The following is a 72,089-nucleotide window of genomic DNA, read 5'->3' on the forward strand; positions in this document are numbered from 1 at the left end:
CATTCTACTCTTACAAACCCTAGGAACTACAAGTAAGCCTGCAGTCTGAGAGCGAAGCGCTCTATTGGGGTGATATGGTACTATGAGGTCCCTAAGATAAGATGGGACCTGATTATTCAAAACCTTATAAGTAAGAAGAAGAATTTTAAATTCTATTCTAGAATTAACAGGAAGCCAATGAAGAGAGGCCAATATGGGTGAGATATGCTCTCTCCTTCTAGTCCCTGTTAGCACTCTAGCTGCAGCATTTTGAATTAACTGAAGGCTTTTCAGGGAACTTTTAGGACAACCTGATAATAATGAATTACAATAGTCCAGCCTAGAGGAAATAAATGCATGAATTAGTTTTTCAGCATCACTCTGAGACAAGACCTTTGTAATTTTAGAGATATTGCGCAAATGCAAAAAAGCAGTCCTACATATTTGTTTAATATGCACATTGAATGACATATCCTGATTAAAAATGACTCCAAGATTTCTCACAGTATTACTAGAGGTCAGGGTAATGCCATCCAGAGTAAGGATCTGGTTAGACACCATGTTTCTAAGATTTGTGGGGCCAAGTACAATAACTTCAGTTTTATCTGAGTTTAAAAGCAGGAAATTAGAGGTCATCCATGTCTTTATGTCTGTAAGACAGTCCTGCAGTTTAGCTAATTGGTGTGTGTCCTCTGGCTTCATGGATAGATAAAGCTGGGTATCATCTGCGTAACAATGAAAATTTAAGCAATGCTGTCTAATAATACTGCCTAAGGGAAGCATGTATAAAGTGAATAAAATAAAAAGCTCTGTCTGGGTTTTTGATTAATTAATAAGCTGGAATGGAAGATTGCTGCTAATCCTCCGCCTCGGCCCGTGCTACGAGCATTCTGGCAGTTAGTGTGACTCGGGGGTGTTGACTCATTTAAAGTAACATATTCATCCTGCTGTAACCAGGTTTCTGTAAGGCAGAATAAATCAATATGTTGATCAATTATTATATCATTTACTAACAGGGACTTAGAAGAGAGATTATGCACAGTGAAAGTGAAAGTGAGCAGACGGAGCAGACGGAGAGCCTCTCATACAATCTCACATGATCAAACAGTGTGTGAGTATCAGGATTGCTCGACTAGTTTTCCTGTGAATGTTACTGGATAAGCCTGTGGCAAGCTCTCTCGCTCCGGCGTAAAGCACTGTTTACCATATCAATGGAGTGAGGGTGGCCACTCCTCAAACTGAATGAGCCTCAAAGTGTGAATGTTGCTTTCAGAGCAGGAGAGAACAAACACACAGTCAACTTCATAGTAGATGTTTGTGATGTGACCTTTGTGTAATAGCAGACAGAAATTGCTTTGAGATGAAGACAAACACAATGCATAGAGCATTTTGTATATAACCCCTGGCAAAAATTACAGAATCACCGGTCTTGGAGGATGTTCATTTAGTTGTTTAATTTTGTAGAAAAAAAGCAGATCACAGACATGTCACAAAACTAAAGTCGTTTCAAATGGCGACTTTCTGGCTTTAAGAAACACTATAAGAAATCAGGAAAAAAAAATTGTGGCAGTCAGTAACGGTTACTTTTTTAGACCAAGCAGAGGGAAAAAAATATGGAATCACTCAATTCTGAGGAAAAAATTATAGAATCATGAAAAACAAAAGAACGCTCCAACACATCACTAGTATTTTGTTGCACCACCTCTGGCTTTTATAACAGCTTGCAGTCTCTGAGGCATGGACTTAATGAGTGACAAACAGTACTCTTCATCAATCTGGCTCCAACTTTCTCTGATTGCTGTTGCCAGATCAGCTTTGCAGGTTGGAGCCTTGTCATGGACCATTTTCTTCAACTTCCACCAAAGATTTTCAATTGGATTAAGATCCGGACTATTTGCAGGCCATGACATTGACCTTATGTGTCTTTTTGCAAGGAATGTTTTCACAGTTTTTGCTCTATGGCAAGATGCATTATCATCTTGAAAAATGATTTCATCATCCCCAAGCATCCTTTCAATTGATGGGATAAGAAAAGTGTCCAAAATATCAATGTAAACTTGTGCATTTATTGATGATGTAATGACAGCCATCTCCCCAGTGCCTTTACCTGACATGCAGCCCCATATCATCAATGACTGTGGAAATTTACATGTTCTCTTCAGGCAGTCATCTTTATAAATTTCATTGGAACAGCACCAAACAAACATTCCAGCATCATCACCTTGCCCAATGCAGCTTCGAGATTCATCACTGAATATGACTTTCATCCAGTCATCCACAGTCCACGAGTGCTTTTCCTTAGCCCATTGTAACCTTGTTTTTTCTGTTTAGGTGTTAATGATGGCTTTCGTTTAGCTTTTCTGTATGTAAATCCCATTTCCTTTAAGCAGTTTCTTACAGTTTGGTCACAGACGTTGACTCCAGTTTCCTCCCATTCGTTCCTCATTTGTTTTGTTGTGCATTTTCAATTTTTGAGACATATTGCTTTAAGTTTTCTGTCTTGACGCTTTGATGTCTTCCTTGGTCTACCAGTATGTTTGCCTTTAACAACCTTCCCATGTTGTTTGTATTTGGTCCAGAGTTTAGACACAGCTGACTGTGAACAACCAACATCTTTTGCAAGATTGCGTGATGATTTACCCTCTTTTAAGAGTTTGATAATCCTCTCCTTTGTTTCAGTTGACATCTCTCGTGTTGGAGCCATGATTCATGTCAGTCTACTTGGTGCAACAGCTCTCCAAGGTGTGATCACTCCTTTTTAGATGCAGACTAACGAGCAGATCTGATTTGATGCAGGTGTTAGTTTGGGGGATGAAAATTTACAGGGTGATTCCATAATTTATTGCTCAGAATTGAGTGAGTCCATATTTTTTTCCCTCTGCTTGGTCTAAAAAAGTAACCGTTACTGACTGCCACAATTTTTTTTTCTTGATTTCTTATAGTGTTTCTTAAAGCCAGAAACTTGCCATTTGAAATGACTTTAGTTTTGTGTCATGTCTGTGATCTGCTTTTTTCTACAAAATTAAACAAATGAATGAACATCCTCCGAGGCCGGTGATTCCATAATTATTGCCAGGGGTTGTATATTGTTCAAAATGTGCATTTGTGTTTATTGTTTGTGTTGTGTGGGCCGCCAGAAGAGGAGGTACTGCTGGCCCACCACCAGAGGGTGCCCTGCCTGAAGTGCGGGCTTCAGGCACGAGAGGGCGCTGCCGCCGCGGACACAGCCAGGGGTGACAGCTGTCACTCATTATCTCTTGACAGCTGTCACCCATCTACACTTCATCATCCCACTCCATAAAGACCGGACGTCATCTCCACCTCGTTGCCGAGATATCGTCTCCCTTAGGAGGTAACCTTCTCAGCCTGCATATCCAGATAAGTGAATAGACAGACGCTGCACGAGTGTGTGTTAGAGGTGGAGGTGGAATTCCCACCGTTGTTGTTACTGGGTGTTCACACACCCACATCTGATTTTCTCTGCTCCTTGCCAGCAGTACCAGATCCGACACGCGGAGACAGTGGCCACCTGGGGTGTTCGGGATTTGGCGGCTCCAGTATTCTCCAGGTTCGGTGGCAGGGGAATTCGTGTGGTTCCGGTTCTTCTCAGGACAGATGTCCTCTATCCTCGAGCCTGCCCACACGTCACCTTTGCTAATTGACTATTGTACATATTCTGTAATCTGCTGTGTTTGGTTGAGCTTTTCACAACAGTAAAGTGTTCATATTTGACTCTTTCATTGTCCGTTCATTTACGGCCCCTGTTGTGGGTCCGTGTCACTACACTTTCACAACAGGATATCTCGGCCAGCGTCATGTACTCCGAGGGGCGTCACCCAGCAATTGAACGGCCAATGGGAGAGCAGGGTGCACAGGCGTCTGCAGGAGGCGTGATTGGTGAGTTGCAGCACATCCTCACTGCCTTTACGGCTCGGTTGGATCAGATGACTGAGCAAAACATCCTCCTGAACCGCAGGGTGGAGGCTCTCTCCGCACAGGTGGCAGCGAGCGCTCAGGGCGCTGCTGCAGCTCCTCCTCCTGCTGACCCTGTGCAGGATATGAATGTTCCAGTGGTCATTCAACAACCCCTCCCACCATCCCCTGAAACATACATAAGACCCCCAGAGCCGTACGGAGGTTATGTGGAGACGTGCGCGGACTTACTCATGCAGTGTTCGCTCATCTTTGCACAACGTCCCATCATGTACGCGTCTGATGCTAGTAAAGTAGCTTATGTAATTAATCTGCTTCGAGGAGAGGCACGCACTTGAGCTACGGCGCTTTGGGAGCAAAATTCACGGCTCCTTCATACGTACACTGGGTTTGTGAAGGAGTTTAAAACCGTGTTTGATCACCCTAACAGGGGAGAGACCGCTTCAACTGTGCTGCTGTCAATGAGACAGGGACGCCGGCGCACAGCCGCTTATGCAGTCGACTTCCGCATTGCGGCTGCAAGGTCTGGCTGGAATAACGCTGCGCTCCGCGCCACCTTCATAAACGGACTGTCGTCGGTCCTGAAGGAGCACCTGGTGGCCAAGGACGAACCGCGGGATTTGGATGGACTTATTGATCTCGTTATACGGTTAGACAATCGGTTAGAGGAACGCCGTCAGGAGCGAGACGAAGGACGTGGCCGGGCACGCGCCGTCCCTCTCCCTTCCGGGTCTGAAAAGGTTCCGCCCTCCCCACGCTCCACAGCCGCAGCGCTCCGTGGGGCAACAGCACCCCCTACTGATGTTGCTAGGGAAACACGCAGGGCCAAGATAAGATCAAATGACAGAATGAGGAGACTGGTCCACGGGGAGTGTTTTTTCTGCAGCTCAAAGGAGCATATACAGAGAAACTGCCCCAAACGGCCAAAACGACAACACTCGCCTTTGGAGACTGGGCTAAAGGGGGGTCATAACATGCACGTGGGACACACACGTATTGCTACACGACTCCCAGTTACAATCCTGAGTGGGGATTTAACCCTTCAAGCCCCAGCACTGGTGGACACGGGGTCAGAAGGGAATCTGCTGGATAGCAGATGGGCTAGGGAAGCAGGGCTCCCTCTGGTGGCGCTTCCTTCACCATTGCAGGTGCGGGCACTAGATGGCACCCTTCTCCCTTTAATCACGCACAAGACACAACCAGTAACTCTGGTAGTGTCTGGGAATCATCGGGAGGAGATCGAGTTTTTTGTGACTCCTTCTACCTCCCGCGTGATTTTGGGCTTCCCTTGGATGTTGAAACACAATCCCTGGATTGATTGGCCGTCTGGGGTGGTGGTTCAGTGGAGCGAAACCTGCCATCGGGTGTGTTTAGGATCCTCGGTTCCTCCCGGTTTACAGGCTAAGGAGGAGGTCAAAGTCCCTCCCAATCTGACAGCGGTGCCGGTTGAGTACCACGATCTTGCTGACGTCTTCAGCAAGGATCTGGCACTAACCCTTCCTCCGCACCGTCTGTACGATTGTGCCATTGATTTGATACCAGGCGTGGAGTTCCCGTCCAGCAGGCTGTACAACCTCTCACAACCTGAACGCGAATCAATGGAGACCTACATCCGGGACTCATTAGCTGCCGGGTTGATCCGAAATTCCACCTCCCCGATGGGTGCAGGTTTCTTTTTTGTGGGCAAGAAAGATGGCGGACTCCGTCCATGCATTGATTACAGGGGGCTGAATGAAATTACGGTTCACAATCGATACCCGTTGCCCTTGTTGGATTCCGTGTTCACCCCCCTGCATGGAGCCAAAATCTTTACAAAATTGGATCTTCGGAATGCGTATCACCTGGTTCGGGTCCGGAAGGGAGACGAATGGAAGACGACATTTAACACCCCGTTAGGTCACTTTGAGTACCTGGTCATGCCGTTCGGCCTCACTAACGCCCCCGCAACGTTCCAAGCTTTGGTAAACGATGTCTTGCGGGACTTCCTGCACCGATTCGTCTTCGTATATCTGGACGATATTCTCATCTTTTCCCCGGACCCTGAGACTCATGTCCAGCATGTACGTCAGGTCCTGCAGCAGTTGTTGGAGAACCGGCTGTTTGTGAAGGGCGAGAAGTGTGAGTTTCACCGTACTTCTTTGTCCTTCCTGGGGTTTATCATCTCCTCTAACTCCGTCGCCCCTGATCCGGCCAAGGTTGCGGCGGTGAGAGATTGACCCCAACCTACAAGCCGGAGGAAGCTGCAACAGTTCCTCGGCTTTGCAAATTTCTACAGGAGGTTCATAAAGGGCTATCGCCAGGTAGTTAGCCCCCTGACAGCCCTGACCTCTCCTAAAGTCCCCTTCACCTGGTCGGATCGGTGCGAAGCCGTGTTCAAGGAGTTGAAACGACGGTTCTCGACTGCACCAGTGCTGGTGCAGCCCGACCTTAGCCGCCAGTTTGTTGTCGAAGTGGACGCCTCTGACTCAGGGATAGGAGCTGTGCTATCCCAGAGCGGAGAGACCGATAAGGTCCTTCACCCGTGTGCCTATTTTTCCCGCAGGTTGACCCCAGCTGAACGGAACTATGACATCGGCAATCGAGAACTCCTTGCGGTGAAAGAGGCTCTTGAGGAGTGGAGACACCTGTTGGAGGGAGCGTCTGTGCCATTCACGGTTTTCACTGGCCATCGGAACCTGGAGTATATCAGGACTGCCAGGCGGCTGAACCCCAGGCAAGCCCGCTGGTCACTGTTCTTCGGGCGTTTTGACTTCCGGATCACCTACCGCCCCGGGACCAAGAACCAGAGATCGGATGCCTTGTCCCGGGTGCATGAAGATGAAGTCAAGACTGAGCTGTCGGATCCACCGGAGCCCATCATTCCGGAGTCCACTATCGTGGCCACCCTCACCTGGGACGTGGAGAAGACCATCCGGGAGGCCCTGGCACGGAGCCCGGACCCCGGAACAGGGCCGAAGAACAGACTCTACGTCCCACCAGAGGCAAGAGCTGCTGTCTTGGATTTCTGTCACGGTTCTAAGCTCTCCTGTCATCCGGGGGTGCGAAGGACCGTGGCAGTGGTCCGGCAGCGCTTCTGGTGGGTGTCCCTGGAGGCCGACGTCCGGGAATATATCCAGGCCTGCACCACCTGTGCCAGGGGCAAGGCAGACCACCAGAAGGCACAGGGACTTCTTCAGCCACTTCCTGTGCCTCATCGCCCCTGGTCCCACATCGGTCTGGATTTTGTCACGGGCCTCCCGCCGTCCCAGGGCATGACAACCATCTTTACGATAGTGGACCGATTCATCAAGGTGGCCCACTTCGTGGCCCTCCCGAAGCTCCCCACGGCCCAGGAGACTGCAGACCTCCTGGTCCACCACGTCGTCCGCCTGCATGGGATACCTACCGACATCGTCTCTGATCGTGGTCCCCAGTTTTCCTCACACGTCTGGAGGAGCTTCTCCCGGGAACTGGGGGCCACTGTGAGCCTCTCGTCCGGGTATCACCCGCAGACCAATGGACAGGCAGAACGGGCCAATCAGGAATTGGAGCAAGCCCTGCGCTGTGTGACGTCCGCACATCCGACGGCCTGGATCGAGTACGCACATAACAGCCAGGTGTCCTCTGCCACCGGCCTCTCCCCATTTGAGGTGTGTTTGGGGTATCAGCCCCCGTTGTTTCCCGTGGTGGAGGGAGAGGTCGGTGTGCCCTCGGTCCAGGCCCACCTACGGAAGTGCCGTCGGGTGTGGCGCTCCGCCCGTTCTGCCTTGTTAAAGGCCCGGACGAGGGCGAAGACCCATGCAAACCGCCGGCGGTCCCCGGCCCCTGCTTACCAGCCCGGGCAGGAGGTGTGGCTATCCACAAAGGACATCCCCCTCCAGGTGGACTCTCCAAAGCTCAAGGACAGGTACATTGGACCATATGAAATCCTCAAAATCCTCAGTCCTGCCGCAGTGAAGCTCCGACTCCCAGCTTCACTGCGGATCCACCCGGTTTTTCATGTGTCAAGAATCAAACCCCACCACACCTCGCCCCTCTGTGCTCCCGGACCGGCGCCGTCTCCTGCCCGGATCATCAACGGGGAGCCGGCTTGGACAGTGTGCCGGCTCCTGGACATCCGTCGGATGGGCCGGGGGTTCCAGTATTTGGTGGACTGGGAGGGGTATGGACCCGAAGAACGCTCCTGGGTGAAGAGGAGCTTCATCCTGGACCCGGCCCTCCTGGCCGATTTCTACCGCCGTCACCCGGACAAGCCTGGTCGGGCGCCAGGAGGCGCCCGTTGGGGGGGGTCCTGTTGTGTGGGCCGCCAGAAGAGGAGGTACTGCTGGCCCACCACCAGAGGGCGCCCTGCCTGAAGTGCGGGCTTCAGGCACGAGAGGGCGCTGCCGCCATGGACACAGCCGGAGGTGACAGCTGTCACTCATTATCTCTTGACAGCTGTCACCCATCTACACTTCATCATCCCACTCCATAAAGACCGGACGTCATCTCCACCTCGTTGCCGAGATATCGTCTACCTTAGGAGGTAACCTTCTCAGCCTGCATATCCAGATAAGTGAATAGACAGACGCTGCACGAGTGTGTGTTAGAGGTGGAGGTGGAATTCCCACCGTTGTTGTTACTGGGTGTTCACACACCCACATCTGATTGTCTCTGCTCCTCGCCAGCAGTACCAGATCCGACACGCGGAGACAGTGGCCACCTGGGGTTTTCGGCATTTGGCGGCTCCAGTATTCTCCAGGTTCGGTGGCAGGGGAATTTGTGTGGTTCCGGTTCTTCTCAGGACAGACGTCCTCTATCCTCGAGCCCGCCCACACGTCACCTTTGCTAATTGACTATTGTACATATTCTGTAATCTGCTGTGTTTGGTTGTGCTTTTCACAACAGTAAAGTGTTCATATTTGACTCTTTCATTGTCCGTTCATTTACGCCCCCTGTTGTGGGTCAGTGTCACTACACTTTCACGACAGTTTGAACATTTTTGTTGTACAGTCTTTCACACAAGAGCCCAAATTATCTTTATGAAGTGTCAAAACAGTGGTTTATTATAGTTTGCTGTATGTTTTGAATAAATGTGTGTGGAAAATTATTTTACCACTTTACTTTTTCTTTTCTTATTTCTGATTGTAAACCTGTATTACACTTATAAAACACAACTATAGCATATATATTTTGAAAGTACAGGTTGTCTTGAAAAAAAAGACATAAAACTTGATTGTGGGATGCAGGGAGAGCTGTTAACAGCAATAATAAAACATTTATTCCAGGAGAGTGAACTGTCCAAAAAATGCCCTCGGACCCCAGAGGGTTAATGTCCGCAAATCATCAGACACAGGGGGGCTATTCCCATTCTAATCCAATTCCATCATTTGCACTGTTTATTTTTTTGTAAGTAATTCGACCTGGATCCATATTTTCAGCGAAAGGCCACTTCACCACTGAAGGCTACATCTAAACCCGCATAATAATATAGTTTGATAAAACTGTTACACAGACCGTAGTTTTGAGTAATTCTGTATCAGAATCCACATCAATACTTTTGTATAATCAATTAAATTCACCCATTTCTGCATCGTCGTCGCTCCACCAGTTTGTCTCACTCTCAGCTGACAGCGCCATTACTCACATCTGTGTAGAAACGCGGTCAGGGCACGGCGTAATACATCAAATATGAAACAGTCGAATATTTTGCCACCGTCAACACAATATTTTATGGTCAGAAATCTCACACGATTTGCGGAACAAATATAATTGGATTAGAATTGAGGGTTTTGACAAACTGTAATGATTTTGTGCTTTGAAGATGAGTGTGGGCTTGTTGGATTTTGTTTGTCCTTGAACATTTATTCCAGTATATATCTGTTATGGCCGCTTTGCATACAGGTGAGTGAGTGTGTGTGTGTGTGTGTGTGTGTGTGTGTGTGTGTGTGTGTGTGTGTGTGTGTGTGTGTGTGTGTGTGTGTGTGTGTGTGTGTGTGTGTGTGTGTGTGTGTGTGTGTGTGTGTGTGTGTGTGTGTGTGTGTGTGTGTGTGCATAAGAAAGAATTTTATTTCTTTCAGAAGTTACCTTTGGCCAAAGCATACTTGTTCCTTAGCCCCCAGTTGGTGTTGATTTTTGATTCATTACAGGTTTAATCTCACAGTGAAACAAACGTTGCTGTATATTTGTCACACTGTCACGTCCTCCTTCTTGTCTTTGATCGGGATGTGTCCTTTGGCTATTTCCTGGTTTACTTTGACCTCGCTGTGGTCATTGGATTCCACACAATATTTAAACCCAGATGCTCAGTGGACCAACAAGAGCTTCATTGTCCTCTTTCTACTCAAGCGTGGCGGGGGGAATTTGGTGTATTACTGTAGAGATGACAAACTCAATAGGTGGCAGAAGTGTGAGGATGCCTGTTGATGGAACACATCTGCCCACAAAGCATCAAACCATCATTGACAGCAGCAGCATCAACCACAAGTCCCTGAGGTGAAGCAGCTCACCATCTTGATCCTGCAGCACCGCCTCCTCCTCCATCTCTGTCCTAAAGCCCTGATTACTGCTCCCCACCTGTGAACCCTGGTTGGAAGAAAACTAGTATGAAAATATGATAAAACCAGGACTGTTAAAGCTTTATGTTTTTTTCATTAGTTTTTACTTTTGTCTATCCATTTTCTAAGGGTCAAGGGGAGGCTAAAGCCCATCCCAATGGTCAGTGGACAAAAGGCAGGTACTCTCTGGACAGGCCTCAAGTCTATCACTCACCAATTCACAAATCCTGCATGTTTTTAGACGTGTGAGGAAGATGGAGCACCAGGAAGGAGCCCACGCGAACACTGGGAGAACATGCAAACTCCACACAGAAAGGACCAGGTTGGAAGAGAACCTGGGAAACTTCTCGCTGTGAGGCAGCAGGGCTAACCACTAAGCAACTGTATTTTATTTTACTTACTATGCTCTCAGACTTGACTGAATTTCGTAATAGTTTGTTGAATGTTGATGTGAACGATCAGAGTGTAAGCACACTGTGATCCCGCCTCTCTAAGGTGTATCTGAATCCTGTGCCATATGAATAACACTCTGAACTAAATGTGCTCCAGTGCATCTGCTCGGGAAAAGGACATCAAGCTCCTTTCTGTGACATTTTCGTTCTCCATCTTGGGAGGGGGGATTGACACATGTTTGTGACCCACCGCCGTACTGAGAGCAACACCAGGCCCATGACTGAAGTCAGGACCAGTCCCATACGTTTATTGCATAAACCCACCATCAAACACTACATGCAAGTAAAAATACATGAGAAGGTTATTCTGTTTACCACTCACTGTGCGCGCCAACACATTGCCATGACACCAGATTGCGACCTCAGCCTTCTTGGATCCTGCTTGAGTTTCCAATTTGGAATTCTGACTTGAAATAGTCGTTTTATTATGCTTTTCCAAACTGGAGCTTGTCTTTTTTCCAAGTGCAGTTCAATGTAGTATACATCCATTTCCTTTTTACTTTTTTTTTTTTTTTTACTTTTTTACTCTTTTACTATGCTTTATAATCTTTTAATTCATTTAATTTAATTTAATTTTAATTTGTTTTCTGAACTGTTTTGTGTGAAGTGCCTTCAGGTGACTCTGTTGTGATTTGGCGCTACAGTAGTGTTCAGAATAATAGTAGTGCTATGTGACTAAAAAGATTAATCCAGGTTTATTATTGTTACATGGGAAACAAGGTACCAGTAGATTCAGTAGAGTCTCACAAATCCAACAAGACCAAGCATTCATGATATGCACACTCTTGAGGCTATGAAATTGGGCTATTAGTAAAAAAAAAAGTAGAAAAGGGGGTGTTCACAATAATAGTAGCATCTGCTGTTGACGCTACAAACTCAAAACTATTCAAACTGCTTTTTTAGCAATCTTGTGAATCACTAAACTAGTATTTAGTTGTATAACCACAGTTTTTCATGATTTCTTCACATCTGCGAGGCATTAATTTTGTTGGTTTGGAACCAAGATTTTGCTCATTTACTAGTGTGCTTGGGGTCACTGTCTTGTTGAAACACCCATTTCAAGGGCATGTCCTCTTCAGCATAAGGCAACATGACCTCTTCAAGTATTTTGACATATCCAAACTGATCCATGATACCTGGTATGCGATATATAGGCCGAACACCATAGTAGGAGAAACATGCCCATATCATGATGCTTGCACCACCATGCTTCACTGTCTTCACTGTGAACTGTGGCTTGAATTCAGAGTTTGGGGGTCGTCTCACAAACTGTCTGTGGCCCTTGGATCCAAAAAGAACAATTTTACTCTCATCACTCCACAAAATATTCCTCCATTCTCTTTAGGCCAGTTGATGTGTTCTTTGGCAAATTGTAACCTCTTCTGCACGTCTCTTATTTAACAGAGGGACTTTGCGGGTGATTCTTGCAAATAAATTAGCTTCACACAGGCTTCTAACTGTCACAGCACTTACAGGTAACTCCAGACTGTCTTTGATCATCCTGGACCTGATCAACGGGTGAGCCTTTGCCATTCTGGTTATTCTTCTATCCATTTTGATAGTTGTTTTCTGTTTTCTTCCACGCATCTCTGTTTTTTTTTTTGTTTTGTTTTTTATCCATTTTAAAGCATTGAAGATCATAGTAGATGAACAGCCTATAATTTTTTGCACCTGCGTATAAGTTTTCCCCTGTCCAATCAACTTTTTAATCAAACTACGCTGTTCTTCTGAACAATATCTTGAACGTCCCATTTTCTTTAGGCTTTCAAAGAGAAAAGCATGTTCAACAGGTGCTGGTTTCATCCTTAAATAGGGGACACCTGATTCACACCTGTTTGTTCCACAAAACTGACAAACTCACTGATTGAATGCCACACTACTATTATTGTGAACACCCCCTTTTCTGCTTTTTTTACTCATGGCCCAATTTCATAGCCTTAAGAGTGTGTATATCATGAATGCTTGGTCTTGTTGGATTTGTGAGAATCTATTGAATCTACTGGTACCTTGTTTCCCATGTAACAATAAGAAATATACTCAAAATGTTGTGAAAGTGTTGGAACACGGACCCACAACAGGGGGCGCAAATGAACGGACAATGGAGGAAGTCAAATAGCACTTTTACTGTTGTGAAATAAGCACAACAAGCACGACAGATTACAATAGAAAATAATAAAGTCAATTCACAAAGGTGTCATGTGGGCAGGCTCGAAGACAGAAGACGTCTGTCCAAAGCAGAACCGGAACCACACGATTTCCTCCGCCACCGAACCCCGGGAATACTGGAGCCGCCAAGTCCCGAACTCCCAGGTGGCCACTGCCTCCGCTTGTCGGATCTGGTACTCCTCGGTAGAATGATATCTCGGCAAAGAGGTGGAGATGACGTCTTGCTGATATACCGATGCAGATCAGATGAGTGGTGACAGCTGTCATAGGTGATGAGTGTCAGCTGTCACCCCGGCTGCTCCTGTGAGGCGGCAGCGCCCTCTGGTGCCTGGAGCCCGCACTCCAGGCAGGGTGCCCTCTGGTGGTGGTGGGCCAGCAGTACCTCCTCTTCAGCGGCCCACACAACACAAAACCTGGATTAATCTTTTTAGTCACATAGCATTACTATTATTCTGAACACTACTGTATATAAAATGAATGAATTGAATTAAATTGAAACTGAATTCCTTGTGATACAGGATCTCATGTGGCTATCAAACCGTTGTCTTTGTGGTACACGTTAATGTCTGTGCACACAACTTTGTTCAATCACCCATTCATAGACTTCAGTGGACATAATATTTGCTGTGTATTTGTACTTTAGAATGATATCAGCAGCCTTTTAAGTGTGGTCAGCTTTCTGTGTTTGAGTTTCTATGAAGCATAACTATGACTCAGCGAGAGCCTTTCTTTGGCGGTTTGTGAACCAGGTCCCTGGTGAGATAACACGCCCCACCACGCAGCTGGTATCCCAGGCCAGGCCGAGCACCTGCTGTGTTTCCACACCGTGTTGTCATGGATGTGGCTTGCAAACACTGAGGTCTGTGGGGAGCTCCTCCCTCTGTTCCACACCACAAACACACGGGTCCTCGTGCACCAGCAAACAAGACAGCTTATCCTTCCAAGATGAAGGAAACCATGAGTTGCTTAAAGTTACAGTGTGTAGAATTTAGTGTCACCTAGGGCCGGATTTACTAGAGGTTTGCATATGTAAAAACGTGCAATCACCATAGCACTCGCAAAAAAAGTGCATGCTTATAGTGCATCCGCAAAGTCTTCACGGCGCTGACTTGTCTGAAGAAAACTGGATGTAAAAGTGATGGTTTACATATGTTATACTAAAGGGGCAACTTACTTATTCACACAATCATTTTGGCTTTTAGATTTTTATTTATTTTAATTCATGATGTAGAGATTACTTTTCAGTGTGAGTTTAAAGGGCATCATTTTAGAAATTTTAATATGCAAAACCTGATTTTTTTTTTCTTTGTTTGTTTTTTGTGTTTTCATGTCCTAAAAAAATTCTAACATGTAAAAGCTCAAGGGGGCAAACAGTTTTTCACATCACTGTAGCATCAAACACCAAGAGAGAGATCCAACCCTGAATCGACACTGATCTGACACGTGTGTTACAATTATTTAGGAAATGAAATGCAGTTGACCTTTAACTGCAACTGAAAATGCTAAAAAAGAGGAGTAAAATTAAAGCGGAAACAAAGCTAATAAACATGAGGAACAAATTAGGTTAAAATGTGGACATATATTTCACATGTTTTTGATGGATACGTGCTAAAAGGACACTCACAGGTCTACTGTCAGTTGTCAATACTACAGTTATATTTTTACGTACTTTGCCAAAATGTGTCAGCGGTGAGACTGTTTTTTTTTTTCCATAGCTTTATTAGATTAGACTCTGTATTTTTTCCATATTGTAAGTGGAGAATTCAGAGTTCCCTGTTTCCATCTAATGTAGCATGAACTTCAAAACTTACAAAAATTCATGTGCACTTCTTATTTCATGTCGTCTACAAGATTTCACAGAGCAAACTCAGTATATTTTCCCAAAATAATTACTTTACCAGCTATAAATTAGCTAAACATTTGGTACCTTTTTCTTTTCTTTTTTTTAATACCAGCTATAAATTAGCTAAACATTTGGTACCTTTTTCTTTTCTTTTTTTAATACTAGCTATAAATTAGCTAAACATTTGGTACCTTTTTCTTGTCTTTTTTTAATACTAGCTATAAATTAGCTAAACATTTGGTACCTTTTTCTTTTCTTTTTTTAATACTAGCTATAAATTAGCTAAACATTTGGTACCTTTTTCTTTTCTTTTTTTTAATACCAGCTATAAATTAGCTAAACATTTGGTACCTTTTTCTTTTCTTTTTTTAATACTAGCTATAAATTAGCTAAACATTTGGTACCTTTTTCTTTTCTTTTTTTAATACTAGCTATAAATTAGCTAAACATTTGGTACCTTTTTCTTTTCTTTTTTTTAATACCAGCTATAAATTAGCTAAACATTTGGTACCTTTTTCTTTTCTTTTTTTAATACTAGCTATAAATTAGCTAAACATTTGGTACCTTTTTCTTTTCTTTTTTTTAATACCAGCTATAAATTAGCTAAACATTTGGTACCTTTTTCTTTTCTTTTTTTAATACCAGCTATAAATTAGCTAAACATTTGGTACCTTTTTCTTTTCTTTTTTTTAATACCAGCTATAAATTAGCTAAACATTTGGTACCTTTTTCTTTTCTTTTTTTAATACTAGCTATAAATTAGCTAAACATTTGGTACCTTTTTCTTTTCTTTTTTTAATACTAGCTATAAATTAGCTAAACATTTGGTACCTTTTTCTTTTCTTTTTTTTAATACCAGCTATAAATTAGCTAAACATTTGGTACCTTTTTCTTTTCTTTTTTTAATACTAGCTATAAATTAGCTAAACATTTGGTACCTTTTTCTTTCTTTTTTTAATACTAGCTATAAATTAGCTAAACATTTGGTACCTTTTTCTTTTCTTTTTTTAATACTAGCTATACATTAGCTAAACATTTGGTACCTTTTTCTTTTCTTTTTTTAATACCAGCTATAAATTAGCTAAACATTTGGTACCTTTTTCTTTTCTTTTTTTAATACCAGCTATAAATTAGCTAAACATTTGGTACCTTTTTCTTTTCTTTTTTTTAATACTAGCTATAAATTAGCTAAACATTTGGTACCTTTTTCTTTTCTTTTTTTAATACTAGCTATAAATTAGCTAAACATTTGGTACCTTTTTCTTTTCTTTTTTTAATACCAGCTATAAATTAGCTAAACATTTGGTACCTTTTTCTTTTCTTTTTTTTAATACCAGCTATAAATTAGCTAAACATTTGGTACCTTTTTCTTTTCTTTTTTTTAATACCAGCTATAAATTAGCTAAACATTTGGTACCTTTTTCTTTTCTTTTTTTTAATACCAGCTATAAATTAGCTAAACATTTGGTACCTTTTTCTTTTCTTTTTTTAATACTAGCTATAAATTAGCTAAACATTTGGTACCTTTTTTCTTTTCTTTTTTTAATACTAGCTATACATTAGCTAAACATTTGGTACCTTTTTCTTTTCTTTTTTTAATACCAGCTATAAATTAGCTAAACATTTGGTACCTTTTTCTTTTCTTTTTTTAATACCAGCTATAAATTAGCTAAACATTTGGTACCTTTTTCTTTTCTTTTTTTAATACTAGCTATAAATTAGCTAAACATTTGGTACCTTTTTCTTTTCTTTTTTTAATACTAGCTATAAATTAGCTAAACATTTGGTACCTTTTTCTTTTCTTTTTTTAATACTAGCTATAAATTAGCTAAACATTTGGTACCTTTTTCTTTTCTTTTTTTAATACTAGCTATAAATTAGCTAAACATTTGGTACCTTTTTCTTTTCTTTTTTTAATACTAGCTATAAATTAGCTAAACATTTGGTACCTTTTTCTTTTCTTTTTTTTAATACCAGCTATAAATTAGCTAAACATTTGGTACCTTTTTCTTTTCTTTTTTTAATACCAGCTATAAATTAGCTAAACATTTGGTACCTTTTTCTTTTCTTTTTTTAATACTAGCTATAAATTAGCTAACATTTGGTACCTTTTTCTTTTCTTTTTTAATACTAGCTATAAATTAGCTAAACATTTGGTACCTTTTTCTTTTCTTTTTTTTAATACCAGCTATAAATTAGCTAAACATTTGGTACCTTTTTCTTTTCTTTTTTTTAATACCAGCTATAAATTAGCTAAACATTTGGTACCTTTTTCTTTTCTTTTTTTTAATACCAGCTATAAATTAGCTAAACATTTGGTACCTTTTTCTTTTCTTTTTTTTAATACCAGCTATAAATTAGCTAAACATTTGGTACCTTTTTCTTTTCTTTTTTTAATACTAGCTATAAATTAGCTAAACATTTGGTACCTTTTTCTTTTCTTTTTTTAATACTAGCTATACATTAGCTAAACATTTGGTACCTTTTTCTTTTCTTTTTTTAATACCAGCTATAAATTAGCTAAACATTTGGTACCTTTTTCTTTTCTTTTTTTAATACCAGCTATAAATTAGCTAAACATTTGGTACCTTTTTCTTTTCTTTTTTTAATACTAGCTATAAATTAGCTAAACATTTGGTACCTTTTTCTTTTCTTTTTTTTAATACCAGCTATAAATTAGCTAAACATTTGGTACCTTTTTCTTTTCTTTTTTTAATACTAGCTATAAATTAGCTAAACATTTGGTACCTTTTTCTTTTCTTTTTTTAATACTAACTATAAATTAGCTAAACATTTGGTACCTTTTTCTTTTCTTTTTTTTAATACCAGCTATAAATTAGCTAAACATTTGGTACCTTTTTCTTTTCTTTTTTTAATACCAGCTATAAATTAGCTAAACATTTGGTACCTTTTTCTTTTCTTTTTTTTAATACCAGCTATAAATTAGCTAAACATTTGGTACCTTTTTCTTTTCTTTTTTTTAATACCAGCTATAAATTAGCTAAACATTTGGTACCTTTTTCTTTTCTTTTTTTAATACTAGCTATAAATTAGCTAAACTTCTGTGATTTATAAATGTGCCTTTTCTTTTCTTTTTTTTAAAGAAAATCAAAAGGGAACTACACATTTAATGGATTTTTTTAAACAACTTTTTCACAAATCCAAATTAAGAAAAAAAAATGTGTCACAGAATTTTCTATTCTTACTTTAAGAATTAACCCTTTGGTAGACAAATATTGTTACATACTGTGGTGGAACAAGAGCCAATGAAAATTTAAGTCTACAGAGAAGTGGAGCGTAATGGAACCGTTTCACTCACCTAATCTGCTCTTGTGTGGTTCTAAACCTCTTAACGGGACAAATGCACATAAAAAATGTAGGTCACTGAAATGAAGTACTATTGTTGGTCCACAGAAGAAAAAAAATCTGTTTCTTTTCTGGTGAGACTAACTGAAGAGTGTTATTACTGACTCTGTGATTTTCTGTGGAATTCCTCCTGTGGTCCAGAAGAAATTATACTCCACAAAGTTTCTTCTCTTCTGTGTCGATTCTCCCGTCAGCCTCATTTTATAGTTCAGTCTGATGTGTTTCTGATTTGCAAAATTCTTTTGGAGAAACAAGTAACATGATTTCAGAGAGACACGTACTAAACTCGAGTGTTAATAATACTTTAGTCTGTGCTCCTTGGATCAGTGAATTAGTGGGTTTGCAAAATTTCCATTTTCAACTCTTTAAACGCTACTAATATATTTTCCTGAATATAAGTTGCACCTGTCAATAAAATGCCTCTTGAAGATGAAAAAAAAAATGTCACACTACACTAAAGTCACACATTTCTTTCTGTATGTGTACTCACTTTTTAACACTACTTCCCTGGAGGTCAGTTTAACAACAGACAGATAGCACATGTGCACACCACAGCATGTGCTGTTACGTACAAAAGGACTTTTAAATTCTATAAAATAAGAAAGACGGACAACAAATGTGCAATAGATAACCTATTGGATTTTATCTGATGAAGTCTGGACAAAAGGAATTGTCAGACAGACACAAACAGAGACATGAACAGCGGATTTTTGCAGGAAGCCCCCAGCCTGTGGCGTGTACTTAGACTTACAGTGAGGAAAATAAGTATTTGAACACCCTGCGATTTTGCAAGTTCTCCCACTTAGAAATCATGGAGGGGTCTGAAATTTTCATCTCAGGTGCATGTCCACTGTGAGAGACATAATCTAAAAAAAAAATTCCGGAAATCACAATGTATGATTTTTTAATAATTTATTTGTATGTTACTGCTGCAAATATGTATTTGAACACCTGTGAAAATCAATGTTAATATTTGGTACAGTAGCCTTTGTTTGCAGTTACAGAAGTCAAACGTTTCCTGTATTTTTCACCAGGTTTTCACACACTGCAGCAGGGATTTTGGTCCACTCCTCCATACAGACCTTCTCTAGATCTTTCAGGTTTGGAGTTTCAGCTCCCTCCAAAGATTTTCTATTGAGTTCAGGTCTGGAGACTGGCCAGGCCACTCCAGGACCTTGAAATGCTTCTTACGGAGCCCCTCCTTAGTTGCCCTCCCTTACCAAAAAGTAAGTACATGCATGTAAGTAGTACATGCAAGTATGTTTCAAGTATACTTCCAGTTTACTTTTTATATACTTATCAGTACTATTTTTTGGTAAGGGCTGGCTGTGTGTTTGGGGTCATTGTCATGCTGGAAGATCCAGCCATGAACCATCTTCAGTAGGTTGTTTGCCAAAATCTCGCAATACATGACCCCATCCATCCTTCCTTCAATACGGTGCAGTTGTCCTCTCCCCTTTGCAGAAGAGTACCCCCAGAGTATGATGTTTCCACCCCCATGCTTCACGGTTGGGACGGTTTTCTTGGGGTTGTTCTCATCGTCTAAACATGGTACATGGAGGTGATTCCAAAAAGCTGTATTCTGGTCTCATCTGACCACATGACCTTCTCCCATGGCTCCTCTGGATCATTCAGATGGTCACTGGTGAACTTCAAACAGGCCTGGACATGTGCTGGCTTGAGCAGGGGGACCTTGCTGCCCTGCAGGATTTTAAACCATGACAGCATCATGTGTTACTAATGTAATCTTTGTGACTGTGGTCCCAGCTCTCTTCAGGTCATTGACCAGGTCCTCCTGTGTAGTTCTGAGCTTTCTCAGAATCATCCTTACCCCACAAAGTGAGATCTTGCATGGAATCCCAGACCGAGGGAGATTGACAGTCATCTTGTGTTTCTTCCACTTTCTAATAAATAATCATAACAGTTGTTGTCTTCTACCAAGCTGCTTGCCTGTTGTCTTGTAGTCCATCCGAGCCTTGTGCAGGTCTACAGTTTTGTCCCTGGTGTCCTTAGACAGCTCTTTGGTCTTGGCTATGGTGGACAGGTTGGAGTGTGACTGATTGAGTGTGTGAACAGGTGTCTTTTATACAGGTAACAAGTTCAAACAGGTGCAATTAATACAGGTAAAGAGTGCAGAATAAGAGGGCTTCTTAAAGAAAAATTAACAGGTCTGTGTGAGCCAGAATTCTTGCTGGTTGGCAGGTGTTCAAATACTTATTTGCAGCAGTAACATAAAAATAGATTATTTAAAAAATCATACATTGTGATTTCCGGATTTTTTTTTTTTTTTTTTTTTTTTAGATTATGTCTCTCACAGTGGACATGCACCTAAGATGAAAATTTCAGATCCCTCCATGATTTCTAAGTGGGAGAACTTGCAAAACCTCAGGGTGTTCAAATACTTATTTTCCTCACTGTATATTCCAAAAAATAAGCCAGATGGACAAATAAACATGATGAATAATGATGACTGATGTTTCCAACACTGTAGGTCAGTAAGCCAATAAAAACACTACAACATAAACATGATTCCATTTGATTCCATTGATTTAATATTATTGTTATTATTGTTATTATTACGTAATGCATAATTTTTTTAGTATATAACCAGCACTGGGGTACAAGTTGCAGGGCCTCCCAAATTAGCAAAAAAAAAAAAAAAACAAAAAAAAAACAAACAAAAAAAACCTTGACTTATACAAGTACTCCACAAATAATGGTACTTATTCAGCACTGAAATATTAAGTTCTAATAGATACAGATGACAACCAGCAAACCTCCTGTTTTAGGACATGTTGGTGTCTTTATACATAATATTTTGCAGTTATTTTTTATATATTAAGTTAAAATAAGAATGTAAATGTATGTAAAGTATGATTTTTGGTTGCATGTGATTTGTGAAACCTTGTTGCAAATCAAAAAAGTTGTGGTGGCCACTAAGACCACTGTCATTTATTTATGCACAATATGACTCGTGTACATAAATGTACAAGAGGTCTTTTTTTATTATTAAATAGATTTTACATGTTGCTTATCACAACAGAAGACAAGGGAGCATGAACTCCTGTTGCCAAAGAAGCAAAAACGTGAACGAAAACAAAATCCTGACTGGCAATGACATAATGCAATCTGCACCCTCGCCACTAAGTGACACTAAATCCTACACACTGTAGCTTTAAAGAGCACTCCATCAATAAATATGTCCTAAAGGAAATTGAGCATGGAAAAAGCCATTCGTCCAGATTCGTCATTAAAAACAGGCCTGACCTTTGTCCTGGTAATCACCTAGAAATGTTTGTCGACTTTTTTCTCTGTGAACTTTAGAGTCACGGCTTTGTGGACAGTCAACAGCCTTTAAAGCCGTTTTGATGGAGTGCTCTTTGAAGGATTCTTAGGGACCGCAGCACTGACTTTGTTTCAAACCAATGGTTACTTTCTTATTTTGATGTCCACTCAGAAAGGAGTGGAAATTATTTCCTCAACACTGACTGAGTGAATGTGAATTGTGCAAAACTTTCCTTTCGCTGTTGGAAATGCCTAAAAACAAGAAGTCTGCCATCAGAAATGTTCAAATAAAATGCAACAAAAATGATCCTTCTCAGGCTAATGACGCTGAACACTCATGAACTATCAACTTCGGATAGTTTGTTCAATTTGATGTTCAGATTATATCCTTTTCAAAACAAACTTTGCCCTAAAAATCCATGATAGGGGTCCATTTAATTCCTCTTCAGGTGTGAATGATCACTGTGAGCAGCATGAAATTCTCAGCAGTCACACAGAACTTGACATTAACACCTGCGTCTGGGTGGAGCCGCCAGTGACAATAATGGGTTTCAGAGAGAGATGTGCCCGCTTTAGATTTAAGTGGAACAGACACACCCAACCAGGCGCACTTAACCAGGCACAGCCAACCAGGTACACCCAACCAGGTACACCCAACCAGGCACACTTAACCAGGTACACCCAGCCAGGCACACCCAACCAGGTACACCCAGCCAGGCACACCCAAACAGGCACACCCAACCAAGTACACTTAACCAGGCACACCTAGCCAGGCACACCCAGCCAGGCACACTCAACCAGGCGCACTTAACCATGCACACCCAGCCAGGCACACTCAACCAGGCGCACTTAACCATGCACACCTAGCCATGCACACCCAACCAGGTACACCCAACCATGTACACCCAGCCAGGCACACCCAACCAGGCGCACTTAACCAGGCACACCCAACCAGGCGCACTTAACCAGGCACACCCAGCCATGCACAACCAACCAGGCACACCCAGCCAGGCACACCCAGCCAGGCGCACCAAGCCAGGCGCACCAAGCCAGGCGCACCAAGCCAGGTACACCCAACCAGGCACACCCAACCAGGTACACCCAGCCAGGCGCACCAAGCCAGGTACACCCAACCAAGCACACCCAACCTTGTACACCCTGCCAGGCACACCCAACCAGGCGCACTTAACCAAGCACACCCAGCCATGAGCACCCAACCAGGCACACCCAGCCAGGTGCACTTAACCAGGCACACCCAGCCAGGTACACCCAACCAGGCACACCCAGCCAGGCGCACCAAGCCAGGTACACCCAACCAGGCGCACTTAACCAAGCACACCCAACCAGGCACACCCAGCCAGGTACACCCAACCAGTTACACCCAGCCAGGCACACCCAACCAGGTACACACAACTAGGCAGACCCAACCAGGTACACCCAGCTAGGCACACCCAACCAGGCACACCCAACCAGGCACACCCAGCGAGGTACACCCAGCCACGCACACCCAACCAAGCACACCCAGCCAGATGCACCAAGCCAGGTACACCCAACCAGGCACACCCAACCAGGTACAACCACCCAGGCACACCCAACCAAGTACAAACAGCCAGGCACACCCAACCAGGCACACCCAACCTTGTACACCCTGCCAGGCACACCCAACCAGGCGCACTTAACCAAGCACACCCAGCCATGAGCACCCAACCAGGCACACCCAGCCAGGTGCACTTAACCAGGCACACCCAGCCAGGTACACCCAACCAGGCACACCCAGCCAGGCGCACCAAGCCAGGTACACCCAACCAGGCGCACTTAACCAAGCACACCCAACCAGGCACACCCAGCCAGGTACACCCAACCAGTTACACCCAGCCAGGCACACCCAACCATGTACACACAACTAGGCAGACCCAACCAGGTACACCCAGCTAGGCACACCCAACCAGGCACACCCAGCGAGGTACACCCAGCCAGGCACACCCAACCAGTCGCACTTAACCAGGCACACCCAGCCACGCACACCCAACCAAGCACACCCAGCCAGATGCACCAAGCCAGGTACACCCAACCAGGCACACCCAACCAGGTACAACCACCCAGGCACACCCAACCAAGTACAAACAGCCAGGCACACCCAACCAGGCACACCCAACCTTGTACACCCTGCCAGGCACACCCAACCAGGCGCACTTATCCAGGCACACCCAGCCAGGAGCACCCAACCAGGCACACCCAGCCAGGTGCACTTAACCAAGCACACCCAACCAGGCACACCCAGCCAGGTACACACAACCAGGTACACCCAGCCAGGCACACCCAACCAGGTACACACAACTAGGCAGACCCAACCAGGTACACCCAGCTAGGCACAACCAACCAGGCGCACTTAACCAGGCACACCCAGCCAGGTACACCCAACCAAGCACACCCAGCCAGGTACGCCCAGCCAGGCACACCCAACCAGGTGCATTTAACCAGGCACACCAAGCCATGTACACTTAAACAGGCACACCCAGCCAGTGCACTTAAACAGGCACACCCAGCCAGGCACACCCAGCCAGGTACACCCAACTAGGTGCACTTAACCAGGCACAACCAGCCGGGTACACCCAACCAGGCACACCCAACCATGTACACCCAGCCAGGCACACCCAACCAGGCACACCCACCAGGTACGAACAACTAGGCAGACCCAACCAGGTACAACCAGCTAGGCACACCCAACCAGGCACACCCAGCCAGGTACACCCAGCCAGGCACACCCAACCAGGCGCACTTAGCCAAGCACACCCAGCCACGCACACTCAACCAGGCACCTCCCAGCCAGATGCACCAAGCCAGGTACACCCAACCAGGCACACCCAACCAGGTACAACCACCCAGGCACACCCAACCAAGTACAAACAGCCAGGCACACCCAACCTTGTACACACAGCCAGGCACACCCAACCAGGCGCACTTAACCAGGCACACCCAGCCAGGAGCACCCAACCAGGCACACCCAGCCAGGCGCACCAAGCCAGGTATACCCAACCAGGCGCACTTAACCAAGCACACCCAACCAGGCACACCCAGCCAGGTACACCCAACCAGGTACACCCAGCCAGGCACACCCAACCAGGTACACACAACTAGGCAGACCCAACCAGGTACACCCAGCTAGGCACACCCAACCAGGCGCACTTAACCAGGCACACCCAGCCAGGTACACCCAACCAAGCACACCCAGCCAGGTACGCCCAGCCAGGCACACCCAACCAGGTGCATTTAACCAGGCACACCAAGCCATGTACACTTAACCAGGCACACCCAGCCAGTGCACTTAAACAGGCACACCCAGCCAGGTGCACCCAACCAGGTACACCCAACCAGGTGCACTTAACCAAGCACACCCAACCAGGCGCACTTAACCAGGCACACCCAGCCAGGTACACCCAACCAGGGACACCCAGCCAGGCACACCCAACCAGGCGCACTTAACCAGGCACACCCAGCCAGGCACACCCAACCAGGCACACCCAGCCAGGTGCACCAAGCCAGGTACACCCAACCAGGCACACCCAGCCAGGTACACCCAACCAGGCACACCCAGCCAGTTACACCCAACGAGGTAAACCCAGCCAGGCACACCCAACCAGGCACACCCAACCAGGTACACCCAGCCAGGCACACCCAACCAGGTGCACTTAACCAGGCACACCCAGCCAGGCGCACACAACCAGGCACACCCAGACAGGTGCACCAAGCCAAGTGCACCCAACCGGGCTTTGCATAGCTTTTTTGAAATGTGTTGCAGGCATCTATTTCAAAAATGAGGAAATATTTGCACAAAAACAATAAAGTTTATGAGTTTAAACATTAAATATCTTGTCTTTGTGGTGTATTCAACTGAATATAGGTTGAAGAGGACTTGCAAATCATTGGATTCTGTTTTTATTTACATTTTATACAACCTCCCAACTTCATTGGAATTGGGTTGTAGCTATCTATCTAATGCTGACATCTGCTGGACAGTATAGAGAAATGCGAGCAGTCCTGCGGCAAACTGTTCTGCTTTCATTGGTTCAAATGTAGACGGCGTTTCTCATTGTTTGGTGACGTTCCTTTCCTTCGACCAATCAACGTTTTTGTTTTCAGTACAGCGCAGTGTCATAGTTTGTGAAACGGTGAACGATGGAGGCTGTTAAAGTGAAACCTGCGGTGATGACATGATGATCTTCAGATGCTTTGTCTTGTTTTGTCACTGTCGTTATGTTCTTTTTGTGTGTGAATGCGCTCAGACCATCGGCGTCTCTACAGAAGGTCAGTGGCTAAGCTAAGTGTTAGCTGTGATACCATAGATGACTGCTGCAACGTAATTCTGCGTCGCCGCCATATTGGATGGGTCTCTTCACAATAGGCTAGCACCAGAGTCAACCGGAGTCAATGGAGAGTGAGCAAATATGCCGGTATTTTGTGCTGCTTACGGTTGCAATAACCAGTATAGAAACTAGATCGTGTAGGATTACCTTTCACAACTAAAATTCAACAATAATTTTGATTATTTTATCGTTTGTAATATGTCATTGTAACAATGTACACATTGTACTTATGTGTAACGTTGTTACAGCAGGAACTGGTACTCTCTCTCATTAGCTGTTTCCATCATCCATCACAACTCTTAAGCAAATTTTCGTTAATGCAGCAAAAGGAAGAGTGCATTTGTGTGCATTTCCACCCACTTGTTAAGCCTAGGCCCCACCGAATAATAAGCCATGAATAATGAGCCACGCATGGGTGTGTCACCGATTATTTGAAGAATGATCCACGTTTTAAGCTGTCACGTATCCACTACTAAGACGCCTCTATGTGTCTCTCTGTACCTCGCATGTGCCTCCAGTGAGCCACGACCGACCTGTCATTTGAGCCCTGTCCAGCCTCGAGTGGCTTGTGTTGCTGCACATGATCCACGTCAAGCTACATATGATCCATGTAGTGCCATGTAACAAGATGTTAGTGCATGTTTAGGCATGGGTTTGGTCCAACCCACCACACTTGGTCCCTTTGAAGTGTGGGTTTTCAATTCACAGCATCCATTCAAGATCGGCTCTGCACTCTTTCTCGTGGCTTCACTGGTGCTATTTCTTCCGCGGCGTTAAACACACAGCCACTTTGACACTGTGGTCCAACTTTTAACTTTGTGTTTGTTCATTATTGACTACAAAATCACTCTTTTGTGAGCTGGCGTTGTGCCTAAATGCTTGTTTTGCGCACTAGCCATTGTGTCAGTGCGCACACACAGCAGAGCTCAATCTGATCCATTAACAATATTAAATCTATCATAGACATACTTTTACAGCTAGGAATGAACATGCAACTGTTTTACCAAGCTATAAAAAATATTAAATATAGTTACCTTTAAGTTGATCCGAAATATGTTCCTCATGGAGCAGGAAAGAGAGGCAAAAAAGCGTCCAGATGAAACAGTCTTCTGTGATTCCAGAAGCGATTAGACATGTTTTCACGTCCAAGGTTTGACAGAACATGATTAATCCACTACAAAATAATTATTTTATATACAGCATCTGGTACACAAAACAGGTGGAATTGTGTAAAATAATAATAAATAATAATTATTATTTATTATTTCTCTCATTGCAATTTTCCTCTTCTATTTTTTTCTCTGAGCAGCAATCCGCACATTCCCCATTTTGGGAAATTTGGGTCTCTTAGCACTCTTGTTTTTACTCTTCATTAATGTATCAGTAAAAGACCCAAGTTTGAAAGAACCTGCTGCACGTTTTGGGTATAAAGTGTTCCCAGCTGCATTAGACAATACTGCTTATTATGAAAAGTGTCTTTCTTGCAATGGTTTAAAGACCAACAGGCTGTAGGGTACACATATTCATTATTTTAGGTGCTGGATCAAAAAAGTTAAATGAAGATAGCATGGGGTGTCCTCTTGACTTTTTCCAACAACTGGTAATGTTTCTCAACAGTCAATTGCAAGGAATTTAGGGATTCCATCATCTGCAGTCCATAATATAATCAGAAGAGTCAGAGAATCAGGAGAACATTCTACACATAAGCGGCAAGGCCGAAAACAACATTGAATGCCTGTGACTTTCGATCCCTCAGGCGGCACTGCATTAAAAACTGACATCATTGTGTAAAGGATCTTACTGCGTGGGCTCAGGAACACTTCAGGAAAACCAAAGCTTCAACAATTAGTCTGAGTCTGAGTCTGATTAGTGTCCTCAGTTACCAAACGCTTATTGAGTGTTGTTAGAAGGAAAGGTGATGTAACACAGTGGTAAACATACCACTGTCCCAGCTTTTTTTAAATGTATTGCAGGCATCAGTTTCAAAATGAGCAAATATTTGCACAAAAACAATAAAGTTTATCAGTTTGAACTTTAAATTTCTTGTCTTTGTGGTGTATTCCATTGAATATAGGTTGAAGAACATTTGCAAATCATTGTATTCTGTTTTTATTTACATTTTACCCAACATCCCAACTTCATTGGAATTGGGGTTGCAGTTCAACTTTAGTCTGTTGGATCAACAGTCACAGCTAGCTGCTCCGTTGCACTCCAATCTCTGAACTGGAGTGCAACAGAAAGATCTTCATATAAGAAAACAGATCAAGTCTAGGTTCTGGTCTTCCATGTACTTTCTGGAAACTCATCTGAAATTTCACCTTTCCTTAAGAGTGTAGAACAACTCGGTGGACTGAGGGGTTGAAGTGTGCTACAAACATATTGATCTGGGTTCAATTCCCAGTCATGCTACTATTCTGCATAGTCTCGGTCCACTCTGCTGTCAGGGGGGACCAGCTTGGGGGGCATAACCTGTGACAGCACCAATGAGACGCGAAGTCAAATTTTCAAAAATTGTCACTATTCCATTACTGTTGTACCTGTTTATTTTAACACTTGTTTAAAAAGACAAACCTAAATTGTGGTGATAATAATTCCTATCATTTATTTTTTCTTTGTTTCTCAGCTTTGCGCCTTCTCTCTGCTATACAAGACGCGGTTGTGTGGCTGCTTTGACAAGGGTCAACATAGAGTAGCCGTCTGCAGTCTGTGTGACGGACCAGAATCACGTGGCTTTCCCAAGATTCAGAACTCACTTGAGCTCCCCGAACGCAGCAGTGCTACCTCCCCTTGGACCCCTGACCAGGGTCCGCCTCCTGCCCCCACCCACTGCTGCATGAGTGGCTGCCATAACTGTGTGTGGATCGAGCACGCAGAACAGCTCCTGGCGTACTACACTGACGGAGGAGACCGAGCGCTTGCTGCCATTGAGGAGAATGTCACTGATGAGAACCTTAAAACCTATCTAAAGATGGAGATCAGACTCTTAAATAAGAAATGACATCTACCAGCATGTTTTAAATCAGTCTAACTCAAACTATACAAGACCTCTCACAAGATATTCTTCATCGTGGGAAGAAAACCTCTAGGAAGTACTTTACTTTTGCATTTATTGTCCCCATCACTGGTCGGCACCCTTATTATTCACTCCACTGTTGTCGCCATTATCAGCAGATCTCTTTTTTATGTGTGTCTCACAACAGTTTGCAATTGGTCAAGCCGGAAATATGATGAAGGGACACGCTCAAGTGCCAGTGATCTCATTTACAATACTGCGCCATTTGTAGCAATCATAGGTGATGTTTTGTTTGTATCAGCCTTGCAGTGGTTACATTTTCAAAGGATAAATGACAAACAAGCTATATTTAATAACTACCTTGCTGGAACTCAATGTAGCACATATGCACACCACAGCCTGTGCTGTTACTTAACATAAAGACTTTTAAATTCCAAAAATAAACACAATGGATAAATGAATGTCCAATGGACAACCCATGGGATGTTCCTTAATGCATTTTGGACAAAAGAAATTGTCAGCCGGACAAGGATTGCTGGCCCACACAGCACTGGAAATGCTACAATAAAAACATGAGTCCTTTAAATTCTTAGGAAAGCCTTATACAAAAAATATTATTGTTATTATGAACAAGTTGTTGATTTGATATATAAATCACTCCACAGTATAAGGTGCAGGTTTATACTCTGTAAAATATGGTGTAAGTGTTATTTATGTGTTGTCACAAAAGAACACTGGGGAGCTATAAATCTGAATTTACACTCTGTATGCCTGGATTACTTTGTTTTTGATTATTACTTATGCTGGCTACTTCATCAGCTACACCTTATTCGTTCCCCTTTTTTATCTCAGCTGCCTTAATTCTTCATGGCATACAGTAGTTCAAAGAAGGTGCTGGAAATGTTCTTGGGAGATCTTTGTCTGTATTGACGTGGTGGCATCACACAGTTGCCACAGCAGCCTTCAATCGTAATACAAGGCAAAATCCTACCCCTGCCATGTGAATGTTGCAGCAGAAATTGAGCCAAACCATCTATTTCAGATGATTCTCTGTTGACCCCAGAGATGGTACTGCATGAATGTCCTACTAGATCAACAGTTTGTGAAATCCTCAGACATCATTCTGATTCTTGGCTCAAACCTCAACAGACCCACTTGACCTAAAGGCTTTGAGTTTCTGCAGTACGATTCGCTGGATACTTGCTTTCACATGCAGCTGAACAAGCGGACCTGATGAAGTAGCGAGTAGTTGTAAATGTAGCAAACATTTCTACAAGTATAGGTTGAACAAAAATCAGGAGATTTTATCACATCACACCTGTTTTGGCCTTTCAGTGTCTTTCTGTGACCTTAGAAGCATGTTTTAGGATTTTGTATTTGACTCAGAAGGCTCAAAATGATCCTGCACCCACCTATCTTACAGAACCTGTTTGGCCTTATGTGCCTCCCTGGGCCCTGCAGACTCAGGATGTGGACTTTGTGTACCTCAGATTAATTAGAAAATGGCAGGTTTCAGTGCCTTTCTACATTGTGTCCTTACATTGTGAAATCATTTGTGACTTGATATTAGAAAGTCCATGTCAGTTTATTTATTTCATGCTAATTTCAAATCATATTTATTTTTTGTTTTATGATTCTACCTCATTTTAATGATGTGTATGTGTGATGTGTTCGTATTTGGTGTTGAATTTTAATTTGTTCCTATAAATGTTTAAATTTCATCTTTTATTTTCTGTTTTTGATGTTATACTTTTGAGAGCACTTTGCAGTATCTCCTGAAAATGCCACACAATATTATTTAAATTTAATTTGTCACCTCCAGCAGAGGGCAACCTTGCACTGGTTATTTTGTGGTTTCACAATAAATGTGATTTTGACTGGTTAGGATGACTAATAAAAACCATTAGTTGCCTAGTCAATACCATAATTTTGACGATAAACTACAGAGGTGGTCTTTGGAAAACATGGCATTAACACAGTGAACTACATGACAACAGTATTTGTGCTACTGCGAGACATCATGCAAAGCCCTTAATGATGACGCTGGCTGCTACAGGGCGTTGACCTTTGTTGGTTCCTTCCTGTTTCATCTCTGTCCTCAGTGGGACAGTCTCTGCCTGGGTGCCCTGTCTCTTTTTGACAGGCTGTGTAGGAAGAAAGGTTCATCCGTGGTATCTTGGTCCAGATGTGATCTGTCCTTGGTAACGCTGTTGCCAGCAGCAGAAAATAGTGTCCTTGATGGGACTGAGGCGGATCGACAGCAAAGTATCATCACTGTATTCCTCAAAATGTTACTGTACAGGTTACTGTTAAATTGTAGGAAAATCATCATCCCACTACAGCGACAAATCGTCCCAATTGTTACCTCCCTCTGAAGTCGTTAATGAAACAAACTATCCAAATGTTTTTAGTGTACTTACATACTGTACTAATTTGTCATTTGCAAAAATGGTGCAACCTCACACATTTTCAAAATGAGGCCCAACTCTAATCCCCAGTACATGCCCTGTACACACACACACAGGGATGGTTCAGTACAGCATTATGAAAAAATGACCATTCCAGTACCTGAGTGTTGGCTGCAACGTAGATACAAGTACTCATCCTCAGCTTTACCTCCACATGTTTTCCCCCGTCGTCAGAAATGTGATCCTTGATGTCTGCTGCTCAAGTTGCCTTTGTTGTTTTGATGTTGTGCTCATCAGCTGTTCTTTTGCTCAGAAATCTCAGCAGGACAGTGACTTTTGTGCGAGCCACTATACAAGAAACCTTTCAGTTTTCCCATTTCTGAATTGTTGACTCATCTCGTCTGCTTTACTTCCTCATGTAACCTTTTGTTTGTGTCACTCTTTTCTTAAAATATGCCCTTTGCATGAAAAACAATAAATGCATTTAAGCCGTGGGCTGAATTCGCCACCATAAAATGAAACTGAGGAGTTTATGTTTGTTTAATTTTTATTATATATATTTTAAAATATAGTTATTTTGCTCTTAAATGAATTGAGCCAACAAATACGAAAACGCGCCAGTAGAGGAGCCAAAAAGCCTAAACTAGCTCCTCCTCTGGGACTGAGCCTCTTGATAATGATCCACATACGAGGGCTGTCCGTAAAGTATAGGTCCTTTTTATTTTTTACAAAAACTATATGGATTTCATTCATATGTTTTTACGTCAGACATGCTTGCACCCTCGTGCGCATGCGTGAGTTTTTCTACGCCTGTCGGTGACGTCATTCGCCTGTGAGCACTCCTTGTGGGAGGAGTCGTCCAGCCCCTCGTCGGAATTCCTTTGTCTGAGAAGTTGCTGAGAGACTGGCGCTTTGTTTGATCAAAATTTTTTCTAAACCTGTGAGACACATCGAAGTGGACATGGTTCGAAAAATTAAGCTGGTTTTCAGTGAAAATTTTAACAGCTGATGAGAGATTTTGAGGTGATTCTGTCGCTTTAAGGACTTTTCACGGTGCGAGACGTCGCGCTGCGCTCTCAGGCAGCGTCATCAGCCTGTTTCAAGCTTAAAACCTCCACATTTCAGGCTCTATTGATCCAGGACGTCGTGAGAGAACAGAGAAGTTTCAGAAGAAGTCAGTTTCAGCATTTTATCCGGATATTCCACTGTTAAAGGAGATTTTTTTTTAATGAAAGACACAGCCGACGCGGCGGCACAGGAAAAACACCTCCGTGTTGATAACCATTTGTAAAATCCAGTTGGCTTTTGATGGCTTTCAGTGGAGTGAGTATATGAGAAATTGTTTATCAGCTGGAGATGTTCCAACGTGTCCTCAAGGCTTCCAACAGAGGTGTTTTTCCTGTGGCAGAGCGTCGCGGCGGCTGCGAGCCGACGCTGCAATCCGCCCGCACGTCTTTCATTAAAAAAATCTCCTTTAACAGTGGAATATCCGGATAAAATGCTGAAACCGACTTCTTCTGAAACTTCTCTGTTCTCTCACGATGTCCTGGATCAATAGAGCCTGAAATGTGGAGGTTTTAAGCTTGAAACAGGCTGATGACGCCGCCTGAGAGTGCTGTGCGACGTCTCGCACCGTGAAAAGTCCTTAAAGCGACAGTATCACCTCAAAATCTCTCATCAGCTGTTAAAATTTTCACTGAAGACCAGCTTAATTTTTCGAACCGTGTCCACTTCAATGTGTCTCACAGGTTTAGAAAAAATTTTGATCAAACAAAGCGCCAGTCTCTCAGCAACTTCTCAGACAAAGGAATTCCGACGAGGGGCTGGACGACTCCTCCCACAAGGAGTGCTCACAGGCGAATGACGTCACCGACAGGCGTGGAAAAACTCACGCATGCGCACGAGGGTTCAAGCATGTCTGACGTTAAAACATATGAATGAAATCCATATAGTTTTTGAAAAAAATAAAAAGGACCTATACTTTACGGACAGACCTCGTATAAATCTATTGCGTATCCACTATGAAAAAAGCCTCTATGTGCCTCTCTGTACCTCACATGTGGCAGGTATCAACCACGAGCAACCTGTCATTCCAGCCTCGTGTCGCCGCATACGATCCACGTCAAGCCACATACTATCCATGTAGCACCATGTAACGTGATGTTGGTGCATGTCTAGGCATGGTTTTTTTTTTTTTTTTTATATTTATTTCATTCATTTAAAAAACAAAAAACAAAAGCACCACAATACCAGAATGAAAAGGAGCAGAAAGAAGAACAAGTCTTATGATTTCTGCCCCTTTTAACAATTCAATCTTTCAATATACAGCATCATAGTCAACATTATTTAACAGATTGCATTTCTTTAACTTGTCACATACCACTGACCCATTTCATAATTATGACCATTAATTAATAGATTACATCACTGACAGGTTACATTTAAACTTAAGACACTCCAAACATTAACAGTTTACTTTTTTTTTTTTTTTTTACTTTCTTGCAGCCCACTGACTTACTTCATAGTTTCATACTTACTTAATACATCTAATTTAATATGTTTTTTAAATAATTTAAGCGACCTTAATTCTTTAATTTCTTTATTAAGATTGTTCCATAATTTGACACCATTTACTGCAATACTCCTTTCCTTTACTTTGGTTCTAAATCTTGGTTTTTTAAAGACTTCTATTCCTTTCAATTTATAACTACTTACTCTTTTTTCAAACATATTTTGAATGTTTGTTGGTAAAGTATTTTTATTAACTTGGTACATCGTTTGTAATATTTTCAAATCGACTAAATCATGAAATTTAAGTACCCTATACTTAATAAACAATGGAATAGATGGATCTCTAAAACCACTGTTACTAATCACTTTTAAAGCTCTTTTCTGCAAAATAAATAAAGGTTGTATATAGGTTGTATATGTTGATCCCCAGATTTCTACACAGTAAGTTAAATATGGGACAATCAATGAATTGTACGATGTTAATAAACCATAACTATTTAATGAATATTTTACTTTATGCAAAACAGCAATGGCTTTCGCTATTTTTCCTTTTATGTAATTTATGTGTGACTTCCATGTAAGATCTTCATCAATCATGACTCCTAAAAATTTCATTTCTTTTACCCTTTGTATATCCATTCCATCTATTTGTAATGACACATTATTTTTTTTCGCTCTATCATTAAACAATATGAAATTTGTCTTATTAATATTTAGTGACAATCTGTTTATATCAAACCAATGTTTAACTTTTTCCAACTCTGTATTTATCACTTGTGCTACTTCCTGTATATCTGATCCAGAGTAAAACAGCGTTGTATCATCAGCAAATAAAATGCTGCCAAGCACATTGGATACATTCACAAAATCATTGATATACAAAATAAACAGTTTGGGTCCAAGTACCGATCCTTGTGGTACTCCATAAATAATGTTACACAATTCTGATTTGGTATTATTTATCTGAACAAACTGTTTTCTATTTTCTAAGTAGCTTTTTACCCACTGATGTGCAACACCTCTTATTCCATATTGTTGTAACTTGTGGAGGAATCTTGAGTGGTCTATAACATCAAAAGCCTTTTTCAGGTCAATAAAAATACTTACAAAATAACCCTCATTATCTATTGTTGTTGATATTTTCTCTATTAGTTCCATAATTGCCATAGCTGTCGAATGTTTTGTTCTGAATCCATACTGAGCATTATTTAAAATATGATGTTTCTCAATAAATTTATCCAATCTTGTTACAAAAACTTTTTCCATAATTTTAGAAAACTGTGGAAGCAATGATACTGGCCTGTAATTAGAAAAATTATGTTTGTCTCCATTTTTATATAATGGGACTACCTTAGCAATTTTCATTTCATCTGGAAAAACCCCAGTTGACAGAGACAGATTACAACTATAAGTAAATGGTTCAATAACAATTTCTATTATACTTTTTACAGTCATGTCTAAATCTTCATGGTCAGTTGATCTTTTGCTTACACAGTTTTTTACAATATTTCTTATTTCATCTTTTTCCACATTGTCCAGGAAAATACTATTGACCGTATTTACCAATGTACATAATTTATCTTCTATTATTGGTTTATTTCCCACCAGACTTGACCCTACATTTGAAAAATAATCATTAAACCCATTTGCAACTTCTTTTATATCATATATCTCTTTATTTTCCTTAACAAAGTAATTTGGAATAGTTTCTTTCGTTCCATCACTATCAATCACACTTTTTATAATTCCCCATGTTACCCTCATATTATCTTTACTCTTATTTAGTTTTTCACTGTAATAATCTTTTTTTTGTTTCCTAATTATTGTTAATAGTTTATTTTTATATTTTTTGTATTTATGTTCTGATTCCTTTGTTTGCAATTTTAAAAAGCACCTGTATAAATAGTTTTCTTTGCACAAGCATTTTTTATTCCCTTTGTCAGCCATGGTTTATTTACTCTTTTCTTACTAATTTCAATTAATTTACCATTTTTATTGTATGATTTCATCAATATTTTCATAAATGAGTTATATGCTACATTAACATCACTGACATAAACTTCTTCCCAGTTTTGATTTTTAAGGTCATATTTTAATGCCTCTAAGGCTTTTACTGACTTATCTCTTTTAAAGTTTATATCAGTTTTTTTGTTGTATCTATTTTTATATTTAAATATTGAAAAAATTGGTAAATGGTCGCTAATATCTGTCATGAAGATCCCATTCTTGATAATTTCATCTGTTCTGTTTGTAAATATATTATCAATTACCGTTGCACTTTGCGATGTAATTCTGGTTGGTTTTGTTATCAAGGGGAATAACCCCAAACTATACATTGAATTCACAAAATCACTTAATCTTTGGCAGCTGGAGCTTTCTATGTTAATATTAAAGTCCCCACACATAAAAAGCGTTTTGTTTTTAATTTGATGGAATAATTCAATTATTTTATCTGTAAATTTCACAACACAAGAATCTGGTGCTCTGTATACACAACTGATTAAAATATTCTTAGATGTTTCATGTACAAGTTCCACTGTTACAATTTCTATGACATCATTCATAATTGTCATTTCTTCAACAATTGTACACATCAGATCTGTTTTTGTATACAGAGCAATACCACCGCCTTTTTTATATCTTCTGTTTACAAAATACAGCTCATATCCCTCCATTTGAACTTCATCCATGAGATCATCTTTAAGCCAAGATTCAGTGATTGCAACAATACTAAATCTATTTTTAAACTGATTTAAATAATCTTTTATTTGTGACATTTTACAATACAAGCTTCAACTGTTTATATGTATGAGTGACAGGGTATCTTCTGCAATTTTTTCACTATTCAGCTGTTCTACTGTATAATACTCACAACCAATCGTTTTTAAGTCAAATATACTTTCATCAATATTAGTGTCTATGTCATATATTTTATCCTCTGTTTCCATGTTTGATCTGATTTTTTGTTGGTCCAATTACCAACAGATGTTATATTTGATTGTCTATTCAGGTCTGTATTTCGTAAGGTCCTCCATGTTTTTGATTTGTATACTGTTTGTTCCTTCTTTCACTCTAATCCACACCCTACAATTCCAGACCCATGTAGCAACAATATGTTTCTGTTTTCTTAGTAGTCTTGCTTTCCTAGCAATATCTGCATTTTTTTTTGTTAGATGCTCATTTATATAGACACTCGTTCCTTTCAAATTCTTTGCCTGTCTTAATAACTCATTTTTACATTTTCTGCTTGTAAATCGTATAACAATGTTAGTTTATTTTTTCTATCTTTAGTTGGAATAGTATAACAGTCTGATATTGTGTCTTGATGGATGACAACACCTTTTTGATATAAAAAGTTTGTAACTTGTTGTTCCAATGATTGTCTTTCTTCAGGTGGTGCATCCTCCCCACTGGCTACACCAGAATCCACCACCCTTGCATATGTCCGATGCCTTGTTTCTAGTCCAGATATTATAACGTCATCTTTTCTAGTAAATTGTTCAAGTTCATCTACACGTTGCTCAAGTTTCTTAATGATCTTGTCCTTCTCTTTAACCAGATTTGGGAGTTCTTTAATTTCCACCATCAGTTTGTCTAGATTAGACATGTCTTTTGATATATGGTTTAATAAGGTCTTTATCTCCTCTATATCTTCCTCGAGTTTATCTGTTTTCCTGGGTGGTGCCATGCCGACTGTCGTGGCTCAGTATGGCCACTATTGATTACAAAAACAATTCTCACCAATAGCCTCCACCACCACAGGTCCGGTAGCCGCACCCCAACCCTCCCCGTTGCTAACCTCGTTCACAGCCGCCCCAGCCGCGGTCGTAGTCGCCGCCAGCCGCGGATGTAGCCGCTGTTAGCCTCGGATGTAGCCGACGCCTCGGGCCTGGATGTATCGCCGCCACCGATGCCTCGGGCCTGAATGAACCGCCTCCACCGATGCCTCCGCTGCTAGCCTCGGACGTAGCCGCTTAGCCTCGGACGTAGCCGCTTAGCCTCGGATGTAGCCGACGCCTCGGGCCTGGATGTATCGCCGCCACCGATGCCTCGGCCTGGATGAACCGCCTCCACCGATGCCTCCGCCGCCAGCCACGGATGTAGCCGCTGCTAGCCTCGGACGTAGCCGCTGCTAGCCTCGGACGTAGCCGCTGCTAGCCTCGGATGTAGCCGCTGCTAGCCTCGGATGTAGCTGCTGCTAGCCTCAAATGTAGCCGCTGCTAGCCCCGGACGTAGCCGCTGCTAGCCCCGGACGTAGCCGCTGCTAGCCCCGGACGTAGCCGCTGCTAGCCCCGGACGTAGCCGCTGCTAGCCCCGGACGTAGCCGCTGCTAGCCTCGGACGTAGCCGCTGCTAGCCTCGGACGTAGCCGCTGCTAGCCTCGGACGTAGCCGCTGCTAGCCTCGGATGTAGCCGCTGCTAGCCCCGGATGTAGCCGCTGCCAGCCTCGGATGTAGCCGCTGCTAGCCTCGGATGTAGCCGCTGCTAGCCTCGGACGTAGCCGCTGCTAGCCTCGGATGTAGCCGACGCCTCGGGCCTGGATGTATCGCCGCCACCGATGCCTCGGGCCTGAATGAACCACCTCCACCGATGCCTCCGCTGCTAGCCTCGGACGTAGCCGCTTAGCCTCGGACGTAGCCGACGCCTCGGGCCTGGATGTATCGCCGCCACCGATGCCTCGGCCTGGATGAACCGCCTCCACCGATGCCTCCGCCGCCAGCCACGGATGTAGCCGCTGCTAGCCTCGGATGTAGCCGCTGCTAGCCTCGGACGTAGCCGCTGCTAGCCTCGGACGTAGCCGACACCTCGGGCCTGGATGAACCGCCTCCACCGATGCCTCCGCCTGGATGAACCGCCTCCACCGATGCCTCGACACGGATGTGCGCTGTTCAAGCTGTTGAACAGCGCACATTTGGGTTTTGGGGCTAAACCTCCAGCCCTCTCACACTTGGTCCCTTTAAAGTGCGGGTTCCGTCCAAAAAAATACATTCCTGCACAGTCCGGGCGGTGTGTGCATCCGTGTGCCAGGCTGCTGTTCACCTGTGTTCCAGAGTCATTAAAAGAAGCAGTTTTGCGTGTGCACCCAGCTGTGACCCAAAAAAAAAAAGACCCCACAATGAGGTGGCCGCAACTGTGTGGATCACCCCCCCCAAATAAAAAACAAAACACATCCACAGACCAGCTGGCTTTATTTCTTCCACGGAATTACAGTCATTTTGACACCATGATCGAGCTTTACACTTTGTGTTCATCCGTTATTGTCCGCAAAATCGCTCTTTTGCGTTCTGCGCAAATGCTTGTCTTGAGTGTGAGTCATTGCATCAGCGCACACAGAACACGCCTCATCTGATCCATTATAACAAGATGTTAAATCTATCATAACCATACTTCTACAGCTACTAATAAAGAAGGAATGAACATGCAACTGTTTTACCAAGCTATTAAAACATGACAAATAATTACCTTTTAGGCTGTTCCAAATATGTTCTCCTCCTCAGTGCACGAGACAGAGACAGGGAAAAAAGCTGCAAATGTCCTCTGTGATTCCAGAAGTGATTAGAGGTGTTTTCAACATCCAAGCTCTGACAGAGAATTATTAATTTGCAAAATAATTATTTTATATACAGCGTCCGGTGTAACAGTATAACTCCCCCCCCCCGGAGTTAACCCTGGAAATCTTCCACCCCACCCAGGACAGACAACATTCCAACATTCCACTCTTTGAATTAACTCCAAAATAAGTTTAGACTGAAAGAGCTAGTGCCATTTAACACTTTTAAATCACTCTTGATGGCTCTTGAAACAAAGTCTCTGACCTGTAGATGTTTTACCTGATTGTATTATCTCCTTCAAGTGTCTGTTTTCTATGTAAATGTAACTGTATGTAACTCTGCCCTGCCTCTTGGCCAGGACACTATTGAAAAACAGATTCTTAATCTCAGTGAGTTTTATCCTGATTAAATAAAGGTTAAAAAAAATACTACAGGGCAGCACTGATTTACCCAAACCTTGATAAGGCCCAGTCAGGATAGAGCAACCTTTAAACTCTATATTTCATGGATGCTTTATGGTCCCTGATGAAGCAGTTTGATTGATGGTGAGTGATATTGGTATTCTTTCTGTATCTATCGATAGCTATCTACAATAGTAATATTTCCTATTCTGAAGTATCTTTAAATCCCCCTTTCACATACTCTATACTCTACAAATATATGGACCTGATTGACCACCTGAAATATGTGATGTGATGGAAAATACTCCAGTTTAGTTTTGCATAAAATATCCACAGTATATGTATAGTACACACAACAGCGTGTGCGCACACACACACAAACACATACACACAGACACAATAGTATGCAAAGAAACATATGTTTAAGAAACAATGAAAATGAGGGTCCTATAATGTCTGCCACCTTTCTCAAATCTCTTTTGTACAAACTAGGTCATAAATATAAAGAGTGAAATGAAAAGATTAATAAATGGAATAGTTTTGACTGTGCTGAATGCATGGTCTCCAAAGTAAAGGTCAAACAAGGTTGATGTCCATTGGATACTATGACAGGTGACATATGTTACCCTGTAACGTGATAACTAAGCATGATAGAGAACCCTAGCAACCCAAACAATAATTTGCATAATTTTTTTACGGCATCAAATGACATCATAACTTAATACCTTTGCTATATTCTGGATCCTCTCATCAAGCCCTTTAATTTGGTGTATTGCACAACATTTTTTACTGTAGTCTGAAGTTTGACCTAATTTAGGTGACATTTGAGCTGAAGCAAAACCCTGAAGGTCAAGGTCAATTGCTTATCCCGGGTAATGACTTATGGGCAAGGCCTATCGCTATGTTCATGTCAAATTTTGAGGCAAAATTTCAAAGGCAAAAATTGTGACCAGGAAAGTAGTTTCATCAAATTTAGTGTTTGACCTTCCTGTGACCTTGACCTTTGACCTTGATCTTGAACCTTTTTGTGTACTGAAAGGTACCTTACTAGGGCTGCTATATTTCAAAAATTGCGACGAGGAAAGTTGTGTAGTTGAATTTAGTGTTTGACCTTCCCGTGACCTTGACCTTTGACCTTGATCCTTTGTGTACTGAAAGGTATTTTACTAGGGTTGCTATATTTCAAAAATTACGACGAGGAAAGTTGTGTAGTTGAATTTAGTGTTTGACCTTCCTGTGACCTTTGACCTTAATCCTTTTGTGAAAGGTACCATACGAGGGCTGCTGTATTTAAAAACATTTCAACAAAGAAAAGCTGTTTAGTTGAATTTAGTGTTTGACCTTCCTGTGACCTTGACCTTTGACCTTGAGCTTGATCCTTTTGTGCACTGAAAGGTACCTTACTCGGGCTGCTACATGTGAACTTGCAAGAGTCTGCGATGTAAACTGTGTGCTACGCAGCGAGTTAAAGGTGAAAAATGCAGCGGTTACAAACAAACAAACAAAAACATACATACTGACAAACATATCTTGCAAAACTTTGATTTGGCCTTAAAAACCAAGTGGCCTCTGTGTATATGTACGTGTGCATGTGTTGGCAAGCTATCGGGGTGGGGTAAGATATCCAGGAGGGAAGATACACACAAGGCAGGTGGGATTGTAGTGCGCAAGAGGGCTGAGCCAAAATAGGCCGTCCTGTCTTCATAGCCACCAGGTGCTCGGATAATGGGCTTTTAACAGCCTCGTCCTGACCACATACATGCTTCTAAAATCCTCGTTTGTCCTCATAGTACCTCGTATACAAACTGCCCCACGCTGTTGTTGCAACTTCTTGAAATTAGCGTCACACTCAAAGTTGAGTCTCATTAGTCGAATATTCTGCCTCTCAGAGCCACTATTCTCCCGTGTTTGTTGAATAACTGGACTTGTACCAAAAAAAAAAACATGCTACATGGCTCATTATCAATCAATCAATCAATTTTATTTATATAGCGCCAAATCACAACAAACAGTTGCCCCAAGGCGCTTTATATTGTAAGGCAAGGCCATACAATAATTATGTAAAACCCCAACGGTCAAAACGACCCCCTGTGAGCAAGCACTTGGCTACAGTGGGAAGGAAAAACTCCCTTTTAACAGGAAGAAACCTCCAGCAGAACCAGGCTCAGGGAGGGGCAGTCTTCTGCTGGGACTGGATGGGGCTGAGGGAGAGAACCAGGAAAAAGACATGCTGTGGAGGGGAGCAGAGATCGATCACTAATGATTAAATGCAGAGTGGTGCATACAGAGCAAAAAGAGAAAGAAACAGTGCATCATGGGAACCCCCCAGCAGTCTACGTCTATAGCAGCATAACTAAGGGATGGTTCAGGGTCACCTGATCCAGCCCTAACTATAAGCTTTAGCAAAAAGGAAAGTTTTAAGCCTAATCTTAAAAGTAGAGAGGGTGTCTGTCTCCCTGATCTGAATTGGGAGCTGGGTCCACAGGAGAGGAGCCTGAAAGCTGAAGGCTCTGCCTCCCATTCTACTCTTACAAACCCTAGGAACTACAAGTAAGCCTGCAGTCTGAGAGCAAAGTGCTCTATTGGGGTGATATGGTACTACGAGGTCCCTAAGATAAGATGGGACCTGATTATTCAAAACCTTATAAGTAAGAAGAAGAATTTTAAATTCTATTCTAGAATTAACAGGAAGCCAATGAAGAGAGGCCAATATGGGTGAGATATGCTCTCTCCTTCTAGTCCCCGTCAGTACTCTAGCTGCAGCATTTTGAATTAACTGAAGGCTTTTTAGGGAACTTTTAGGACAACCTGATATTATTCATCATTCATGGTGGGGGATAGGGGGGACATGTCCCCCCCACCTTTTCAACCAGGGGGGACAGAATATGGTATGTCCCCCCACCTTCTGACATATATGTGTGTACTTGAAACATGCTATGTCAGTCTTATGTGCAAAACCATGTCAGAATAGTATCTGTGTTTCTGCAAGTTTGTATTTTTAGCAGCACTGACTTGTTTACACCTGTTTCTTGTTTGTCACATTCTGAATTTTCTGGGACTGCGTTTGCCCAGATTTGAAACCAAGAATAGTTGCCTCTAGGGACTAGTGTCTACACATAAGTATCAATGGACCATATGCTAATTTACTAAATTCTGAAAGCTAGAAAAGGAAATCAGAAAAGCTATCTGGGACCTCAGAAAGCCCATCTACAATTATTGCTTGAGCTCCAAAATCAGTCTATACAAGCGAAATTATGTTCAGTATGAGTGTTGTCATTAGTGCCACTTCGAAAATTAAATTCATGATAAGTAATTTATCCTAAACTTATGATCTGTTGTTTTTTCAAACTTATGCAAAAACAAATCTTGAGAAAAAAAAACTATGCGATAGTTAATAATTATTAAGAGCCTGTTCTTTCATATTTATGAATACATTTTACCACATTGCAGTTGTTTTTTTATGAAAACTCAACCTATCATTCTTTTTGAGTTCTACACATGTGGTGATACCTTATTTACACCAGGATGTTAATAAAATCAATGCTGGCTATTCTCAGAATAAAGTACTTATATCCCCAGTTTCAAATTGCATAAGTCAAATGGTGTCCACTTTATGTTCTTCTCAAAACATTAAAATTACTGTTCTGGATGCTCAGAATGCATCTGAGCTTATCTAGAAACCGTTGGCTTCTCCAGGCCTAAAGTGGCCCCCAGACCCCCGGCCTATGGGCTTCATCCCTGCAGGCCTCGCACTTTGTCCCCCCAATTTCTAGTTCTAAATTGCACCCTTGGGTGGGACTGAGGCTTAAGTTGATCCCTGCACGACAAATATATAGGCTTTTTGTATTTGCTTACTTATTTTCAGCAGATCTGTAGTACGTTGCTGCCTTAAAAAAATTTTCACATGCTTGCACTCCACTGTGCAGTTGAGCGATAATACGTTAAAAAATAAATAAAGAAAAATAAAACTTACTATGATATTAACTAATTAAATGTCAGGCCATGTACATTTAATTTTACAAAATAACATTTGTTTATTCACCTCAAGGAGCTGGTGAGACTTGAATTTTCCATAAAGCAGAAAGCTAATAATATGTTATTGTATGTAACGGTACATGCAGCACTGCCGTGTTCGCATGACATACTTCATCAGAGGGCTGTCACTGTTGCAGATACATCTCACTGGACAGAGTGGTAACAGCACTGCTCATCATACGGCAGTTATTGTTTGATCTGGATTACTCAGGGATTACTAATAAGGCCTTTCAGGAATCATATATGATGTTCTTGCTCACTGACGTGATGGAATAATGTGAAGACACACGCAAGACAGATTAGTGCCACTGCTGCAGTCCTTAATTAATGTCCTCCCAGAAGTAATCTGTCCTGATCACATGAGCTAAATGGGAGCAAAAGTGTTCAGTCAGTTATTTAAAATCCTGCAGTGATTTAAGATGGAATTTTTTGCACTCAAGTACATATAAGTAATAGATGAGCTTGTGCACTGACTCTTGCTTTTAAATATGAAATCCATAATTTGATAGTATGGTTCTACTGTACATTCCTAAACCTTCCACCGGGCACAACGCAAGGCATGATGTCTTTCTTTTCATGTGCACCCCAAAATAATGTTCAAAAAAGGATATTTGAATGGTTTTAAAATGTTTCAAATAAGTGTTTTGAGTTCACAAGTATTAATTTTCAGTACCAGTGAAAGGCTTTGGCCCCAACCCCTGCCACACATTCTATCTATCCTTTAATTCCAGTTTTCTGCCCTTATTATGGAATCTTCTCTTCCGTGTAGATTCTGGAACAATGTTCCACGATGGGTGTGTTAAAGGTTTGAAAATGCTTTGGATTGGCGAGCACCAATTTGCAGTACCCACGAAAATGTTTTGGCACCAGCCCAAGCCACATATTCTATTACTCACTCACTCATCTTCAACTGCTTACTCCAGTTAAGGGTCACGGGGGGCTGGAGCCTATCCCAGCAGTCATAGGGCTTAGAATCAAACTTCCAGCTGTATGTTGCCTTGTTCCAGAGGTAGGACAAAGTCACTGTCAAGTCATTCTCAAGTCATCAATCTGCAAGTCCCAAGTCAAGTCTCAAGTCAGCTTGCAAACAATTGGTAGTCATTATGATTTGAGACTTGACTTGGGACTTGCTGATTCATGACTTGAGAGTGACTTGATGGTGACTTCTGCCTTGGTCAGTCATACACTGTGGGAGTAGACACTGTTAATACCCAAAACGTAAATCCACAAACCATGAATTGCAAAACGTGAATACTGAAAAAAATACCTCACGAAACGTGAACGCACATTTCGCAAAACGTGAATTTCTTCACGATTTGGTGTATGTTTTTGGCTGAGGAGCTAATGGTGTGAAGCTACCATCTGTGGAATTATGACTGCGCGCTTCTCACTTTCATTGCACCAGAGGGTTTCGCGCCACCTCTCAACTCGCGCACATTAGACTCTTTCAATTTGCGTGTTAGTAGGTGAACAATCCAATGCTTGGTGAATTCTCCTCATGATGATTGGAAGAGTCGACATCGAAAGATCAAATAGTGACATCGCTATGAGCGCTTGGCCACCACAAGCCAGTTATCCCTGTGGTACTTTTTCTGATACCGCCTGGTTTAAACCCAAAAAGTCAGAAGGATCGCGAGGCCCCACTTTCACGGTCTGTATTCATACTGAAAATCAAGATCAAGCGAGCCTTTTCCCGTCTGCTCCACGGGATGTTTCTATCCTCCCTGAGTTTGTCTTAGGACACCTGTGTTACTGTTTGACAGGTGGACCGCCACAGTCAAACCCACCTGCCACTGTCCCCGGAGTGGATCACACCCAGTGGGGCTGGGTGCTTGACACCAGAAGCAAGAGCCCGCTTGGGGCTCGCCACCCCACCTGACCTTGTGTAGTGAGACCCCCCCCCCAAAAAAAAAAAATTTGCGGAGACAGGGTATACGATCAAGATTTCCTGAAGTTATAGGCAGCGCAGTCTCATTTGAACCCCTGCTTTATATGGCAGGATTTGACAACTTCCGGGGACAGCCTGCCATTGCACAACACAAACACACCATCACTTCACATGGAAAGATGGTGTACTGTTTTGTTTTCGGCTGTAATCACCGAGGCAGTCGCAAAAAGTGCTGTTTTTTTCGGTTCCCAGTGGAGAAGGGAAGACGAGGCAAATGGGAGAGGTCGTGTCGGTAAGTGTTAGCCTACACAGCTAACCAGAGTAGCTGCATTGTCTCACTTGCACACTCCGGTGTCACCGACCGAACGGTCCCCCTAAAAATCGGTCCCCCCTGATGAAGCGGTTCATGGATTATCACCTCGTTTCTGCTTCAAACTGCACTCCATTCATCATCTATCTCATTGACAGATATCTGAAGCTTTTCTACAACAATCATTTCCACATAAATTCAGTATTATTTCATCATAAAATGAGGCAGAAGCGATCAGCGCACCGCTGCTAAATGAGCTGCTAGCTGATGCGTTCGCTGCGTGCCGTAAATTTCAAAGCATCACGTAATTTCGCCTTGTTTCTGATTAAAACGGCTTCATTTCTGCTTCAAACTGACTTTAGAATGATTTAAGAGGTTTTGCTTTTATCATCTGATGATTAATAATCCCATTAATCCATTTGATTGCTTTGGGTGAAGAGACTCCGTTTCAGATGTGCTGTTGTGGTCTGAAATGAAACATGCGCAGATGCGAAAGGTGAACCGATTTTTAGGTGCGGACCATTCGGTCTGCTACACGAGGTCATAAACAAAGTGCAGCACATGTCCGCTTTCCACCGCATTGTCACATTTTCTTTGCATTTTCACATTGTTTGCTGTGTAATTTGCACAAAAACCCAAAGAAAGTGCCATATTTCTGATGGGAACATGCTAGGGCTGTCCCCAGATGTAGGATTATTGCATCATACTCGTCATATTTTAACCCTTTAGTGCCCATCCTTAAACGAGACTGCACTGCTCAATTGATCTGTAAACTGAAATCTGTAAACTACTTAAACTGTAAGAAAATATATATCATGAATGATATTCACATTTTTCAACTTACATTTTGCAAGACCTATTAATAGTTTGCAGATATTTGCAGTTTGCATACATTTTCATTAATGGTTTGTGGATAGTTCAGAATTTGCAGCAAATTCACATTTTGGGGGTCAACACCATGTCTGCTTGTTGAGTATTTTAGTACAAATATCTGTAATAATTAGAGGTGGGCGATACCGTGAATTTTGGTATTGATCCGATACCAAGTAAATACAGGCCCAGTATCGCCGATATCGATACCGATACTTTTTCATATTTATGTTGGGAAGGTGTCGTGACACGGACCCACAACAGGGGGCGTTAATGAACGGACAATGGATAAGCCAAAAAGTAACAATTTAATGTTGTGAATCGCACAACGAAGTACAGACAATAACAATATTGTGGAATGTCAATTATACACAAGGTGACGTGTGGGCAGGCTCGAAGATAGAAGACGTCTGGCGAGAGAAGAGCCGGATCCCACACAGCTTCCACCACCAACGGATCTGAAGAACACCGGAGCCGCCAAGCCCTGCGCCCCAGGTGGCCACTGTCTTCAGCAGTCAGACCCGGTACTGCTGGCAGAGAACAGAAACAGTATTGATGAGTGTGAGTTCGCACACTCAGTAATCCCACAGTTTGTGTTCTTTTGGGAGGGAGCACCTCCACCTCCAATCACACACTCGTGCAGCTCCTGTCTAATCACTTATCTGATTGGGGTGTGAAGCGAAGCCGTCGCTGATCACACCAAATGCCAATCCCACAGATGAGGAAAACACCACAGGAAAACGGCTGCAAAGAAGTTCAGATTATTACTCAAGGTTTTCAGTCAGCAGAGAAAATTACCTGAATGGTAGCTGATTTCTCGGCGAGAAGGTGGAGTTGCAGTCCGGCCTTTATGGTGATGGTGATGGGTTGAATGAGTGACAGCTGGTGCTGATGAAGAGTGACAGCTGTCACTCCCAGTGGCTCAACCGCCCTCTCGTGCTTGAAGCCCGCACTCCAAGCAGGGCGCCATCTGGTGGTGGTGGACCAGCAGTACCTCCTCTTCAGCGGCCCACACAACAATTTAAGCTTCATAGATCCAAAGGATCCAAAAGACCTAGGATAGAATTTCGTCAAACATTGTACGTGACAACAAAATACTTTATTATCACAATCAACATTTTTGTTTAAAAAAAACTCATTCAACACAACTTAAAACAAAATCTCCTGAGGTAGAGGGCTGACAAACCACAATACAAGGGTGCGCTGCTCCATGCTGTGTGACACAGCGCAGCGCTGCTCTTACAGACAGAGAGTAGACTTTGATGAATCTGTGTGCACAGCAGTCAGTGCGTACGGGAGAGAAAAAAGCTTGCATATCGAACTTTTTACACGAGGATTGTTCAATATCAATACCAGCGTTGGTATCGATATTAGTATCGATCCGCCCACCTCTAGTAATAATATGTCTTGTGTGGTTATGTTTTGTGTGGTGGATCAAGTGCTAACAGAGCCGCACTTTTAGCAGCTATCAGTATCACTTGATCTGTTTGGTCCAGTTAATGTCTGATTACTGAGGAAATAAGTGGGTCATAATTTTTAATGCCCACAGCAAAGCAAACTGTTATAAGACCCACTAGCTAGTGTTCTGAACATTGTGTAGCATTGTGTGACGTGTTTGTGGCAGTTAGTGACGTGTTTGTGGCATATAGCCAGACGTTGGGTGGCGAGTGCTACACGTGCCTCTAAACGGGAGAGGGGAGTGTCCATAGACGAGCAGCACACTGTCAAGAACACAACACAAAGCTCACCAGAAACTGAGCAAAAACCACTGAGATACCAGCTGGGGTCGAGTGACAGCAACCCTTCTTCAGCTTGCAGCAACATCTGCTATTCATAATTATTGTCCGTATTATATAATAATAAGTACATACAACACTTTTACACTGTACGGGGGAATGTCAATATGAAACAACATTGCTTTGATTTTTTTTTGCTGGTCCCCTTTCCCAAAAAAGGGGACCAGCAAAAAAATCAACGCTAAGAAAATCATATGGCAGGCTTGTCCATTTTGTCACAGTCTCCTTTTCATTTCCATGAAACGATGTGGTATCCTTTCATTCGTAACAGGTTACAAACAGGTAACAGGATAAAAAAAAATGCAAAACATCCATAAGCCTGTAACAACTTCTGGGTTGTCTGGGTGTCTTGGTGGCTTCCCTCACTCTTCTCGTTCTTGCATAGTCACTCAGTTTTTCAGAACTGTCTACTCCACACAGATTTACCACAGAGTGCCATACTGTTTGTATTTCTTCATAATTGATGTCAATAAAGTCCAAGACATATTCAGTAACTTGGAAATGTTCATGTATCCATCCCCTGACTTGTCTGAAGAAAACTGGCAATTCAACTGATTATTTACAGATATTATACCAAAGGGGCTGATTACTTATGCAACCCATCTTCTTAATTTTTATATTTTTTATTAATTTATATCAAGCTGCAGAGATTTGATTTCAGTTTGAGTTTAAGGAAATTTTAGAAATTTTTTTTTTTGTATTTTTTTTTTTTTCACAAATTAAAATGTGTGAAATACCAAGTGTTCCAATACTTCTGCATGGCACTGTGTGTGTGTGTGTGTGTGTGTGTGTGTGTGTGTGTGTGTGTGTGTGTGTGTGTGTGTGTGTGTGTGTGTGTGTGTGTGTGTGTGTGTGTGTGTGTGTGTGTGTGTGTGCGCCCAAACACAACCCCCAATGCCCCCATGAGCCCCATCCTCAGAGGTCTCCAGTGAGCTATGGTTAACAGTTTAACTTGACATGTTGTCCATCATAACCCCTCCCTCATGTCAACAGTTGACATTCTGCAGGGGAGGCGGGGCTTATTAAATCTACTGGGGGGGGGGCACCTGTATATAAGAGGGCCCTGCTGACCCTCACAGTGAGCCTAGCATAGAAATCCACTCATCTGCTAGACACAGCATTGCCGCGCACACCCCCACTCGTCACCCACACCGCCGGTGAGTATACCCACTGCCACAGCCTGGGGTTCCTCTTCCACTGCTGGGGCCGTGTATCCAGTCATTACCCATACGTCAGCCACTGCATGCTGAGCCACAGAAAATTAACAATCAAAACTCATTTATTAACATATTTCATTTATATATATGAGCTGGCATTTTGGTGAATGAGGTAATGGAAAATACACTTCAAGCCTCTAACTTAATTAAATAGATAAATAAAATTAAGGTTAGTTCAAAAATTACATTTTTATTTATTGGATTATAAGGTTTAAAGGGGGTTTAAAAAATGTTGTTGTTTTTTTGTTGTTGTTGTTTGTTTTAATAAGGTAAATAGATGTAAAATGTGTGGCCAGTTTTCATTTCTCCTTTTTAGTGATAAAACTAATTTTAATTAATAATTTTTTAATTATTTCTCTTGCCTTGTGTTTTTCCATTTATATTTTTATTCATTCCATTATATTCATTTTTTTTTAACTTAATCAGCTTCATATAGTCATTTGATTATCGTGTGATCATCTGCAGTTATCTTTGCATCATGTAACAGGCAATACGTCTACAAAGAAATCATTTTTTTTATGTGAAAATAAGATTCTAAAATGAGATAATTTGCTGTAATGAAAGTGGCGGGTGTGTGGGGGGTTTTTGCAGGGGGTTTAAATTCTATTTTTGTTGGAATAAGAAGGTTTAACTTTCTCTTGTCCCAGTAATACAGAAAAAAAATCAGTAGATAAACAAATTCTGTTAATGTTCCTACAATACTCTACATGCAGTACAAATTTAATATCTTGAAAGAGAATGTTCTAATTATATTAATATATTACTCAAAGTACAGTTGCTGATTAAGCCTCTATGAACCTCGCAGCCAAGAAGTGATTTATTTCGTTTGGTTTCTACCTTTTTCCTTTTTAGTGCATCTGAAATAATGACAGCAAAATAGCTCAGTCTTATTATAAATGTAAATGAGCCATACATCAGACTCTCGTGCAGATATTAGAAATGTACTGATTAAGTCTGACAGTTGTTGGACATTTTAGAAATTGTTACATTTTGCTCAAAATTGTACTTACATGACTTTGAAAAATTACTTGAAATTCTAAAAGGTCTATTTTTTTGGACAGATTTTTGTGTGTGTGTGTGTGTGTGTGTGTGTGTGTGTTTGTTGGTTTTTGGCTGTTTCTGTGTGGGGGTGTTTGGGGGGGCAGTGATGGAGCGTGTCGTGCACCATGTCTGGTAGATATTCCTTTGCAGAATTTGCACTGTGAAGAAAGTGAATGAATACAGATAAACTGTCTTTGACTGAACAGGTATAAGCAACAACAATTTCTTTTCTTTCTTTTTCTTACATTTCTTTGTCATTTTTCTCAACTGTGTGAGAGAATTACCTCTTGGAGTAAAAAATCCTCAGTCACATTTTCAAAATGTAATGATTTGGTGATGTGATAGAAATCGTACATCACGTTATATATTTAATAACTTACTAAATTATTTATATTTTGTTATATCTTTGAGTGGTGAGTGTAACTGTAGAATCTCTCCTAAATTGAAATCGAGGTTTTCAACATGAAAAATCGGTATTTCTCTTTGACGAATGGTGACGTCTTTGGGATTCCAATTTTTGCCTCCACCAACAAAGTTGGAGGAAGTTATGTTTTTACCCCTGTTCGTTTGTTTGCGAACAACCTGGAGCGCACAAATTTTCATATATCATTATGAAATTTTTACTCGAGATTCATATCCTGATAGACAAAAAATGATTCAGTTTTCAAGGTCATAAGTCAAAGTGCAAAGTCAGGAAAAATCTTGGAAAATTGAAAAAAATCTCTGTCTTTACCATTGAACAAATTTTCAAAAATTCATAACTCTGTCAACAAAGATCCAATTTCTTTCATATTGGAAAGCATTATATAGTATGGCATCCTTCATCGAATGACAAAGTGTGATCCTGATTTGATCCCAATTACAGATTTTGTGGCCATTTAAATTTAACATTGAAAACCCCATTTAATGTATATTTTACAATATATCTTAATCAAACGTGACCCAATGACTCTCATATTTGAAAGTGAGGTGCAGACTGGCACTCACTATCACCTGACAAAGTTTGATCTGGATCTGATCCAGATTATGGGTTTTGTGGCCATTTAAATTTAACATTGAAAACCCCATTTAATGTATATTTTACATGATATGTTAATCAAACGTGCCCCAATGACTCATATTTGAAAGTGAGGTGCAGACATGCACTCACTATCACCTGACAAAGCTTGATCCAGATCTGATCAAGATTACGGGTTTTGTGGCCATTTAAATTTAACATTGAAAACCCCATTTAATGTTATGTGCAGACGCGAGTTGAGGAGCAGACCAGCGTCTGACTGAACCCAGCGCTAAATAACCAGAAAGCGGTTCCAAAAACAAAACATTTATTTCCCTTTTGTGCAATAATTGTGTACAACATAAATGTGCGGTTTGTCTGGCGGAGTGAAGGACGGCGCGCTCTCCAGCGCCCAAATGGATTGAAGCCCGGCACTTCTGGACTCAGATTCACCGCCGAACACCCCCCAGGTGGATACAACAAACTAACTCTGTGAAGGACGGAAAAGGTGAGGTAAGTCAACAGCTACAACAAATATCCTTCAAAGGCACACACTATCAGCAACACATTCAGGTCTGAATTTAAGCTTTATGTAAATGAGCAGCTTCTCACAACAGGTGGAGGATCATCAGTCCGTACGCCACGGCAGTGAGAAGCGAGCTGCACAATTCTCATCAATGTTCAAATATACTGCGTAACAAAATACTAAATTACTATTAACACTTATTCAGACAATCACCTCTGATGTGTGCTGACAGCATGTGTCCCTCACCCGTCCTCCTTCACAGGCACGATGTGTCAAACCCTGGCGCGGTCCTCAGCGTCTCACAAACGAACGTCACAAGGTCGAGTTCCCGGCAATTCTGCTTGAATCACTCATGGCTTAAATGCAGAACGCCATCTCATTATCTGCTTCAGCTGAAAGTCTTTAAGTTTGCACGTGAGCATCATCCACAGGTGCTGCGAGTCATTAGGCCTGCACGTGAACATCCTCTACAAGTGCAGCTAATAATGCTGATGAGGGTGAAGGACTCTTCTGCCAGCACCTTCTCCACAAACAAAAACCCAGTTTGCATACCACCTGGAGAGCAAAGAAAAGAAAACACAAAAATGTCCAGCCAAACCCCCCAACACACAACAATATTTTACATGAAATCTTAATCAAACGTAAGTGGACTGCATTTATATAGCGCTTTTCCATCTGCATCAGATGCTCAAAGCATTTTACAATTATGCCGCACATTCACACAGACACACTCACACATCGATGTCAGTGTGCTGCCATGCAAGGCGCCCACTACACACCGGGAGCAATTTGGCAATTAAAGACCTTGCCCAAGGGCCCTTAGTGATTTTCTGGTCAGGCTGGGGTTTGAACCAAAGTACCTCTGGTCTGAAGCCCAACGCTTAGTAGACTATCACATCCCCATGTGCATGTTAATATTTTCCTGTGTAATGTCTGTGTGTTTTCCTCTGAAAACATTTGGCATTGTTCCACAGCTGGAAACATCTGGTCCAAGCAGGATGAAAGATTACCATGACAACCATGAAGTAAAACACAATATTACGTATTATAAGTACAATCCCAACAATAAAAAGTTGGGTAAAAAGGCACAGTGATTCTTATATTTACGTTGATTTTTATTAAACAACAGATGGGATGAACCTAAGATATTTCATGGTTTGTGTGGTCAACTTCATTTAAGTTGTTAATATGCGTCCATGCTTGCATTTCAGGCCTGCAACATATTGCAAAAAAAGGGTGAGGCTAAAGCATTTCCTACTAAGTAATTTAACTATTCCTTCTCACAACACATAAAAGATGTTTTGGCATTGAGGATACCTAAAAATGAAGCATTTCCGGTCTTTCTTTGTCCCATTGTTCTTGCAAACACAGTTTAATGTGTCCAATAATACAGGGTCACTGTTGTTGCATTTTTAAGTGGGGACAGGTCAGCACTGCAGACGTGCCAGTCCAGTATCCACATTACTAATCTTCCACAGTCATGCCTTCGTGGTGTGTGCAGTATATGGTTTTGCATTGTCTTGTTGAAAAATGCATAGAGGTCTGTGCAAAAGACTACATGCTGAAGGCATCTTATGTTACGCTAAAATCTCACTCTACACTGAACAAAAATATAAACGCAACACTTTTGTTTCTGCTCCCATTTTTCATGATCTGAACTCAAAGATCTAAAACATTTTCTCTATACACAAAAGACCTATTTTTCTCAAATATTTTTCACAAATCTTTCTAAATCTGTGTTAGTGAGCACTTCTCCTTTGACGAGATAATCCATCCCACTTCACAGGTCTGGCGTATCAAGATGCTGATTAGACAGCATGACTATTGCATAGGTGTGCCTTAGGCTGGCCACAATAAAAGGCCACTCTGAAATGTTCAGTTTTATTACACAGCACAATGCCACAGATGTTACAAGTTTTGAGGGAGTGTGCAGGTGGCATGATTACTGCAGGAATGTCCACCAGAGCTGTTGCCTGTGAATTGAATCGGGATGAATGTGAGGGTGCGTTTTGAGCATCTGATGCAGATGGAAAAGCACTATATAAATGTAGTCCATTTAAGATGGTCTGAGACCAGCCACCCGGACAGCTGCTGCAACAATTGGTTTTCAGAACCAAAGAATTTCTGCACAAATTGTCAGAAACTCTCAGGGAAGCTCATCTGTTCGTCGTCCTCATCAGGGTCTCGACCTGACTGCAGTTTTTCGTCATAACCGACTTGAGTGGGCAAATGCTCACATTTGATGGCGCCTGGATGCTGACTCTATGTGAAGGAGATGTGTTGAACTGTGTGAGGCAAATGGTGGTCACACCAGATCCTGAGTGGTTTTCTGACCCCCCCCCCAGAACCAACCCAAATAAAGCAAGACTGCACATTTCATGAGTGGCCTTTTATTGTGGCCAGCCTAAGGCACACCTGTGCAATAATCATGCTGTCTAATCAGTATCTTGACATGCCACACCTGTAATGTGGGATGGATTATTTTGGCAAAGGAGAAGTGCTCACTAACAGATTTAGACAGATTTGTGAACAATATTTGAGAGAAATAGGTCTTTTGTGCATATAGAAAATGTTAATATCTTTGAGATCAACTCATGAATAATGGGAGCAAAAACAAAAGACTTGCGTTTATATTTTTTGCTCAGTGTACTTTTCTGCATTATGGCTGCCATCACAGTAATGTACGTTGGCACAACCCCATGCCATGACAGACCCTGACTTTTGGACTTGTTGCTAATAACAGTCTAGATGCGGCCACAGAGAAAGCTCAGTCTCCCCAGTGGTGGTATCTGGAACTTGTAATCTCTAGTGCACACTGGTTAAGTGTGGTGGTGCCAAACCATTCAGAGCTTTAAAAACAAACATATGAATTTTATAATCAATTCTCGCTCAAACTGGAAGCCAATACAAAGCACAGAGGACTGGGGTGATGGGGTTGCGCCTACGTGTTGAAGCATTTTGAACCAGATGGAGTTGAAGACTGGGAGACTCCAACAGCTGGCTACCCTGCCCTCAGTGACCCTGTCAGTTTGTTCCACTGGGAGGTAGATTTGAATGTCGTCTGCATAACAGCAGAACGACATATTGTGGTTTGCAGTGATTGATCCGAGTGGCAACATGTACAAGGAGAAGAGAGTGGGGCCAAGGATTGAGCCTTATGGAACACCACAAGCAAACAAGCAAGAGAAGACGAATTGGAATTCACAAGCAAGAGAAGCACTTGAAGAGTACAGGTCACCAGCCATTACAGAAAAACTTTGATCAGAAAGATATAATGTGAACCACTTCAGAACAGTGCCATCGAGTCTGGCATGTTTTTTTTAAATGGGACAGGAGAACGGAGTGGTCAACTGTATCGAAGGCAGCTGTCAGGTCCAGCAGCACTAAAACCATGGGACACTTAACATCTGACAATGTCATTTTGTACTTTTAAAAGAGCCAATTCAATGCTGTGACGGGTTCTGAAGCCTGATTGAATTTTTTTTAAAGACAATATTGTTTTCTAAGAACGATTGTAAATGTATAAAAACAATTTTTTCTGAAACCAAACAATTTTTTTGGAATGTGTTGGAGGCCTCAAATGCAGGAATGGATGCATATTTACAAATGAAATGTTGACCACAGAAAACATGAAATATCTTGGGTTCATACTGTCTGTGATGAAATGTCGGGGGCATTTGCATTTTCCATATCATCCCAGCTTTTGCTGACTGGTGGTTGTAAGTAGATATGACGTGATATGACTTGTCAGAGATGACACCACTTGTCCAATACAATACTGATACTGGAACCTCCAGTATCTGCGGATACAGTAACATCTCATTCTTTTTCCTTGCTAGCTAATCTGTTAATAAATGCATTTACCTGAATGTACTTTGACCTGTGACAAACTGGTGTGAATGGTGTTAAGCAGGTCAGGATATGGGAAATTGCACATTGGTGTGGTTACTTATACTAAACATACAGATTATCTTTGTTACTTGTATCACTGTTTTGTCAAATGACATTGTTGAAGGAACGCGATGAGCGGATTGAACCTTTAGACCCTCAGTGCCTGCTCAGCATATCTACTGTGTCGACCTTGTTCTAATGAGATTATGTTTGGACAGCCGACCTGAAACAGAGAAGGAGCATACTTAACAAGTCAAGGATTATAGAAAATTGGGTCATCCTCCACAAACTCTAGTCTCTGTCCTAGACGCTCAATTGAAATATGAATGTAAATCCAACCCCGTGCCTGTCGGTTCACTAAGACGATTACAGCCTGTAATGCCACACAGAGGTTACGTGAGGCTACATGGCAAATGTTCCATCAAATTAATTGTTCACAAACAGCGGTAGCCTCGGTGGTCACCAGACCAGCAGCACAGCAGATAGCTGAAACAAGTTAAAGTTACTCCAGTTTTGGTCAAAAGTTATGCAAATTATTGGTTGAGTGAATAGGGTTTTAAAAGGGAATAGTTTGCACCATGTGTCTTACTTAGTTATCATGTTACAGGGTAACATACAGTAAAGTCTTATGTCATAGAATCCAATGGACCTAGACATTGTTCAACTTTTACTTTGGACAGCAGACATTCAACATGGTCAAAACTATTCAATTTATTAATCCTATTAGCTCAACCAATAATTTGCACCATTTTTTTTTTTTTTACCAAAATTGATAAAACTTGAACTTTGGCCCCCTGTTCAAACCGAAATGGACCTTTTTCACCGTTCTTGCTGTTTTTACCCCATAACTTCATAACATTCAGTCAAAGATAGTCAAAACTATATCTTCTTGGAATGTTTATGATCAGATGAATAATGTGGTACAGTTTTCAATATGATTGGAGGATTTGTAAATTTGGACCCCTGTGTAATTCTTCATTAACTCCCTACGTGGCCGCCTATTGAAAAATCAAGTGGATAGTCTACTAAGGAGTATTTGTGCCAAATTTGTTGCTTGTACCACCAATTGAAAGATTCCTCTGTAAAATATTGGGTTATCTGCTGCACTACATGGCTTTGGAAGTGAAAGAATCTGACAAGCTGATTTCAAGATACATTTGATTTCAACAGTTCCTGCTCATAATTTCCAATATGCACATGATAAGATTATTCACTGCATCAAGTCCAGATGTGTCCACCAGACAGCTATGTATATGGAATGTTTAAAAAGCACGCCAATGTTTTTTTCACAATTAGGTGCATCAAAGTTAGCCAAATTTGATTGAGTTTATCCTCATTGTAAGGACACAAGGGTGTTTAAATGGAATAAACATATAGATCTTGTTATTTGCTTTGTCAGTTTGGGAGGATTCACTGATTGTATCTTTCCCGTTCTCCCAAATGCAAAGATCACTCCAAGAAGACGACGTTTCAGAGAACCATTTCTGGAGCCATAAGGGGTTCTAACTGCTCAAAATGAACCTTGAACCTCCCAAAGCTGATATCAAGTCGGCTACCCGTGTTTCCGGAGGCCCTGCCACACCGCGCAAGGGACCCCCAAAGTTCAAGCAGAGGCAGACTCGACAGTTCAAGAGCAAGCCTCCAAAGAAGGGAGTCCAGGGGTACGCCTCATGCGCCATGCTTTTTTTTGTTCATTCCAAACCCCAAAAACACATATTAGGACATCACAATGTGTTTGTGTCTCTTTGACAGTTTTGGAGATGACATTCCTGGAATGGAAGGTTTAGGCACAGGTGAGTTTATGTTTGTTTTAAACCAGCAACACTCACTTTATTTGTATGGAGAGACATGTTGGACAGCACGTGTGTGTGTCTTTCTTTGCAGACATCACTGTCATTTGTCCCTGGGAGGCCTTTAATCACTTGGAACTGCATGAGCTGGCCCAGTATGGTATCATCTGAGCTTTTCAGCATCCTCCATGTACTTTAAACACTCAGCCTCAGGCTCGGCCTCTGGTGGAACTACTCCAGAAATACCGAAATAATGAACTGTAACAACATAAAAAAAAGGAAAAACTGCAAAAAAATGCCTGTTTAAAAAAAACCTTCTGTTCTCTTACAATGGATTCTCCTCCTGATTGTGTAGCCACAATGTCTTCTGATGTTTAAAATCTGTAATTTCCTCTCATGTTCTCACTAGATGTGCACAGTTTGTATCAGGGATGGGATGCCTAGTCGTAATAGTCGACTATGACTAACTAACATCTGACTAGTCGACTATTTTTTTTTATTTTTTATGAGTCGACCAGCTGAAAGCCATTTATTAAGTTCATTTAACCCTTAAAAGAGTAGACCTGCTGGAGCTGCCACCGCTCCCTTCACCTCGGCAAGTGAGTTAATCAGCTCAAACGGGTAGGCTATGCCTAGTTAATGAAAGCAGGCATTGTCTTCATGCTAATGCTGTTTGTTGTATTTGTGAAAATAAATGTCACATTTGAGTTTCACCATAAAGATTCGAAATTGGCTTAATTTGTTCAATGTCAAATTTAGTCACCGACTCGTCGATGACCAATGGTACCCAAGTAGTCGACGAATGATTTTCATTAGTCGTCCCAACCCTAGTTTCTATCACTGGCCTGCTTTGTTTTTCTCTTGCTGTCTGATCTATTCTTCTTCCTCCTCCTTTTCTTTCTATTCTCCTCACGGAACAAAATACGAAACCTAAGCAAGCAACACAGCCTCAAAATGAGTATAATGAGACAAACCCGTGAAATGGGTGAGTTCCTATTTCATGTGCTTCTACACCTCTTTTTAACATCTTGGTGGTCTTTCCACCAGTGTCGAGGAAAAAAAAAAAAACTAAATTCTGTAGAGAATGGACAACAGCCTACCATCGCTGAATGTAAAATTACATTCATATAGTTCTCTTTCCCTGTGGTTTTAGCCAAACTTTTTGCTGGTACTTGAACTCATTTTTGCTGGGTATATTAATTAATGTATGTAGTACCGTGTATGTAGTACCACGTTAGGCTTGGGAGTCAACTATGTGTTTCCAGTTACTTCAATTTGTTCAATTCCTTTGTATCATATACACTCCAAGAAATGGAATGTTCCATTTACTTAACCTCCAACGGCCAAGTGGGGTCATTTATTATAGTTACATATTATTATTAATCAGAGAAATATCTCCTACCATGTCAATCTAGTTCTGCTACTAGTTTTCATATTTTATTCATTTAGTTACAGGAATTGTTCCACTGGCGTGGCAAGAATAATGGAAAGTTACATGGGGTAATTTATATGCAAGATATGCATGTTTTCTTTGACATTATAGAACTTTGATTTTATCATATAAAATCAGTAATAATACTGCAACATTTTAGAATCTCTGTGATAGATAAAGGTATAAGTATGATAAACACAAACCAAGACATTAAAAAAGTACAAAATATAAATAGGTCATAAATGACCCCTGTCATTTTAGACGTTAAAATAGCTTGGCCGCTTGAGGGTTAAAGCTACAGTGTGGAGGATTTGCAGAAATGGAATATAGCATTCAAGACCATCTGTTCATGAGAGTATAATTACCAGGCAACAACAAATTGATGCGCTTTCATAATCTAATAATGAGCCTTTTATATCCACATGGGAGCGGGTCCCCTAATGGTGGCCGCCCCTTTGCATTGCATATTGTTAACACAATAGCTTAAAAGGGACATGTAATCCCCCTTTTCATATTTGAGAATGCTAATTTTTTGAAATGCAAGGGAACATGAATCACAAACTCATGGCTAGTGATAGTACAATGCAATTTGCAACCTTGTCACTAGATGATGCTAAATCCTACACACTGCAGCTTTAAAATAGTTATGCCAGTTGAACTAAGAGTCTTGCTTGTTTAAATGGGAAAAGCAAATTGTGAAGAATTGTTAAAAAAAATTAATTGTATATTATGTTTATTATTAAAACAACCTAATTTTGTTTCTGTTTTTCAGGCCGTGGATGTATTTGAGAATATGTTTTCACATTTATTTATCATACTGTCTCTTGCCGTTGTTGTGCTCTGTGTTCAACTTTACATTTGTTTTTCAGCTTGTAATTGTAGCCTTTATTTCAGGTCTGTTATATTGTTGTCTCATGAAGCAGGAAATGTTCACAGCTTTCCACTCTTTCACCTTAATTTGACATCTGTGTTTCTTAATCTTTTCCTCTGCCATATCTTCGTCATCATCCTCAGCGATCTTCTACACTTTATTCATGTGTAGGATTTCTGTATTGTTGAGTTTCTATCTCAGAGGTTCTACTTTTAATTTGAAATGGTAACTTTCCCGTGATGATTGCAGGTTGATCCTCTCGTGTGTTTGCACTGTAGAAGTGAAGGATGGCAGAGAGATGAGTGGGGTAGATGATCCTCAACAAATGCAGATCTCTCAGCATCTTTAAGCATGTGTAATCCAGTTTTGTCCTCTCTCCGGGATGGGGTAAAAAAAAGATATATTAAAAAAAGGAAAACAGTAATTTATTGTATTTATGTATTTATTTCTCCAATTAAGAGTCATGAGAGGGCTGGAGTCTATCCGAGCAGTCATAGGGTGTACAGCCCAACCGATACGGATTTTTTTGAGGCCGATGCCGATAAGGATATTTGGATGAAAACAATGCAGACAATCGATAAATCGGCTGATTTGCCGATAGCCGATAAATCAGCCGATATATTTTTTTAATGAATAAAATGTTCTTTTTTGGATGCTTAACAAAAAAGATATGAGCTAAAAGCTGAAGCTTTGTCCTCATATTGATTAACTTGATAACAGAGAAGAATTTTCAAGTTCAAAAAAATGAAAAAATGCAATTGGAGCAGATAGGGGGCTATTCAAATGGGCCAGCTAGTAAGATAACACCCCTGAAAACTATCTTTGCCATATCACGTGAGGTAAATCTGCCGTACGATTGGATTTTGGAAAACCATGTGGCGGACAACCAATTCCGATTGGACACTCACATTGCGCATGTCATCACACATCTTCTATGAGGAGTACCAAGATGGCCAATGGTGGATCGAACGTCCGCAGAGTTAACTTTTCTACAAAAAAGTAAGTTTCTATCTCATATCATTAAAAAGTTATTTACAATTTAGTAAAGCTTGGTCCCAGCCGTCGTATACGACAGTGTCGGCCCTAGAGGATTAATGTGAACGGCAGTAATTCCCAGAACCCTTCCGGATGACCAGTGAATCTGAATGTTTCAGCCTCTTAGCAGTAAACGAAAGTTTTTCATGTTAGAAATAAGGTCTACACAATGTGGGCTTAATAAAAAGCATGACCGCCGCAATGAAGCACATTTGACACATTACTACATAAAATGAGTTAATCAAATTGAGTTGAACTGAAACGGGAGAAATGTGGGGTGAATGTAATCACAAAGTTATTACAAACATCCTTACAAACTTACTTGTATGCTTTTGTCAGCCGATCAGTGCAGTGTGACGGCGAAGTACGGGGGCTGGTGATGAACACATTTAAGCAGGGGTGTAAGCAGCTCTCAGTTGAATCGAGTCAGAGCTCCATCTACTGGACAAACGGTGCAAGGACATTTTACATTGCCGACACAAACATTATTTCAGTAACTGTTCTGTTTATGAGAAATAATCAGCATTCTATAGGCAAAAGTTCGGCCAATAGTGAGTACTTTGAAAAGGGCTTATATTGGCCGATATATCGGTCGGGCTCTAATAGGGTGTGAGGTGGAGTACACCCTGGACAGGAATTTGAAAATAAAAATTTAGTCACTATATAGAGATCAGTTGTAAGACTGGGTTCGATCATCTTTAAATACACCTTGAAGTGCAGTGGGATACAGAGTTGTACCATCTCAGCTCAGTCATCAGCTTCAGCAGCCCTGCTTCACCCTGGGAGAACCTGGTGTGTTACATGGATGCAGCCAGAGAGGCACTTCCATGATGTCAACAAGGGACAGGTATGGGAAAACAGACGTAGGTACACTAAGCATATACTGGCCCAGACACTGCCCAAGCACATAGCTGGCACGTAACACACGATTCCCCCTTCTTGGCCAACTATTGGACACAAGTAACTACGCAACTAAAGAATAGATAGAGCATGTCACTGAGGATGATGCAAAAGATTTTCATCTGTGCTGCAAATTAGTGATAGCAAACCCGAAACACTGTTTCACAATGTTTCAAAACCAAGTTTAAGAATATTTTTCTGGAGTCCATATCAAAAAGATAACATATCAAACAAGAGCAATCAGATTTCTGACGTCTACCAATCCTGATCCAGATCACCTCCAAAATGCAGTGGATTCTTCCATGTCTTAATATCAATCTGTGGTGCAAATTTGGTGAGAATCCGTGAAGTAGTTTGGAAGTAATCCTTCAAAGCCTATATAAAGGGAACACTTGCTCCAGAATCTGGATCCAGATCCAGATCACCTCCATCCAACACCACCTCTAATGGAGTCTTCCTTCGTCTAATATTTATCCGTGTTGAAACTTTCATCAAAATCCCTGCAATAGTTTTGACGTAATCCTTCAAAGCCCATATAAACTGAAACTTGATCCAGAATATGGATCCGGATCACCTCCAAAATTTAATGGGTTCTTCCATGGCTTAATATCTATATGTGGTGAAAATGTTGTCAAAATCCATGCAACAGTTTTGACATAATCCTGCTAACAGTCAGACAGACAGATAAATAAAGAAATAAGCGCCAGTGATTTCATTATGTCCTTACTGGCGGATGTAATTAAGAATTTTATATTTAACCCTGAAGTGACCAAGCTATTTTAGCAGTGGGGTCATTCATAATCCTGTTATATTTTATACTTTTTGTATGGTTCTGTTTGTGTTTATTATGCCCATTGTGCTTCCTTTATATACTCAACAAAAATATAAACGCAACACTTTTGGTTTTGCTCCCATTTTATATGAGATGAACTCAAAGATCTAAAACTTTTTCCACATACACAATATCACCATTTCCCTCAAATATTGTTCACAAACCAGTCTAAATCTGTGATAGTGAGCACTTCTCCTTTGCTGAGATAATCCATCCCACCTCACAGGTGTGCCATATCAAGATGCTGATTAGACACCATGATTAGTGCACAGGTGTGCCTTAGACTGCCCACAATAAAAGGCCACTCTGAAAGGTGCAGTTTTATTACACAGCACAATGCCACAGATGTTGCAAGATTTGAGGGAGCGTGCAATTGACATGCTGACAGCAGGAATGTCAACCAGAGCTGTTGCTCGTGTATTGAATGTTCATGTCTCTACCATAAGCCGTCTCCAAAGGCGTTTCAGAGAATTTGGCAGTACATCCAACCAGCCTCACAACCGCAGACCACGTGTAACCACACCAGCCCAGGACCTCCACATCCAGCATGTTCACCTCCAAGATCGTCTGAGACCAGCCACTCGGACAGCTGCTGAAACAGTCGGTTTGCATAACCAAAGAATTTCTGCACAAACTGTCAGAAACCGTCTCAGGGAAGCTCATCTGCATGCTCGTCGTCCTCATCGGGGTCTCGACCTGACTCCAGTTCGTCGTCGTAACCGACTTGAGTGGGCAAATGCTCACATTCGCTGGCATTTGGCACGTTGGAGAGGTGTTCTCTTCACGGATGATGCAAAGGAGATGTGTTGCACTGCATGAGGCAAATGGTGGTCACACCAGATACTGACTGGTATCCCCCCCCCCATTTAACAAAACTGCACCTTTCAGAGTGGCCTTTTATTGTGGACAGTCTAAGGCACACCTGTGCACTAATCATGGTGTCTAATCAGCATCTTGGTATGGCACACCTGTGAGGTGGGATGGATTATCTCAGCAAAGGAGAAGTGCTCACTATCACAGATTTAGACTGGTTTGTGAACAATATTTGAGGGAAATGGTGATATTGTGTATGTGGAAAAAGTTTTAGATCTTTGAGTTCATCTCATACAAAATGGGAGCAAAACCAAAAGTGTTGCGTTTATATTTTTGTTGAGTAGGTGACAGATAATGTTATAATAGTGTTTCATTAATTATTGATGTTTATATGATAAAATCAAAGCCTGTAATGTTGGAGAAAGCATGCATAGCTTTCCATATATATATATGCTCGTCCCAGTCCATGTCTGTCACAACATGAGGTACTAGTCTAATCCTTAATTAATTTCATCATGAAGTTAAGTTAAAGATGGGAAATAAACAGGGGTGAAAGTAAGAGCTTCACACGCTCGCATCATATTAAATATATTAATATTAAAGACTGCTCTTAACCCACCTGCGGCGCCACTTTACGGAGCGCTTCTCCGCAAAAATATCAAAAAATATAAATAAAATGAAACAGCCACACCAGGTGAATGTAAGATTATTCAATCATTTCTGGACCAAGTTGAAAGAAATCTGAAAACACTACAATATGGAGTATATCACAGAGAATTTAATCTCATTCCTGCATGTTATTATATTAATACCGTCATGTGACCCATTAAATTGAGAGAAAAAGCATTTCCATTCTATGAATTTTCTCTTACAGAATATCTCAGGATGGAAAACCTGATGTGAAGAAAAAACCTGAGGCTAATTAAAAAGGGATAAATTGATACTTATGAAAGTGAGACTTCTAATTGAATCACTGAATGAATGCTGATATATTTATCACCACAAAGCATTCAGGCAGTAAACATCTGCAAAATGCCATCATTCTCAGCCTGTGCATGTACAACTCAGAAATACACAGTACGGGATTTTTGCCAATATTTGATATGCTGATATTTTCAAACTCACGATGGATTGTGTTACTGATATATACACGGTGCTTTATACTGCTTTTGTTTTTTTTGTTGTGTTCGCATTCACGGCATCTCATCTGTCCTGTTCCCAGTGGGTGTTGGACTCCGTCAGCCCCCTTGTCATCAGTCCTGTTCATGATGTTCATAATGTTCATGAACAGGACTGTAACAGATTGGAAATGCACTACATTTATTTATTTATAGAGCGCTTTTCCATCTGATACACTCAGAGCACATCAATGATGTCTCACATTCACCCATTCACACACACACACACACACACACACACACAAACACACTGATGTCAAGGTGATGTAATACAGGGTGTTCAGTTGCACACACAGGAAACACCTTGGGGATAAACAACCTTGTTGAAGGGTGCATCAGTGACTCTCTTGTATGTCGGGGAATTGATCCTCTGGTTACATGTGCACAACCTCCCCTAAATGCAGTGACAGAGGGTGAGAGCTCCATTGCACAAAATCAATTTATCTCTCTCTCTCTTTCTTTGTGTGTGTGTGTGTGTGTGTGTGTGTGTGTGTGTGTGTGTGTGTGTGTGTGTGTGTGTGTGTGTGTGTGTGTGTGTGTGTGTGTGTGTGTGTGTGTGTGCAACCCCAAATCAGGAAAAAGTATAGAAAAATATAAAAAATTATAGAAAATACACAAAAAACAAAACAAAAATACAGTGATCCTTTCATTTACTTTGACTTCAGGTTCATTGCAGACAGTATGAGCTTATCATATTTCATATTTTATGTGGTTAACATTTAATTTGTTATTCCATTCGTGCATTTCAGGCCTGCAACACATTCCAGAAAATCTGTGGTTGACCACCCATTCTGCTCTGCTCTGGACGAGGGACCAGACTACACGTCATGCAGACTGGCATCGAACCCCGGTCCCCCAATACCAGCCGGGACAGGAGGTGTGGCTCCCAGCAAAGGACGTTCTGCTCAAGACAGAAGCTAGGAAATTGGCGCTGAGGCATCTCAGGCCCTTAGGGATTGACCATGTCATCAACCCCGTCGCGGTCAGACGCCGTTTGCCTCGGTCACTTTGGAATCCATCCGGTTTTCCATGTGTCTCTGGCCGATCTCCTCCTGCCTGGCTCGTGGATGGTCATCCAGCATGGACTGTGCACCAGGTTTTGGACATGCGGTGCCGGGGTCGGGTTTCCAGTGTCTGGTGGACTGGGAGAATAATCGACCTGAGGAGCGCTCCTGGGTGTCACAGGGTCTCATTCTGGACCCCAACCTACCCCGGGACTTCCATTGGGCCCACCCTGGCCGGCCTGGTAGGTTGCTTGGGGGCAACCTACCATTAAGGGGGGGGGGGGGGGGGGGGGGGTTATTGTGCTGCCTTGGTGTCTGCTCCCCCTCCCTTTTCTGTGTTTCACAGAGCTGATTGACTTACCTGTTTGCAGTCAGCGTCACCTGTTACATACCCCGTTCCTGCCTCTCCCAAATTGGCAGAAACTCAGCTCTGCCTGCGTGGTATCTGACCTCAGTTTGTTCGTCTGAATGACTTCCTCAGTTTTTCCTTGTGACAACTGTTTCTTGTGCCTTCAGTGTTCCAGCCACCTGTCAGCTCCGTCGTGGCTGCCTGACCCTGGTTCTGGTTTCCCCCATCATCGGGTCCAGGAACTCACCCCTTCAATTATTCTGGTCAAGTCAGCATCTCCCTGCTCTGGTGTATGCTTCCATGGATTTGTGCAATATACAATTCCTCTGTTCATTCAATAAATTGTTTGGCTCGATCCTGACTCCCTGCATTTTGGGTCCTAACCTTGTTCTCTGGTTTAACCATGACAGAAATGAAATAAAATGAAGAAATAAAATTAAATGTTTCAGGTGGGATTTGTCCTTGTTTTTTTGTTTGTTTGTTTTGTTTTTGCAAATACATCTTAATGTGCACAACAGTACAGGATCATCGTACTTGCATTTTTTTGTTTCAAAATTCTCCACACATTCTCTGTTGGGGACAAGTCAGGAATGCAGGCAGGCCAGTCCAGTGCTTCTAACTCATTCTTCTGCAGCCTTTGTAAAGTCTGCAGAGTGTGGTTTTACATTGTTTTGTTGAAAAATGCACGTAGATCGTTGGAAAAGTGTTGTGTGGGCCGCCAGAAGAGGTACTGCTGGCCCACCACCAAAGGGCGCCCTGCCTGAAGTGCGGGCTTCAGGCACGAGAGGGCGCTGCCGCCACGGACACAGCCGGGAGTGACAGCTGTCACTCATTCTTCATCATCACACTCCATAAAGACCAGACGTCATCTCCACCTCGTTGCCGAGATATCGTACTTCATTGTAGGCAATATCCTCAGCCTTTTTGTGTTTATCTGTAATCTGTACATTGTTAGTGTTTGCAGGCGTACCGGTTCCTTGTTTTGTGGAAGCTGAGTGAGTGCAGGACGGCACTCTTTTTCTCTGAGGGATCACTGCAAACACATCAACATATTGAGTGAGAGGTGGAGGTGGCATTCCCACCGTTATTGTTACTGGGTGTACACACACCCACACTTGACTGTCTTTGTTCTCGCCAGCAGTACCAGATCCGACAGTCGGGGACGGTGATCACCTGGGAATTCGGGACTTGGCGGCTCCAGTATTCTCTGGGTTCGGGGGCGGAGGAAATCGTGTGGTTCCGGTTCATCTCAGGACAGACGTCTTCTATCCTCGAGCCTGCCCACACGTCACCTTTGTGATTTGACTGTAATTATATTCTGAGGTTGTCTGTATATTCGTTGTGCATGTTTCACAACATTAAATTGTTACTTTTTGGCTCATCTATTGGCCGTTCATTTGCGCCCCCTGTTGTGGGTCCGTGTCACTACACTTTCACAACAAAAAGGTGCTGTCTTGAAGACAACATATGTTGCTCTTCGATCTGAAAGTACTTTTCTGCTTTAATACTGTCATCAAAGAAGTGTAAAATACCTTTGCCAAGGGCATTGACCTAACGCATACCATGACAGACCCTGGCTTTGTCATCAATTTATTACAAAGAAGACCTAGAATACTGATTCATCGGATCACAATACACGATGGTGCAACCCAGAGAAGTCAAAGCTGCTTTTGAACAAGGTTAACATAAGGCTTCTTTTTTTTTTGCACAATAATATTTAAGTGACATTTGTGAATGTAACACTTGTATTGTAATGCTTGACAAAGACTTTCAAAAGTAAGATATTGCTCATGTGGCTATATCAGCTATTGATGAATAATGTTTTAATGGAGAGATCAGAGCTCATGGGTGTTTAACTTGCCCTTCATGCACTGAAATTCCTCCAAACGTCTTGAATCTTAAAATGATATTATGGATTTTAGAGGGACAAATATGCAAATTCCTTATAATCTTTCTTTAAGGATGTTGTTTTTAAAGATTCACTCATTTTCTTACAGATTTGTTGACAAACTAGAGATCATCTGCCTAGCTTTCATCCTAAAAGACTCAGCCTTATGTGCTACTTTTGTATCAAATCATAATTACAATCACTTGTTGAAATCAGTTGTTTGAAATAACATTCTTCTTCTTCTTATTATTATTATTATTATTATTACCTCCATACTTGCTCTAAATTGCTTCCATCATCAGTTTTTTTTAATGTGTTGCAGGCCTGAAACAATAAATGACATAAAGTTATCCAAACAAAATATGAAATATCTTGTCTGCAATGCAGTAGAACTGAAAACATATGAAAGAATCACTGTAGGGCTGTTTTTATTTGCATTGTTCATGTCCTCCCAACTTTTATGATATTGGCACTTGTCCACGCCCTGGACCAGCCTCTTTTCTGTGGCACAGTGATGTCCAGCAGCACTCCAGGGGTGTGCATCCTTTGATTTGATTTATTCTACAATTACACTGAACACTGAAGTCCCTTCAGCACTGAAGTCACTGAAGTCCCTTCAGCTGTTCCCTTGTTTTTATTATTATTATTATTTCAGTTCTCCACAGCAGATCTGAGATGTCCTCCTGCTCCATCCTCCTGTGTTTTGACTCTGATAGACAGATGACATCACATTTCCACATCATGGCATTTAGCAGAATGGGTTTCCCAATTTAAAGACACATATGTGCACTGTGGGAGAGCTGGATTTGAATGGAGTGTGCCTTTTAATGAAAGCATGATGTCATTTTTCCTCCCTGAGTCTGTGACATCCTCATTGCTGGAACATCAAAGAATTCCCACTGCACGTCCTCAGAGAGAGAGAGAGATGGGGTGAGAGAGAGGGAGAGACAGACGGAGGGAGAGAGAGGGGGAGAGAGAGAGAGAAAGAGAGAGAGAGAGATGGGGTGAGAGAGAGGGAGAGACAGAGGGAGGGAGAGAAAGGGAGTGAGATTAGAGAGAGAGAGAGAGAGAATTGCTCCAATTTCAGTACAAAATGATGCAAATTATTTAATAATTGGAATAGTTTTGACTGTGTTGAATGTTTGGTCTCCAAGGTAAAGCTCAAACAAGGTCAACATCTATTGGATTCTATGACATGTGACATATATTGCCCTGTAACATGATAACTAAGCATGACAGATGGTGAAAACTATTCCTTATTAAAACCCTATTAACCCAACAATAATTTGCATCATTTTTTTTACTGAATTTTAGCAACTTTAACTTTTGACCCGAAATTGACCTGAAATTGACCTTTGTCACCATTCTTGCTGTTTTGACCCCATAACTCCAGAACATTCCATCATAGATAGTCCAAACTATACCTTTTTGGAATCGTTATGATCAGACAAGTAATGTGATATAGTTTTCAACATGACTGGAGCATTTTTAAAGTTTGACCTCTGTGTTATTCTTCATTGACCCCTACCTGGCTACAGCTACCACCCTGGGATGACTATCATACATTTTTGTGTAGAGAGAGAGAGAGAGAGAGAGAGAAAATTAAGCTTTCATTTTCACGCCTCCGCCCTGTAGATGGCGATAACACAGCGAAATTAATCATGGGAAAAAGCTTCGATGACGAAGAAGAAGCTGCGGTCTGTCTGATTGGTGTATGGAGGTTTGGGGAATGTTCGTTGCTCTTTGCCTTCTGTTTGACATTTCGTGCACTAACAATTTGTTTAACTGTGGTTTTCTAACTACTCCAGCAACACTCACACGATAAATATGGCCGATAATATGGTAAGTGTTGATGTGGTGCCTGTGAGTTAATGTTAGCTTCATAACAAAAGTCCAGAGTGATGAGGCAGCACAATTAGCATGTCAGCTAACCTTAGCAGCCGTCAGTAGCACAGATAGAGGCCTCTGTAGTGTGCTAACCTGCTAACAGCGGTTTTCCCAGCGGACAACTTTTTAAAGAGTCAGTGTTGGCGACCCTGGAAAAAAAGTTTGAAATGAAAGAATCTCTGATACTGTTAGGTATGTTCATCTCTTAGCTCGACGTTAGCTAGAAAACTACTCGGCGAGGTGTCGAATCACGGTTGTCTTAAGTTGTCGAGAAGAGTGAGGTTTGTCTTTGTGAACAACTTGAGATGTGGTTGTGTGTCACTGTTTCCAGTTCATGTCACACTATAAAACCAGGCTCTTAAAAAGCAAAAGTTTGCATGACTTTTATTTATTTATTTATTTATTTATTTATTATTTTGCACTGTCATGGCTGTGATGGTGCGCTGACACTGACAGAAAGCTGTTTTTGATGGGGTTTTTTTTTGCCAGGACGTTGGATGACTGGTGCTGGAGTTAATCCGTCATAAATGTATATTTTAAACTAACTTAATTGTTACAGTTGGCGTTTTTATTTTTTGTCTGGCTTGCTGCGATTAGTTTTTGCACTGTCATGGCTGTGATCGCGTTTTTTATTTTAATTGGATATTTTTGTCCGGACGTAAAATTACTCCTGCTGTAGTTAAATGTAAATGTACATTTGAATCAAATGTTTAATTGTTGCATTTGTATTGTACTCTGTCTTGCTGTGATTTTGGTTATGCCATTTTACTTTATGTATATTCTTGTTTTTGTATATTTCTGTTATTTTGCTTATGTATTTATTTTTCTCATGTTTGTTGGTATCAATAGGACAACATTGGAAATAAGTGTTTGTTTGTTTGTACTTTATGCTATTCTCTGTAATTTAGTTGTATGTGCATGTAGGTTTCTTTTAACCAAATTAAAACCAAACCAAAGCAGTATTGTATGGTATTAAATGTGGGCTTGTTTTCTCCCTCTAATTACTTAGATTATCAGGGTGCAGTCCCCAAATGGCATGAAGAAGATTACTTCTACCAAGAGAGAGACTGCTGCTATGTTTTTGAAGAAGGTAATGTGTGATCAAAACAATTCTGTATAGTGCAGCCGATAAGAGAATATTTAGAGCGTAATCCTGCAAATGGTGATACAAGCATCAAATTTGGCACAAATACTCCTTAGACATTACTCTTTTGAAATAACCAATTAGCCATCTGAATTTTCAGTTGGCAGCCAGGTAGGGGTCAATTGAAGAATTATACAGGGGTCAGAATTTAAAAATGCTCTAATCATATTGAAAACTATAGCAGATTATTCGCTTGATCATAATGATTCCAAAAACGTATAGTTTGGACTATCTGTGACTGAATGTTATGGGGTAAAAACAGCAAGAATGGTGACAAAGGTCAGTTTCAGTTTGTACAGGGGTCAAAAGTTTAAGTTGCCCCAATTTTGGTAAAACGTTATGCAAATTATTAGTTGCGTTAACAGAGTTTTTAAAAAGGAATAGTTTGGACTATGTGTCATGCTTAGTTATCATGTTACGGGTTGACATATGTCACATGTCATAGAATCCAGTGGACGCTGAGCTTGTTTGACCTTTACTTTGGAGACCAAACATTCAACATTGTCAAAACTGTTCCATTTATTCATCCTATTAGGGCAACCAATAATTGCCCTACTAGTTTCCTCAAAATGTGAGGAAAGTGTCTCCAAAATCTCCACCAAGACGTT

General features: G+C 41.6%; 3 protein-coding genes across 3 annotated transcripts in view; all 3 read left to right on the top strand.

The window, feature by feature from the left end:
- The first annotated feature begins 25,652 nt into the window (after positions 1–25,652).
- oxld1 (oxidoreductase-like domain containing 1) lies at positions 25,653–30,830 on the top strand. Its single transcript, XM_034194537.1, has 2 exons — positions 25,653–25,844; positions 28,527–30,830. The coding sequence occupies exons 1-2, from the start codon at positions 25,794–25,796 to the stop codon at positions 28,899–28,901; spliced, it is 426 nt and encodes a 141-aa protein (XP_034050428.1). The 5' UTR covers positions 25,653–25,793; the 3' UTR covers positions 28,902–30,830.
- Positions 30,831–49,738: 18,908 nt separating this feature from the next.
- On the top strand, positions 49,739–58,425 carry pde6gb (phosphodiesterase 6G, cGMP-specific, rod, gamma, paralog b). Its single transcript, XM_034194613.1, has 4 exons — positions 49,739–49,843; positions 57,807–58,019; positions 58,111–58,151; positions 58,243–58,425. The coding sequence occupies exons 2-4, from the start codon at positions 57,874–57,876 to the stop codon at positions 58,317–58,319; spliced, it is 264 nt and encodes an 87-aa protein (XP_034050504.1). The 5' UTR covers positions 49,739–49,843; positions 57,807–57,873; the 3' UTR covers positions 58,320–58,425.
- Positions 58,426–70,126: 11,701 nt separating this feature from the next.
- Positions 70,127–72,089, top strand: part of nploc4 (NPL4 homolog, ubiquitin recognition factor) — a 61,518-nt gene continuing 59,555 nt past the window's right edge. Inside the window, exons 1-2 of the mRNA XM_034193782.1 lie at positions 70,127–70,292; positions 71,347–71,427. Coding sequence (XP_034049673.1) covers positions 70,278–70,292; positions 71,347–71,427 — 96 coding nt within the window. The 5' untranslated portion in view covers positions 70,127–70,277. The remainder of the gene's footprint in view (positions 70,293–71,346; positions 71,428–72,089) is intronic.

The sequence above is a fragment of the Thalassophryne amazonica genome, chromosome 18 (assembly GCF_902500255.1).
Source record: "Thalassophryne amazonica chromosome 18, fThaAma1.1, whole genome shotgun sequence".
Lineage (NCBI taxonomy): Eukaryota > Metazoa > Chordata > Actinopteri > Batrachoidiformes > Batrachoididae > Thalassophryne > Thalassophryne amazonica.

Bases quoted from the DNA above. Each gene is read 5' to 3' on its own strand.
- oxld1 (XM_034194537.1), top strand. From the start codon at position 25,794: ATGTTCTTTTTGTGTGTGAATGCGCTCAGACCATCGGCGTCTCTACAG. The intron at 25,845-28,526 runs GTCAGTGGCTAA...TTTGTTTCTCAG, and splicing joins CATCGGCGTCTCTACAGAAG to CTTTGCGCCTTCTCTCTGCT.
- pde6gb (XM_034194613.1), top strand. From the start codon at position 57,874: ATGAACCTTGAACCTCCCAAAGCTGATATCAAGTCGGCTACCCGTGTT. The intron at 58,020-58,110 runs GTACGCCTCATG...TCTCTTTGACAG, and splicing joins CCAAAGAAGGGAGTCCAGGG to TTTTGGAGATGACATTCCTG. The intron at 58,152-58,242 runs GTGAGTTTATGT...CTTTCTTTGCAG, and splicing joins AATGGAAGGTTTAGGCACAG to ACATCACTGTCATTTGTCCC.